Here is a 72,089-nt window from a genome sequence, read left to right as displayed (position 1 = left end):
ACCACCATCTTCTGCTTTTGACCAACATCCATGTCGACCCATCAGACTGTCCAATCCGACCCAGCCGAATTATCTGACTGCAACCATGCTTCACCCTGCATCGTGTCCGCCTCGCACAACTGTGCATTGCCTTGACGCCCTGTGTCTACATGATCCTGTCATGGCATGCTCCAGACTCCTCCGAGCCTTATACGCACGTCGCCAACCTCGCCACCTGCACCATAGATCCTCACGCTACCATCCATATACACAACCTGTGTACAAAGAAATAAAGCCCAAAAATCCACCACATGAGCCTTCCTGTATACACTTATCCGTGAAGATCAATAAAATAAACTCCCAACTCCACGTGTGTTCCTGTAGGCTGTAGGTCTATCTTTTCTCTTCTTCCGATGGATAGCACCAGTCTCCATTGCGTAGCTCTTTTCCAAACAAATCACATGTCGTTGCATCCTTCGGCTCAACAGTAACCACACCGTAGCACCGATCCGCTTCTGCCCCAGCCTTGCCTGCACACACCCGTGCCTGAGCCGCACCAGGCGTTTGCCTTGCACCCAAGCATCCGTGGCACCAGCACAGCCTGCTGCCTTGTACTCAGCCCGATCGGTCTCCATGCAATTGGCAGCCATCGCGCCATCCGCAACTCTCCAGCAGCACACCAGCCCGGCTGGGCCTTGCCACCCTCCTGGACCGCACCAGGCCACCACGCCGTGATCCAATCTCGATCCAACTCGCCGAGTCCTCTGGAACACGCCGCCGCCACTAGTTACCAAACCAAGTCGACCGATCCAATCGGCTCCGATACGCTGGCTCCACGTATGTTACGCCACCTCTGCAAACTGATCTTAATCTTTGCCTGCTTCCGATTGCTTCTGACACAAACAGAACTCCCGTCGTTCCATCGATCTTTCCCGGTCGCACTGCTCGACCACCGATCAATTCAACGAATTCTACTCCACCTCTCGATCAACAATCCACAACCTTTTCGTAACCTTGCTCATGATACCACTTGTTAGAATAAATCCGAGGCGCTCCGTCGATCTACCGAGGATCAAGCAATCACACGAGGCACGACACCGAGATTTGTTAACGAGGTTCACCGTCATGGCTACATCCCCGGGGCCTGACTACGGGCGCTCCTCCCCATGATATCGCTACAATACCGCACCCCTGCCGCCCTGGCGCCGGCACACACCGCCGGCTCCCCCCGCGTGCCCGTGCTATTATGTTGGCATAGGTTACATCGTGTGTCTTATATATGAAAGGCCTAGGATACAAGTGTCCTATTATGACACAACTCCTACCCTGTCTACACACAGTCCAAACCAAGTCCAACTGTAACCTACCTTGTACAATAATATTTGACACAATTCTAACACAAACCTATGCAGTGTGGCAAAGCTTTCTAAGTAGAATCTAGAATAAATCTTTCAGATTTTTTTGTCAAATATAAATATAGAAAATACGTATTGTTTGATTAAAAAATCATATTTTTAGTATTTATATCGGGCAAAAAATTCTAAAAGATTTATCCTAGATTCTAGTTAGAAAGCTTTAATTAGCACACTGCATAGGTTTGAACTTTAAGATATGTTCTATGTGGAAGAAATAAAAAAGAGAAAATTTTATATAAAAAGTTAGTTGTGTCGCACGAATCTTAAAGCGGTATTGGAAAGCTAGGATAGCAGAGTCTGGGTGCAAGTGTTCTAAAAATCCACGTCCCCACCGGGGGGGGGGGAGGGGGGGTGGCACCGAAGCAGATAAGCTCCTTAATCGGACGCGGGGCTTCCTCGCGATGTCACGGTAGCCAGAGCAATGGCTCGGCCAGCCACCCAAGAAATGCCCCCGAAAACACCAAAGCCGCCGCCACAGCGAACAGGAAGGACCCCAGATGATGCTCGTCGCCGGAGACTGGGGAGACGCGGCGGTCGGCTTCGGCGGCGGCGAACGGCGCCTGAAGGGTGCGGAGCATGTAGAGGGCTGAGGCGGACGCGGTGGAAAACGCGGGCGGTGAAAGGAGAGCACGGGGCCGTGTGCGGCGGTTGCGGCGGGGATGAGGAGGGCGCGACCGGGTCGGAGCAGAGGAGGGCCTGGAGATCCTTGAGAGAGGTCGAGTTGAAGGAGAGGCGAGGCGAGGCGGCGGTGAGCGCCGTGGAGGAGCAGGTTGACGCGGAGGTGGGGGAGGAGGAGCGCGTCTTCACACAGGGCAGAGCAGACGGATGGAGTAGCCGGGGATGGGGGTCTTATGGAATGGACAGCCGTGGGTTTTTTTTTCTTTTATGAGGGTAACCGTGGGCTTTTTCTTTAAAGCAAACGACTATGAGGTCTGAGCTAGCTGCTACCAAAATAACACCAACACTCTCAATGGACCATAGTTTCAAAAAAAAATCTCAATGGATCAAACACAAAAGTAGTGCTAAAAAAAAGACATGCAATATAATATTCCAAAAAAATTCTTTCACCATAAAAACATTTCAATTTTTAAAAATATTCTCAAAAATCTAAAAAACCTACTCAAAGTTATAAAAAATCATGTTTTACTGAACAACAAAAAAATTAATATCTCTACTATTAAAAGAGGATCGGACAACGTGATGGTTCGACCTCCCTTCACACGTACAATAGCCATCGACAAAAAATCTCTCAGCCTCGCGCAAGGGCCGCTATCCCACGTACATGAAAACTGATCCATTTTTTCCCACGGTCGATCCCACTCCCTTTTCTCCACGCGAGCCTTATCATGCACCCGCTCCTTGGCCACGATCCCCACGAGCCTCCAGCCTCGCATTCGACCCCCTCGATCAAGGGGCACTCTCCCTGCGTGACCTCGAGCAGCCGCCGACATCACCATCCCCGTGCGGCCGCGCCTCGCCAGGCCTTGGCTCTGCGCGCCGCCGTCACCACCACTCCCTCATCTCTCTCTCCCTCTCGATCCGATCGCTCCCTCAGTCGGACGCCGTTGCCTCTCTCTCGCCTCTCCCAATCTGATAGTGGTGATGGGAGGAGGAGCACCGAGGTGGCGGAAGGAGACGAGATCAAGAGGAGCGGAGCAAGTAGCAGTGTCAACAACACGCGGCAGCGGCCGATTTGGCGAGCGGAGTCAACGAGGGGTTGTTGGCGGCTGATTCGGCTGGGAGCAGAGCAGCCTGAGCCACGGCTGGCCTCTTCCTTGCTTTTTTCTCTTGGGTGTTCCCCTTATTCTCTGGGGTGGCAACGAGTTTGATGGGCAGAGGAATTCCCTATCTCTTGTGGACTAGTTGGTTCTTCGCTTAGGAATGAACAGAGGAATTGATTATCTTTGCAAGTCTACTGAATCTTCCACTCAAGGTATGTATGATTGATCTTTGTGCTTATGTCGATCGATGATGATACAGATTTTGGTGATATACTGTTTTTGTTATATGTACATAGGAGTGGTTATCAATCTATTGTTAGTTCTACAACCTATTACTTATATACCTTAAACCTGTCAGATTGGGTGGTCTCCGGTTGAATTTCAATGGTCCAAGGATTCTGTATTAGTACAAGATTTCAAAAAGAGAGGGCTCAGACATGGTCACAAGAATGAAGGTGGAGTGGAAAGAGGAGCGGACAGAAAGATGTCTCTCTCTCTCTCCCTCCATCACAAGTATGCCTCTATTATCTTTTTTTATCTAACCATGTCAGTATTTCCTTCTATCACTATTTCTGTCACAAGGCAAGTTTGTTTCCATGATGTAATGTTCACAAGGGGATGCCCATTCTATACCTGCACAATATTGTCTTCCATTTTATACCTGAATAAATATAGTCCGAGGTTACTTAATCTTATAATACAATTTCAGAATTTCCCTATATGTTTTTTTACAGGTTCAACACATGTTCTTATTGCTAAAGTAGCCCAACTTCATTGTACAGTGGACACCATTCTTTTAAATAATTGCTGTTGTGGTATTTGTGTGGCACTAATTAATCAACATATTAAGCATTGTGATCAACTATAATATATTGTATGATAGTAAAGCTGAAACTTAGAAACAAGTAGGAACTATCGATAGATACCGAGTCCCAATAAATACATTTTGAACCTACTATCTTTGGGAGAAAGATGTCAGCATCTAAAGGTGTGGCAAAAAAGTTTGATAGATAGTTCAAGAGTAAGGAACATAGGATGGGGACAAATTTTGTTCTCATGGTCCTGCTATATATTGTGTTAAGTTCTGATTCCAAGGTTTTTATGGGATTCAAAAATAAGGACCATCAGAACGTGAACTCTCTTCTTCATCTACTGAAATGTTCCTTGTAGGTTATCATGTGAAGAATGCCAAGAGAGGAGTTTGGCCATTTGGTACAGCTAGAAGTTAAAAAATGATCTTTGCTAAGTTTCCAAGATTGTTGTATGACCTTAATAATAATTACTGGTTAAAGATGATTTCTTTTAAGTTTTCAAGATTGATGTATGAGCTTAACAATTTAGAATAGTTTCAGCTTGTTACTAGGATTTAGCAGCACAAACAGATTTTTTACACGCCGTCTACAGGGAGTTCTCAATTTAAAATGGATGCAATTGTGTAGTACTCCCTCCGTTCCAAAATAGATGATTTAACTTTGTACTAACTTTAGTACAAATTTAATATAAAGTTGGGTCATCTATTTTGGAACGGAGGGAGTAGTCAAGAATATCGTCAAGGACTGTATATAGTTTAATAGGACATAATTAGTTATGTTTTTACTTGGATACGGTGGAGAGCAGGGCGGTTGGCGGGATGAAAAACATAGGGCGCCTTGGCGAAGGTGAGGTGGGCATCATTTGGTTATAAAGGGTGAAGAGTGAGGTGGGCTTCATCCGGTTTTAAAGGACATGGTTCCAGCTAGAAATGTCCCTCTAGAAAACTAAGCAGAAAGGGGAGGTTGTGACAAAAAAAAGAGAAGGGTGTGTCATGGGATGGGACTTTTGTTGGGCCTGAATGTTTGAGATAACATGGCGAATAGTCTGGAGAACCACATTTCTCCTCCACATGTGGTCTGGATTTGGGAGAGTCTGAACTGTATTTTGGGGAGCCTACTGGGCGCCCATTTGATGTTCGGACACACCCAGACATATCTTCCGCCTTGAAGACAACCTTAATCATTTGTTTGATTCATTTATATGTATGATAGCCCGTTGCAACGCACAGTCGTTCTACTGGTACTTTTTAATAGGGTGAAATGAAAATTAGGCGCTGAATAGGTCATCACAAACATTGTTAGGATACGTCCAAATTACAAAGTCCAAAAAGAAATACTCGGTGTAGCCATATTTCTAATGTTTGCAACAATTGGATTACAAAAGCATAAAAATTACGGAACAAAAATGCCCACAAAATTACACACATAAAAATAGTTTAAGAATATTTCAAGAAATATGTTCGTGCGTTTTTAAAAACACTTAAAAATCACCCAAAAAAGAACTACTAACTACAAAAAACATTTCAAAATGTAAAATAGAAATAGTTAATTTACATAAAAATATTTCATAAAGAAATGTGCCGATTTACATAATTTTTTATACTACTCTTCAAAAGGTTTTACATTTTAAATGAAAATATTAATTTTTAATAAAAACAAGGAAATTTTCACATTCAAAATTTATTTAAATTAGATATATAAAGTGGCAAAATGTACCCATGAAGCAAGTCCTGTCACATTTATCTCCTGATGCAACGCACGGACATTTGTACTAGTCTTTCTAATATACAATGCTATAAACTCCCGCTGCAACGCGCGAGATATCATCTAGTTTAAATAAATTACAACAAAATTAATTTGAAGAACAAAAAATCTACATGGAGTAGGGGACATATGCCCCCCCCCCCCACCCCCCTCTTGGCACACTTCACCAGGTTGTATGTATTCCGTAGCACGGGTGCTTTGCCGCACGACTGAGAAAGTGTGCACTCTCTGCATGTTTTGCATTGGTCTAGTGCTTGTGGACAAAAGTTGACTTCAAGTGTTTGGTGGTTTGATTCCTTGGTCCTGCGGGAAAGCACTCGTGGGCTGCAGCTATCAATAAAACTTCTTCTTTTTCGCGGCCGTGCGGCAAAGCGCTAAGACAAAACCTGTCCCTAACGGATATGGGGCCCGTGCATGTATGGGTATCCTTTCATTGCTTTGCTGTCCCAGGCGGCTCACCGGCCGCCCGCAATGGATGGGCGGAGGCGATGTTTCCCGTGTCCGTGCTCTAGTATCAACCTCACCTGCTCCCGTATCACACCAATAACAATCAAGGATTGTTAATTGTACTTATGCTAACTGCACGTTATTTTTTCAGAAATGTCTGTGGCTTATTGCCCAGGTTTGCTAGTAGAGTATATGTAAAGTAGAGATTGAATAGGCCTGGCACTTGCAGTGGGTCCTGTTCCCTTTAACTACGTGTGGAATTGTTCAGCTCACCAAACTACATCATCTAATCGGTTTTTTAGAAGAGTGGAAGATACCTATCGGGATTGGGAATATGACAAATTGACAACCTTAAAGGAGATCTCAGGCTTTGATATCACCACGAGTTCAGTAGGTGCAGTGAAGGAGCTACGTGGGCTGATCAATTTGAAGGTACTCCATGTGCAGTACAAGGAGAACGGTGCAGAATCTCAGGAGTACAAGAGACATGCAGAGGCGTTACTCTCCTCACTATGCAAACTTGGCAGCTACCAACTCCAGTCCGTTGGTATATCTGGTGGCAAGTCAACTCAATTCGAGTTATTAGATTCCTGGTCTCCTCTTCCATCTTGCCTCCAAAGATTTGAGATGAGCACCCCGTACTGTTTATCAAAACTGCCAAACTGGATTACTCCAGCACTCACTACTCTTGCATACTTTAGACATCAATTTAAGTGTAATAACAGAGGAGGTTCTTGGCATACTTGGAGAGCTGCCTGCATTACTTTCTCTGAAACTTTACACCGACACGGTCCATAAAGACAGGCTAGTTTTGCAAGGCACAGGATGCCGATGTTTGAAGGAGTTCCTTTATGAACCTTTTGGTGAAGGTGCAGGGACCCTTCTATTTGAGGAAGGGGCATTGCCAAAGCTCGAGAAGCTTGAGCTGTGGTTGTCTGTGTCAATGGCGAAGGCCTATGGGTCTACTTAGGTATTGAGCACCTCCCATATCCGAAAGATGTGCAAGTTACGTTTCAGAACCGGGATGCCACATCTTCTGAAGTTGAGGCTGCTGCAGCTGTCATAAGGAAGGAAGCAAATCTCCATACCAACCATCCCAGGTTAACTCCCTATGGAGTAATGAAAGAATGACAAGAGGTATTGCTACTTTTATTATTACTAAATGTAAATAGTTCATGATGTCTGCAATCAAGTTAATTGGTTTCCCCCCTTGAATATATGTGTATTTTCTCCATATATTCAAGAAGCTTCTTGAGGGCTGATACTCTTATCTTTTAGGGAAACTATTCAACTAAAAAATAGCTGCGGGTGGTTTGACTGGAATCGTGTCCTGAAGCTACTATTCTCGTTCCCTGAAGCTCAAATAAAAGTTGCTTTTGATTATGTTATTCATTTTTATTTTGTGTTGATGATATTCATTTTGCTTGGCGTGTGAACTTTGAATCAAACTCTTCCGATTTATTTACTGCAGTTAAGAATTAGTATTACATTAAGAAGATCTCCATCTGTGTGGAGCTTTGTCTTCATATACGCCAGTACTATTTGATTGTAACTTAAATATCCAGAGAAAAGTTGGTTCACTCGTGAGTAACTCACGGAATTAACTACCTCGTGATATGCAAACGATTCCGCCGATTCAACCAGCAGCCAGAGTTCTACATGCTGAAATTCAGTGATTGTTTCAGTTAGTTGCAAAATGGGAACTTATAATGTAAGCTACTCATGTTGAGTATTAACAGCTGTGATTTCGCAGAGCGCTCTTCACTTTATTATTCAGAATTTCATTATGAGATACAGCAATTCTGAACCCTACCATTGTTTATATACTAGGCCCGGTATACCAGCGTATTCGAGTATGGAAAACTCCAAACACCTGGGCTCTGTTTGATAGCAGAGTATCTAAGTATTTCGAGAACACTATAGCATTTTTAGAATGCCATAGTTTTATTTACTTTGAGTTTTTTAGTTATCGCAAAAACTTTACTAGTATTAATAGTATAGTAGATTTACATTGTCCCCTCAAAATAGTAGATTTAGAAAGACAGAGTATTTTCTCCGTTTAAGAAAAACCTGGACCTCTTCTCTTTTTTTAAACGGAGGGGACACATGTCGCTAGCCATTCGCAACAACTCAACTTGCCTCGCCTGATGTCAAAAAAAAAACTCAACTTGCCTCGCCTCGCCGCGCCGCCGCGCAAAACATCGCAAACCAGAACCTTTACGGTAGGGTCAACATATACAGTTTTTTTTCCGTTTTGCAAAATGACCGAAAGTGAAGAGGCGCTCCTACCGTACTGTTTCGATCACTATGTCGTTTCCCTGGTCTCCTTCATATATCCAGCTGACGAACAGTTAAGGTGATCGACGACCACCACGACGGCCGGCCGAACGACGCCAGCAAGCCACGGATGGTGCCGAGGCTCGCGTATGTTAAGCCTCTGTTCTCCCTTTCCTCTTCCCCTCCCTCTGTCCTCTCCATTTTAGGTTAGGGCTCCTTATCAAGGTTTGCTTCGGTGGACAAAATCGATGGTAGTCAGGACACATGTTAGGCATTGTTGTTCAGTAATGGTACATTGGTCAATTCGATCATCATATGTGGGGATTATATTGTTCGGCCCCAAAGAATTGGGTAAAAGGACTGAATTTAGAACACTTAAGACTGAAAGTATAATGCAAAATGGTGAATTTGCACAGTTTGTTTTAGCTACTTAACAATTTGTGTTAAATACCTAATTTAAGTGGTATGCTGTACACGTAGTTAGTGTTTCTTAACACTTGGATGCTATGCAGGCTTAAATGTTGGAAGAAGACATAATTATTTAACACTAAGAGGCTGAATTTTAGTGGTATGCAAAACATGTCCTCTGTTTTCGCTTATTTTTGTTAAAAACTGAATTTTAATGCAGTGTAGTACATGTAGCTAGTGATTCTTAACACTTACATGCAATGCTTTGGCTACTGTTTAAATGCAAAAGCACTTGTAAAAGCTAACCCTGCCGCCACCGGTACCATTTTTGTGCGCTTTTTGGCCCCGGAACCATTTTCAGATTAAGACCTAAGAGGGTGTTTGGTTACAGGGACTTATTGGTGTAGGACTTAAAAAATTCCCTTTAAGTCCCATCTAAACCATACAGGAGAGACTTATAGGGACATAAAGTAGGCATTTGGCACTTATGAAAAGAGTCTTATAGGGACTTAGAGCATTACTAGTAGAGCCCTCAAACCCTCAAACCCCTAAAAATAACCGCTTTTTTTACAGTTTTCGCCGAAAAAACGCCGTAGACTAGAACCTCTAAACCCTCAAACCTGTAAAAAAATTTAGAGGTCCAACCCTCAAACCACTTTGCAATCTGTAGAAGTAGGGGTTGAGGGGAAAATCGCCCCCCAACCCGTACTCCTCCTCCTCGCTTGCTCCTCGCTCGCGCGGGAGCCAACCGCCTCCTCCTCCCGGCCTCCTCCTCCCGCCGCCTCCCGCCGCCTCCTGCCGCGCCGGCCATGGAGGGCCCCGCCGCCCACCTCGCCCGCCCCGGCGCCCGCCCCCGCCCCCGCCCAACCGACCGTGGCCGACGTGGTGGCGGCGACCCACGTCGGGGCCAAGCGGCGGCGGGCGGGCCTCGCACCACCTCCTGCCGCCCCGACCACCGTCACCGCACCGGCGCCCGCCCTCGCCGCCTCCCCGCCGCCCGCCCCGGCCACCAAGAAGAGCCGGCTGAAGGCGGCCTCTCATGGGCCGCGAGGAGCGGCCTCCAAGGTTGCCGGCTCGTCCCCGGCCGTGACCAAGCCGCGGAAGAAGCCCGCGGCGGCCGCCGTCGCCGAACCTCCTCCCGCCGCGCACGAGGTGTTCGAGGAAATGGCAAACCCATCCTCGTTCATGGACCTCCTCCAAAATGCGGAGGTGGACCTCAGAGCTCCGCCTCTAGACCCCTTTAGGGTTGGTGACGACTTGGAGGAGAAGGAGGAAGATGAGGAGGATGTAGGGGATGACGAGGAGGAGGTGGCCGAGATAGGGGAGGAGGCATTCACCGCCGCTTCCCGCCCACACGCGCGGTCGACAAACTACACCAAGGCGGAAGATGTCCTCTTGGTTCGTGCTTGGGCAGCTGCGGGAATGGATGCAACCATCGGCACCGATCAAACCGGTAAACGGTATTGGCAAAGGATCGAGGACGTCTATTGTAAGATCAAGCCGAAGAATAGTGGGTTCATCCATCGCTCTTGCCAGTCGCTTCAAGGCCGGTGGGAGTTGATCAAGCCCGCTTGTTCTCGTTGGAGTGCGGCCATGGACCAAGTGATAGATGCACCACCTACTGGAACCGTGGAGAGTGACTATGTGAGTACATATTTCTTCACTATTTTGATTATGTGTGTGCACTATGCTATTGGTGGGTTCTTATGTGATTTATGTGTGGTTGATAGGAGACAATTGCCGGCATGAGGTACAAGGAGATGGCCGCTTCCAAGGGCAAGCCATTCCCATTTAAGCATGTTTGGTCAATTCTTCAAACCTTTGACAAGTGAAAGCTGAGGGATCAAGAGACCGCACCCAAGAAGTCGGCAATGCTAGGGATGGATGATAGTGAAGATGAGGAGGAGAGGAACTTGGGCAAGCCCGAGGGAACCAAGAAGGGCAAGCTAAGGGTGAATATGGAAGAAGAGGCGTCAAGCCTAAGGGAGAAGATGGACCACATGATGAAGGCAAGAGAGGAATTGACAACGAAGACATTGGAGAGAAGCTTCTTATCACCGAGAAGAAGAAAGAGGTCAAGCTTGCACAAGTTCAAGCAAAGCGTGAAGAAGCAAAGCGCAAGGCCGAGTTGGAGGAGAGGATGATCAAGATCAAAGAGGCAAAGGTATGGAAAGAACTCATGGTGGAAGAGAAAGAGCACATGATGATGTCCAAGAAGGACATGGATGAAGACCAATTGCAATGGTGGAAGGACTACAAGGAGGACATCATGGAGAGGAAGAGGATGTTCCGTGTTGCGTCCTCTACTTTTTGAGGTGACACTCCGATGATTAGTTGTGGTGATGGCGGTGTGTATGACTCCACCGGTGCCGATGGAGATGCTTGCTTGAGCCCGCTTGTGGTCTAGGAGATGGCGCCAGGGTGCAACTTTTTGGTGATGGTGCCGATGAGAGGAGGAAGATGATGATTTTGTGATGTAAACTATTAAACCATGCATCAATGATTGTCATTTGGTAGTTTGTTTGGAAGTTGATTGTGTTCTTGTTGTCATAAATTGTGAGATGTCAAATGATAGATTTAAAGGTTGGGGTCGAGGCAAAGACTAGAACCCTCAAATCCAATCCTTAAAGCAGTTTAAGGGTTGGGTTTGAGGGTTCTAGTATTTGCCCCTGTTTTTCAACCCTTAAAAGTGTCAAAAAGTGGCACTTCTCAACCATTAAAACTGCTTTAAGGATTTGAGGGTTCTACTAGTAATGCTCTTATAGTTGTAATATGGTCTTTTAGTTTATGTTAAGTCCCAGGAACCAAACAGATAGGGACTTTTTAGGGACTTAGGATTTATAAGTTGGGAGTAAAAAAAGTCCTACTCCCTCTGTTCGGAATTACTTGAGTTAATGGACTAATATCGCATTTCACTCCTATTGAGTTTTCTGGGCCGCCTGTTAACCCGTGTGGCTGTCATTTTTCCTTGCTTTTGATTATTTTTCCGTTCGCTTTGTATATGCTTACCCCTTCGCATTTCGCCATCGAATGTTCAAGCGGATACTTCGAGAAGATGGGAGAGATATTGGGGCGGCTCCATGGTGATTCCCATTCCAAGCCCTCCCTCCTGCCTTGCTTAAAGATTTGGATTCCTGCGGCCGGCTGGCTCGTAGCTGCTGTTCCAAGTGGTTGGTTCATGTTGTATTCCTCCCATCGATTTTCATGTCTGATTTGTACATCTAGGTGGATTGGATTTGTTGATTTTTTTAGCTCTTATCCTACAATCCTAGTTTATTCTTCATGTTTTTGCCTTGGTTTTTCTGCCCTCAAACTTGATTTTTTATAATATGATATTAGTGAAGTTCAGCGACGCAACCGATTATTTAGTTTTTCTTTCTTTTCTTTCCAGTGATGGTTTTGGCTTCCAGGGTTGATTGCATCTGTAGTTAGATGGTTAGTTTGATGTTTTGTGCCTTTCCTATATTTGATGAATGTTGGTCATGTAACCTGTTACTCATCTAATCTTCAGCGACAAAACTGATTAGTGATGTTTTTTTTGTCATGTAAGCGTTTAGGAAGTGGTCATCTAAGCTTCAGAGGACAATGTACCACATTCACAACTTTCCCATGTTAATCTCATCTAAGAATTTTGGGTATTTAAGCTTTTAGCAATTTGTAGTTTTTTTTTACGGGCAATAGCAGGAGCTCTGCTTTTTCATTTACAAGGTGTACAGACAAATGGTTACTGAACTTCAGAAAACTGGGCATGTCCCAGCGTCACCTAATGAAGGGATAAACTAACTAAAAGCCTCCTGAAACAATTTTACATCGTCTCCGGCCAGAGCAGCCACAATTTCCAGAGATTCTCTCTTTCCTTCGAAAGAAACACGCTAGCAAAGAGCTAAATCATACAAGACCGAAGCTATTCCTAGTGAAGAAAACGAACAATCACAATAGTCTCGGTGAGCTGGAACTTTCTTCGCCAAGTTTTGCTGGCCAAGGGCTTCGATGGTTCGGTGGTTCACCGCCTGATGCAATTTGTCACTGGTGGCCACACGGCGGTGGCTGTCAATGGCCAGACTAGTAATTTTTTTGCGAATGGTAGGGGTTTGAGACAAGGAAATCCGGTGTCTCCCTTGCTTTTTAATTTTGTGGCCGATGCTCTATCTCACATTCGCCTGTTAGCTCTCACCTCATTCCTATTGGCATTTCTCACCTACAATATGCGGATGACATCATCATTATGGTTGAACTTAATGAGAACTCCATTACGAATCTGAAATTTCTTCTTCTTTGCTTTGAAGCTCTGCCGGGTCTTAAAATTAACTTCTCTAAGAGCGAGATCATTGTGACTGGGGTACCTGACTCGGAAGCGCAGCGGGTGGCACCTATTGAATTACTCTCTTGGATCTTTTCCTCTCAAATATTTGGGCTTACCCATTTCCCCTCTTAAGCTTTTGGCCAAAGATTTTGCCCCGGCTGTGACTAAAGTTGGCAATAGAGTTTTGCCGTGGCGAGGACGTTATAACTCTCAGGCGGGCAAGGTTGCCCTTACCAACTCTTGCCTTTCCTCTCTCCCGATGTTTTTAATGGGCTTTTATCTTCTGTCCGAAGGGACTCACTCGGGCTTCGATAAGCACAGGGGTGCCTTTTACTGGAATTCTTCCAATAATAAACGCAAATATAGGATGGTTAAATGGGATCTCATTTGTAGACCTAAGAACATGGGGGGCCTTGGCATTATTAATACCAGAATCATGAATAAATGCCTTTTGTTAAAATGGTGGTGGAAGATTATGTACCTTGACGATCGCCTTGCTTGGCTTAACCTTCTCAAAGCTAAATACTTCCCCTCCTTGAGCCCTATGTTCGCATCCTCTTCTGGTGGTTCTCAATTTTGGCGTCAGCTTGTTAATATTAGACAGATTTTCCGGCCCCTTGTGAAATTCGTTGTTCGAGACGGTAAATCTACTCGTTTTTGGTTAGACTGGTGGGTTGGGGACACCCCGCTTGCGGTGGCCCATCCGACTCTGTTTTCGTTTTGTGCTGATCCCGAGATCTCTATCTTTGAGCTCTCGGCTCAGGGTTGGGTCTTGGATTTTCGGCGTTCTCTTTCCCCTGTGGAGTTGGAAGATTGGCAGCGCCTTACTGCCTGCTTCCCCTTGCTCTCGGAGGAAGAGGACTCCGTTGTTTGGCCCCATTCCTCTTCGGGGTGTTTTTCTGTTAAGTCAGCTTATTCTAAACTTAGCGCTGGCGGTCGCGCTGACAAGTTTAATTACATTTGGTCTACTCGCATTCCTCCTAAGATTAGAATCTTCCTTTGGCAAGCTCTTCGTCGTAAACTCCCAGCGGCTGATCAGATTAAGAAGAGGAACGGGCCGGGCTCTGACAGTTGCCAGCTGTGTGGTGCCCTGGAGAATACCGAACATATCTTTTTTCATTGCTCTTTGGCTAAATTCATTTGGAGTTGCATTAGACTTTGGCTTCGTGTTAATTGGAACCCCTCCTCATTTGAGGATCTACGACGTTGTATTAATTCTCTAGCAGGCCGGTCTAAGCGGGTTTTCATGGTGGGCTGGGCTGCGATTTGTTGGTCGTTATGGACTACTAGAAACAAGTTCACTATTGAATACATTTTCCCGGCTAACCCAGTGAGTTGCTTATTTAAAGCCAATGTCTTTTTGCAGCAGTGGAGATCATTGACTAAGGATGGGGACCTAGAGGCTTTCGACGATATGCTATCCAAAATGAAATCTACGGCTTCTTCTCTGTTGCGGCGCTCCAGGAGGACGGTTCCTTAGTGGTTTGGCTGTTCGTTGTGCTGGCATGCGCGCCATGATAGGCTGGATGCCTTGTACCCATACTTCTTAGCCGTATTCTGTTAAACTTATGTGGTGTCATGTGATGGTTGTGGCTCTGCCTGGTGGCTTTATCTATAAAGTCGGGCGCTCGCCTTTTATCTAAAAGAAAAAAGAAAACGAACAATCCTGAAGCGATAGAAAGAAAGATTGACAATGTATAGCGACAACCATCGGCACCAACTATCTCATGGCAACGCAAGGACTACGTGATAGGTTCTTCAAAAGCGACGCCTTCAGGAAGGAAACGACACGCAAGTGACGTCGTCGCCGAATCCAACACATGAAGGTTAGATCATAGGTTTTCACCCAAAAGATCAAGTCTGAGCAGACTCCGAGCAATGCCTTCAACAAGGTAACAACGTCAAAAATGCTGCCATTGCCAGATTTGACCAAAAAAAGGCCAACCTTGGGGTTTCACCCCGGAGCTCAAGACCGGGCACTTGAGATGTACCATCCAATTGAATTCATCCTACGATATCTCCTCCACTTGCCACGATCACAGTTGGAGCAATCGCGCACGAATAGCTGAACATGCCCACATGGACATGGAACTGTCCCGCTACAAGAGCTGCTCACCACAACACGGCGAAGTCATTGACGAGGGAAGAAGGTCACCGGCACCCATTGCGACCTTTTCTTCGGACTCCTATTCTTCCAATTCATTTTCTTGCGATCCTCCATTGGAACCCATATACAAAGACGTTAGAAAAAAAGAAAAATGAATAATTTTAGTTGAGTGAGATAGAAGCCAAAACAACAAGAGCGAAGCCAGGAAGAATTTACCATAACTGGGGCGGCAAGACACGGCAAGACTGGGGCGGTTGGGATGGGCATAATGGTAGACCCCACCCCACCCCCCCCTCCCCCCAAAAAAAATGTAGAAGGGCATAATGGTCATACGAAAGAATCATACCGTATAGACCGACGTCTGTATACGTCCACGGATGGGGGGAAAACGCCGCGCGTGTACGGGAAGAAAAGTCGCCTGCATGATCCGCCCAACTATCACGCATGTCGATCACGTCCATTTTCCACCTGGGGCGATCACCGCCGCCTGAACCCCATCCGCCGCCGCATCTGAATGGCGCGTCGGCGGCGGCTGACCGCGCTGTCGTCCCCCGCCGTGGATCCGGCCCGCGTCGACCTACGGCGGCGACGTCTACACCGCGGCCCTCGTCTTGCACGCCGCCGCCGTCTTGCATCTCACCCTCGGCCGTCCTTCGTCGCCACTGGCTAGAGCCCTACCTGAAGCCCCGTCGTCGTACTCCGGCGACGTCTACACCGTGGCCCAAGGTTTGCCATCTAATATCGTCATGTAAACCTAGCATGCTAGATGATAGAAGTGATGTGCTCTAGGGTTTAGGGTTCACGTTAACATGCCGTGGCAGCGCCGCCTCCCCGGACGACTGCATGTTGTAGATAGTGGGCTTAGTGTTGCACTTGGGCATCATCCACTATACAAACTTAACAGATGATGAATCATCAATGTTGTGTAATTTCGTGAGTTAGGTGCGCTGTCATGGACGAACAAACCGCATTCACGGAGGATGAGAATGCTACTAATAAGGCGACTCGGAATGATAATGATATTTTTAACGAAGATGATGACAGCAGCGACAATGATTCCGTCTCGTCATATGATATCTTGCCTTCGGAGGATTTTGATAAAAATGAACATGGCGCAAATAGTGAAAACGTAAGTGGCATATATTTTGATTTCATCTTTCAACCTGCAATGTATGGCGTGGCTAATTATTGTATACAAATTTGCAGGAAGATGTGGATGCTGACAATGTGCAAAATAGTTTACAAGAATCATTCGCAGATAACTTGAGCCAGGTTCGTTGATAGATGTTGTACATCGATGAATAGTATGAATTAAATGATAGTAATTGACATATATCTTTTCATATGAATTTTGTAGGAGGAGTCAGATGGTGTTAGCGGTGATCACGATGAGGGGGAGATCGACATTGAGGAGGCTCGAAGGCAGCAGCAGATGCTGGAGACACATTGGAAGGTGATGGCTATGACCTTTCGGTCGCAAGGGGATGCATACATATTCTACAACAATCACGCCAAAGAGAACGGGTTTAGCATCAGGAAACAGAAGGTGAAACGAGGTGCTTCAGGAATGATACGTTACCGGCGGTTTCTTTGCTCCGGGGCAGGGAGAAGACAGAGCAAGTTTATAACCATGGAGGGCCGCAAGCGCAGGCTTAGACCGGAGACTCGTTGCGACTGCGGTGCACATATGGTGGTGAAGCTGGATAGAGAACGTGGCGTTTGGTTCGTCGTGTCATTCGTGGATGATCACAACCACGCGATGGCTCGGCCTGATGAGGTTTGTTTTTTGTGGTCACGCAGGCGGATTGGAGAAGGCACGAGGGCAGAGATATTGGCGTTGGAAGCGGCCGGGATAAGAAAGTATATAATAATGGACAACTTCATCAGCAGATACGGTTCATACGATAAGTGCAGGCTAATTAGGAGGGACATTTACAATCTTTGTTGCAGAGAAAAGATGAAGCTCATTGCAAAAGGTGACGCTGAGACGGCAGTTGGCATTATGAGGAGCAGGAAGGAGAAGGACCCTGAGTTTTTTTGAGTATGTGCGTGACAAGGAAGGGCGACTGAAGAGTATGTTCTGGTGTGATGCACAGTCGCGGAGGGACTATCAGGACTACGGAGATGTGGTGGTGTATGATAGCACGTATAAGATGAACATGTATGGTATGCCGTTCGTCCCCTTTGTCTGAGTTAACAACCACCGTTGCACCACAGTATTTGGTTGTGCCATCATTGCTGATGAGATGGAAGGGACATACGTGTGGCTGCTGGAGACATTTATGAAGGCAAACTGTCACGTGAAGCCAAAGTCAATAATCACAGACGGTGACGTTGCAATGATCCGTGCTATTCGGACTGTTCTTTCAGATGTGTTCCATCGTCTTTGCTCCTGGCATATCGAGAAAAATATGCAGAAGCACCTGAATTACAAGTCACTGGATGAGTTCAGATCACTCCTATACTATGCCACCTCTCAAGCGAACTTTGAACAGAGATGGACCGCTTTCTATAATAAGTGGAAGACGGATAGAACTAATGTACAGGGAGAGGAGCCTTTGGGCAGCTTCATATCTTTCCGATGGTTTTTTTCTTGGTATGCGAAGTAACCAGAGGAGCAAAAGTCTTAACTCCTGCCTTCACCTTCACCTGGACTACGGTATGACAATAGTTGATTTGGTAGTGCATTATGAGAACTGTATAGTTCGCCTGCGTGAGAACGAGGCATACGATGACTGCGAGGCACATCAGAAAGAACCACCGTCGGTTACTGAATATAAGGCCCTTGAGGAGCATGCCGCAAAAGTATTCACACCTGCTAATTTCTACATACTGCAAAATGATTTGCAAAAGATGGCCCAGCTGGAGATATTTGAGACGCTCGTGCGAATTGATCGTCATACATTTATGGTGACATGGAAGGAAAACCACAAGTTCATGTACAATGTTGTTTATGAACCAGGTAACTCAGAACAAACTATAACATGCAGTTGTCTTAGGATGGTTCGGAAAAGGCTACCATGCAAACACATTCTTTTTGTTCTCCATCATCTGAGCATAACTGAAATATCAAAGTGTTGTGTCCTTCATCGGTTGTCAAAAAATGCGAGAGATGGGTTGCCTGTGCAGCAGAACAGTGATATGTTTGGATGGGGTTGGTCAGGGCCATTAGAGAGAGACCGGTATAGTCAAATAAGCATAAAAACCGCAGAGGCTGCTCATGTTGGCTGCAAATGATCCCTTTTTGTTTGACGAGTTGATGAAGTGTCTGGACAACATAATAACGCAGAAAAAGATACCAGAGGAGGAACTTATAGGAAGTAGAAGGTATGCTAAGCTTATGAAGGAGGCAAGTCAGGCGCAATAAGTTGAACCTGGTATTGGTGATCCTGAGAAAGTTTCGACGAAGGGTGCACCTAAGAAGGGGCGGTCAAAGGGGGGCCCCGACATTACGAAGAATGGTAGGCCAAAAAATTTTAGAGAGAAGAAAAGTGGTCATTTGTGTTGTCTGTGTAGTCTCCCAGGTCATAACAAGGCTACATGTAAATTGAACGGAAGTAAGATAGTACCTTCTAATTTTTGTTATGTTGCTACTTCGATTTCACTAACTATATTTTCTCACCCATGTTTTTATGTTTGTTCAGGAATTGGGCTTAGAGAAGAAGCTTGGTTTGTTGGAAGAATGGAAGTGGTCGCACGAGTCATCTATGAATAAATCTATGTTGTTTTTTATTCGTACGTGTGTCTCGGAAAATTTAATAAGTTATTTGTTCATATTTGATGAAAATACTTATGTGAACATATGTCATATGACACATCATATTTGTCAAATAAATTGCTATGTCTTTTGTACTGTTATGTGAAAGAGTTCACTGCGCATTTTGTTTGCTTAATGTTCATTACTGTACATGTGCACAACGCCGGCATTTTGTTTCCTTACTGTACATGTGCACAACGCCGGCATTTTGTTTTCTTACTGTACATATACATCCCCCGCCAGACCGGCGTTGTGAAAAAAATGCCCGACCAGCAGCTGCTGGATCGGAATTGGGATATTTTCCACCCAAATCAAGCCGACGAGGGCGACTCAGGAGGTCCATAGGGCCCAACAATGGCCCAACAACTGGGTCCAACAGGGCGGCGAGGTGAGGCAATAGTATTAGAGGAGTTCAACGTCTGTACGACGCCGGGGTATTTAAACCGGTCTTCGCCCCCGCCAGCTCCCGAGTTGGGACTAAAGAGTTGCGCCGGGCGCGTGACGCGACGGTGAGTGGGTCGGGTGAGGGGCCAGGCGGTGCCATCCATATTGGGCCAACCTGGGCCGGGCGGTGACGGTGGATAAATCCAGCGTCCTCAGCGTTGTGTCGGCCGCATGTAGCCGGCGATTCTTTAGTCCCACCACGCCAACGGAAGGGTGCACCGACCGGCTTAAATAGCCGCATCGGCGTATGCTCCCAAGCTCCTCTATTACCATTGCCTTGTCAGCCCCGTTGGTCCTCGCTTGTGGGCCTATTTGGGGTCCGAATCGACCGCCCGAGTCGTCTTTAGGGCTTGATTTGGTTGGTTGTATTGTCCCTGATGGGTCCAGAGCAAAGGTCAGGCCATTTTTTGACTCCAATTTTTTTCACCATAGAAGCGGGCGGTCGCCTCCGCCTCTAACATCAATCAGACGCCGGCGTCATCATCAGAAAAACAGGCAGCACATATATGTACTTGCAAAAATAAAATTATCATAGAATCATCACCTATAATGATGCAAATAATAGTGACATTGCAAAATCAATATTTTAGCTAGTAGCGACGACGGCACGTTTATTTAGTTGCCAAACTAGCGAAATCATCCCGCATTACAATAAAAAAGTCTAACAATCCAAAATGTTGCAAGTGCCGTCAACGGCACGTTTATTTAGTTGCGATAAAAAGAAAACTAATGTCGTCGTAGCGAAAACCCCATCAACAGACTCATTTCTTGTCCATGATCTTCAAAATCTTCTCTTTCACATCTTCTATTGTGTTACATTCTGAAAAAAGTATTTCAGCTAGAATGCGTCCCCTAGAAGCATTAACCTCATCTTGATCAAAGTCAAATATCCAATCATCTCCGTTCCAGTTTTGAATGCATTTGACCACAAAAAGACCACAAGCGACTCTGCAAGAAACCGCGAGTCAAGCTTTGTTCGATCAGGGAAGTGCATACAAATTCAACAATTGAACATTCCCGTCCTTTTGTAACGGCAAATTATACTTCCTTATTGGCCAGGAAGATACGTCAGGATGTTCCGTATGTATAAGGGAGTTCACATCCATCGTATCTTAAGCTATTTCCACCCTCTGAAATAAAAATGTGAAATACATATGAAGTACATATGTAATTACTACTGTATCTTGTTATATGTAATGTTGTAATCTTACCAGCTTAGTAATCTTTGCAAGAACTCTGTTGCTGCATTTACTGGTAGAATTTAAAACTGATAAGCAAGAATGCCAAATGGTATTGATGAAACTAGCGCGTGAATCAATAGGAGATGCGCAGAACATGCTACTATAGTACTTACTTTCGGGTGTCTAAATTGCAGCTTCTTTGGGAGTCCCAGAGCTTTTTTGGTGAATTTTTTCCAAACCCTGCCAGACAAAAGAAAACAATTACTTGATATATCAGGAAATGAACAAAGTTGCTGATATGGTGGATAGTGATTGATTTAACTTACTTCTCGAGCATTTGAGTCATGTCCTTATAGTCCTGGGGATCTTTTCGTCTTGAGTCTAAGACGGTTACTAGTCCCTGCTCAAGCTTAATCTCTAGGAGAATATAGTGGAAACTGCACACGCATGCATAACTCGTCAATTACATTACTATAACCTTGACTAATATATAAGGGAAACTGAATATGCACAATATAGTAACACTCACTTGAAGTTGTAAGGAAAGAGTATTATATCTTTGTTTTCATTTATTACCAACGATCGTAGCAAGTTGGCCTCGGTATCTGCGGCATGAAATTTAACCTGAGTTGCATCTATGATATTTGTGTTAATGAACCCAATATCACCGATTTGTCTTTTCTTCAATTCGACGATCTTCAATCTGCATAATATAGTGAGGATAATTATAAATACATGTAATGAAAGAGCTGAGCTATATAGAGCGACTTAATGACAGAAGTAGTACTACTTACAGACAGTAGCAGGTGACTGTTGCTTTATCGAGGGCCAATTGATTGAAAAACTGAAAGAACTCCTCAAATGGAACAGGCAACAGATCAATTTCAACGAGGTCATGCTCCTTTTTAACTCTCACATACAAAGTACTCCTCCCCCCAGACTCTCTGCAGATTTTCAAGTACCAATCATGCAATCTTCGCATCATCGTTGATAGAGATCTTTCATCTTTGACGAGAGGCTTCCCGTACTCGTATCTTTGTATCTGCACCTCCATGAAATCATAATGTACATCGTCGGGCAGGTAATCTCCAAGATTGCTATAATCGGGCACCATCCTCGAATCATTAGCGACGATATCGCTAGGCACCTTGAGCGGGGGGCACGATTGCTTCGCTTGTTCGCCGAGCTGGGCAATTTGTTTCCTAGCTCATCGTTCTTTCAGCCTTTGATCACTGACAGTACTTCCCGACCGCTCCGCTTCGGCAAATTCCTTTCCAATAATGCGCTCATAGTTTCCTTTCAGCGGAGACTTGGGTGGTTTTGTCAGGGCAGCCAGAGTGCGCTTCGCTTTCACCGGATCTACCTTCTCCTCCGGAGGTGGATGTTTCTTTGCTTTCACCCCTTCAAAGAAGTTCCTCACTTCTTCTCGCGCGATCTCGGCGTTCTCCTCCGGGGTCCTCTTGTATGGTAACTTCTCTGGAGTCTTCAGAGAAGGACCGAATCTGTATGTCCTCCCACCTCTGGCTGTACTGCTAGACGCCGGCAGAGCAGACGGAGCGGTTGTCTTCTTTACTTGCTTACGAGGCGGAGGAGAAGGACTACGACGCGCCGGAGCAGCCGGAGAGGCGGCAGGTCTCTTCCGCCCTTGCTGATGAGGCGGAGAAGGAGGAGGCTGGCTGCTCAGGCGTGCCGATGCAGGCGGAGAAGGAGGCGGAGTGCCGCCACGCGGCGGAGTGCCGCCACGCGCCGGAGAAGGAGCCGGCCGAGTGCCCTGATCGTCACTCGCCGGAGGAGGAGGCGGTGGAGGAGGCGGAGTGCCCTGACTCGCCGGAGGAGGAGGAGGCGGAGGCATCCAGTTCGGAAGGTTGATGAGCTCCTTCCACCATAGGCATGGAGTCTTCAGAGCAGAACCCAGCCAAGTCTCCCCTTCATCGGTAGGGTGGTCAAGCTGGAGGTCCTCAAATCCCTCCGTTATTTCATCCACCATCACCCTAGCATATCCTTCTGGAATCGGCCGGCAGTGAAAAGTTGCGCCGGGTTCAGTAGGAAAAACAGAGCCAACAGCCGCCTTGACCTTCATATTAATCCATTGCGTCATAGGTGGCAATTTTGAGACTCCGTGATAGCATCCATGGGATAGCTGGCAGGATCCGTCAAGACATGCTCCGGCTGAAGCAGCTCGGTGGAAGCCACGCTGCTTCTCCACTGAGATGGCGGGGTAGCTTCGGGGGAAGCTTCGGCAGTTCGTTTGCTGTGTTTTGCTTCTTGTTCCTCTATCGCTTGTACCCTAGCGTGCAGCGCCTGCAGTTGGGTCTGCTCCACTTTCTTCCTCCTCTCGTGGCATTTGTAACCGCCTGCGTCCGGAAACCCAGCCTTCCACGGAATGGAGCCTGGCGTGCCTCGTGTCCGTCCAGGGTGCTCAGGATTTCCGAGGGCCATTGTGAGCTCGTTGTTCTCTCTGTCTGGAAAGAACTTCCCTTGCTGCGCTGCTTCGATATACTTCTTAAGCCTCTTGACTGATATGTCCATTTGCTCGTTCGTCCAAATGCACTTCCCTGTTACAGGGTCCAAGGTTCCGCCAGCCCCGAAGAACCAAGTCCGGCAACGGTCTGGCCAGCTAATTGTCTCTGGTTCGATCCCTTTATCAACCAGATCATTCTCAGTCTTGGCCCACTTAGGCCGGGCTGCGAGGTAGCCACCTGACCCCGTGCGATGATGATGCTTCTTCTTCGCAGCATTTTGCTTGTTTGTCACCAACATCTTCTTACTCTTTTCCGATGTCTTGTGGGCCGCAAATGCGGGCCAGTGATCTCTGATCTTCTCATATCTGCCCTTGAATTCTGGTGTCTCTTTATTTTCGACAAACTTATTCAGCTCTTTCTTCCACCTCCTGAATAGTTCTGCCATCCTCTTCAGAGCAAAAGACTTGATTAATTTCTCTTTAACTGGGTTCTCTAGATTATCCTCAGGCGGTAGGGTGAAATTTGACTTTAGCTCAGTCCAAAGATCATTTTTCTGCATATCATTGACATAAGAGACCTCAGGGTCTTCTGTAGCCGGCTTAAACCATTGCTGGATGCTTATCGGGATCTTGTCCCTAACCAAAACCCCGCACTGAGCAACAAATGTGCTCTTTGTCCAGAGGGGTTCAATCGGTTGGCCATCGGGCGCGATTGCTATGATCTCAAACTTTTCATCCGAGCTCAACTTTCTCTTCGGGCCTCGTCTCTTTACCGAAGTTGTGCTCGATCCGGAGGGCTAGAAAAAAGAACAAAGACTTAATTAATATGTGTACATACCAAAACAATGAATGCATTAATTAGCTAGTCAGCAGAAGCTTAACTAATATATATACCTGGCCGGACTCGGTTCGGTCACCGGAGATGTCATCACGGTCTCCTTCTTGCACCGGCATTGTGTCACCGGAGCCGTCCTCACGGTATCCTTCTTGCACCGGCATTAGGTCACCGGAGCCATCATAATCATAGCCAGCTGCTTCCAGACCATCGGTGTCGTTGAGAAACAACGAGCAGACGGCATCACTTCCTCGTGCGATTATGTCCCCCAACAACTCTTCTTGTACTTTGTCTCGAGCGGTGTCCATAGTTTCTACAAATATTTACAACATGACAATTATTATTCAAACATGACAGATGGATATATTAGTGGCAAACGTAGAAATAATATTAATTAGTGGCCTCGACGCTGCTTGTCTAGGGTTTGGTGTGGCCTCGACGCTACTTCTCTAGGGTTTGGAGTGGCCCCGACAATGCTTCAAGGATAAAAAAGAAGAGGAAGAAGAAAAAAAGAGGAGAAGAAAGAATAGAGGAGTAAGAACTCCTCTATTCTTTCTTCTCTTTTTTTTTCTTCTTCTTCCTCTTTTTTTATCGAGAACGAGGGTCGTCGAGGGTCGCCGAGCGGTAGAGGAAACCCTAAATAGCAAGTATCGTGGTTGTGAGATACATGTGGCCGTCGGTGTCGGACACTACATCCACGTCCCACAAGTGACATGGGCGTCGAAGCCTGCATCACTTGTGGGACGTGGATGTAGTGTCCGACACCGACGGCCACATGTATCTCACACCCATGATACTTGCTCTTTCTTCTCCTCTCTTTTTTCTTCTTCTTCCTCTTTTTTTATCGGGGACGAGGGTCATCGAGGGTCAGGGTCGCCGAGCGGTAGAGGAAACCCTAAATAGCAAGTATCGTGGGTGTGAGATACATGTGGCTGTCGGCGTCGGACACTACATCCACGTCCCACAAGTGACGTCACTTGTGGGACGTGGATGTACTGTCCGACACCGACGGCCACATGTATCTCACACCGACGATACTTGCTATTTAGGGTATATCGACCCCCCCCTCGTGTTGAAGTTATCGGGAGGTGGTATATATATCGACCCCCCCTCGTGTTGAAGTTATCGGGTGGGGGTATATCGACCCCCCCTCGTGTTGAAGTTATCGGGAGGGGTATATCGACCCCCCCCCTCGTGTTGAAGTTATCGGGAGGGGTATATCGACGATGACAGACCCGATAAAACATAAGAATACGAAGAAGAAATAAAAAGAGGAGAATAAGAAAGGAATAGAGGAGAAGATTGAAGAAAAAAAGAAAAAAAAGAGGAGAAGAAGAAAGGAATAGAGGAGAAGAAGAAAAGTTAGAAAAATTCTAACTTTTCTTCTTCTCCTCTATTCCTTTCTTCTTCTCCTCTTCCTTTTCTTCCTCTCCTCTTCTTCTCCTCTTCCTTTTCTTCCTCTCCTCTTCTTCTCCTTTTTCCTCTTCTTATTTTCCTTTTTCCTCTCCTAAATATATAAAACTTTTCTAGAAATGAAACTAACCTAAAATGTACTAAATCAGAGAACATATATAGATAATCCTTTTCTAAATATTTAAACCTAACTTTTGCATATATGAACATATATACACAGAGAACATACAAACATATATACATTTTTATAAAAAAAAGCAAAATACAAAATACAAACATATAGAACTAAATAAAATAGGGGGCCGGGCCAACGAAGGGGCAGGGCGACGGCGACGGGCGGGGCGGGGCGACGGCGACGGGCGGGGCAGGGCGACGACTACGGGCAGGCCGGGGCGACTGCAGGGGCGGCGGGCGAGGGCACGGGCGACGGCGACGGCGCGGTCGGGGGCGACTGCAGGGGCGGCAGACGGCGTCGTGGCAGCCTGGCGGCGTCGATGAGCTCGGCGTCGTCGGGGGCAAATGGTCGATGAGAAACTGAAATTTTCACAAGCCCTGGTTATATACCAAGAGCATTGGTCCCGGTTCGTGGCACCAACCGGGACCAATGCCACCTTTAGTCCCGGTTGGTACCACCAACCGAGACCAAAGGCCTCTTTTCAGGAGCCCAAAGGGCGGGAAGCGGCCGCCTTTGGTCCGAGTTGGTGGCACCAACCGGGACTAAAGGGGGGCATTGGTCACGGTTTGTGCCACGAACCGTGACCAATGCCCCCTTTAGTCCCCGTTGGTGCCACCAACCGCGACCAAAGGCCTGCGCCTGCCAAAGCCGCTGTGCGGTGGGATGTTTAGTCCCACCTCGCTAGTTGAGGAGCGGCCGCACCTGTTTATAAGCGCTGCCCCGCCCTCTCCACCGAACTCCTCAGAACTGCAGGCCATTGGGCCTAATCTTATACCGCTATGCCTGTGGGCCTGCTGGGCCTTCTGCGGGCCTGAATCCTGGCCCATGGATGGCCCAGTAGGTGGCACTTTTTTACTATTTATTTTTTCATTTCTACTTAGAACTAAATACTTATAGTTTTTTAGTGATTTTTTTCCTTTTAGGTCACAAAAATTATAAACGTTCTGTTAGTGCCATTAGTTTTAAAATTTGAATAGTTTAAATTTGAATTTTTTAAAATTTGTGTGAATCACTAGTTTATGAATAACTTTACTATAAAAATTGATTTTTTGGGTCATTCTTTTTTCTGCTATTTAATATTACTGTGTTTTATCATTACACTCAATTTGGTAATTTTAGTTAGTCATAACAAATATTATAGGCATTTTTTTCTTTTTTTCTATTTATTTTTTCATTTCTACTTAGAACAAAATACTTATAGTTTTTTAGTGATTTCTTTTTTCTTTAAGGTCACAAAAATTATAAACTTTCCGTTAGTGCCATTAGTTTTCAAATTTGAAAACACTTTTTTTTTGCTTTTACTGCCTATTTTTTCCAGTTTTTTTGTTTTGTTTTCTGCATTATTTATTTTCTTTTGTTTTTTGCTTTATTTTTTAATTCTTTTTGCTTTTAGTTTAGAAAATTATACACTTTCTGTTAGTGCCATTAGTTTTTAAATTTGAAAACACTTTTTTAGTTTTTTAGTTTTTTTGTTGCTTTATTTATTTTATTTTGTTTCTACTTACAAGAAAATACTTATTGTTGCTATTTTTATTTTTTTCAGTTTTTTTGTTTTGTTTTCTGTATTATTTATTTTCTTTTGTTTTTTGATTTATTTTTTAATTCTTTTTGATTTTAGGTCAGCAAAATTAAAAACTTTCTGTTAGTGCCATTAGTTTTAGAAAAATTATAAACTTTCTGTTAGTGCCATTAGTTTTCAAATTTGAATAGTTAAAATTTGAATTCTTTGAAATTTGTGTGAATCACAAGTTTGTGATTAACTTAACTAAAAAAATGAACATAGATGCACCTATAGAGAAAATTCGACCTAAATTCATAGTTTTCAAATGAACTCTGAAAAAGTTGGTATAGCATACTGGTGTGTTACAAAGTTGGCATGGTATCATCATAATAGTTGCGGGAGAAAGTCTTCACTTTTTCTTCGCCTGTGTCATTTGCTTATTGCGCCGTAACCATGGATAATCTTCATCGTTTATCAGGATGCTTGGGTCAGCCTTGACATTGAAGGGAGGAATTTCATTAAACTTTTCATAATCTTCAGACATGTCTGTCTTGCCCTCCACTCCCAGGATATCCCTTTTTCCTGAAATAACTATGTGGCGCTTTGGCTCATCGTATGATGTATTCGCTTCCTTATCTTTTCTTTTTCTCGGTTTGGTAGACATGTCCTTCACATAGATAATCTGTGCCACATCATTGGCTAGGACGAACGGTTCGTCAGTGTACCCAAGATTTTTCAGATCCACTGTTGTCATTCCGTACTGTGGGTCTACTTGTACCCCGCAGCCTGACAGATTGACCCATTTGCACTTAAACAAAGGGACCTTAAAATCATGTCCGTAGTCAAGTTCCCATATGTCCACTATGTAACCATAATATGTGTCCTTTCCGCTCTCGGTTGCTGCATCAAAGCGGACACCGCTGTTTTGGTTGGTGCTCTTTTGATCTTGGGCGATCGTGTAAAATGTATTCCCATTTATCTCGTATCCTTTGTAAGTTAATACAGTCAAAGATGGTCCCCTGGACAACAAGTACAGCTCATCACAAACAATGTTGTCACCTCTGAGACATGTTTCCAACCAACTGCTGAAAGTCCTGATGTGTTCACATGTAATCCATTCGTCGTATTGCTCCGGGTGTTTGGAGCGCAGACTGTTCTTGTGTTCATCGACATACGGGGTCACCAAGGTAGAGTTCTGTAGAACTGTGTAGTGTGCTTGAGACCAAGAATATCCATCCCTGCATATTATTGAGTCACTTCCAAGAGTACCTTTTCCAGTCAGTCTCCCCTCATACCGCGATTTAGGGAGACCTATCTTCTTAAGGCCAGGAATGAAGTCAACACAAAACCCGATAACATCCTCTGTTTGATGGCCCATGGAGATGCTTCCTTCTGGCCTAGCGCAGTTACAGACATATTTCTTTAGGACTCCCATGAACCTCTCAAAGGGAAACATATTGTGTAGAAATACGGGCCCCAGGATGACAATCTCGTCGACTAGATGAACTAGGACGTGCGTCATGATATTGAAGAAGGATGGTGGGAACACCAACTCGAAACTGACAAGACATTGCGCCACATCACTCCTTAGCCTTGGTACGATTTCTGGATCGATCACCTTCTGAGAGATTGCATTGAGGAATGCACATAGCTTCACAGTGGCTAATCGGACGTTTTCCGGTAGAAGCCCCCTCAATGCAACCGGAAGCAGTTGCGTCATAATCACGTGGCAGTCATGAGACTTTAGGTTCTGAAACTTTTTCTCTGGCATATTTATTATTCCCTTTATATTCAACGAGAAGCCAGTCGTGACCTTCATACTGAGCAGGCATTCAAAGAAGATTTATTTCTCTTCTTTCGTAAGAGCGTAGCTGGCAGGACCTTTATACTGCTTCGGAGGCATGCTGTCTTTTTCGTGCAAACGTTGCAGGCCCTCCCGTGCCTCAGGTGTATCTTTTGTCTTCCCATACACGCCCAAGAAGCCTAGGAGGTTCACGCAAAGGTTCTTCGTCACGTGCATCACGTCGATTGAAGAGCGGACCTCTAGGTCTTTCCAGTAGGGTAGGTCCCAAAATATAGATTTCTTCTTCCACATGGGTGTGTGTCCCTCAGCGTCATTCGAAACAGCTAGTCCGCCGGGACCCTGTCCAAAGATTACGTGTAAATCATTGACCATAGCAAGTACGTGATCACCGGTACGCATGGCGGGCTTCTTCCGGTGATCTGCCTCGCCTTTGAAATGCTTGCCTTTCTTTCGACATTGATGGTTGGTCGGGAGAAATCGACGATGGCCCAGGTACACATTCTTCCTGCATTTGTCCAGGTATATACTTTCAGTGTCATCTAAACAGTGCGTGCATGCGTGGTATCCTTTGTTTGTCTGTCCTGAAAGGTTACTGAGAGCGGGCCAATCGTTGATGGTCACGAACAGCAACGCCTTTAGGTTAAATTCCTCCTGTCTGTGCTCATCCCACGTACGTACACCGTTTCCATTCCACAGCTGTAAAAATTCTTCAACTAATGGCCTTAATTAGGTACACATCAATGTCGTTGCCGGGTTGCTTAGGGCCTTGGATGAGAACTGGCATCATAATGAACTTCCGCTTCATGCACATCCAAGGAGGAAGGTTATACATACATAGAGTCACGGGCCAGGTACTGTGATTGCTGCTCTGCTCCCCGAAAGTATTAATGACATCCGCGCTTAAAGAAAACCATACAATTCTTGGGTCCTTTGCAAAATCATCCCAGTACTTTCTCTTGATTTTTCTCCACTGCGACCCGTCAGCGGGTGCTCTCAACTTCTCGTCTTTCTTCCGGTCCTCACTGTGCCATCTCATCAACTTGGCATGCTCTTCGTTTCTGAACAGACGTTTCAACCGTGGTATTATAGGAGCATACCACATCACCTTCGCAGGAACCCTCTTCCTGCGGGGGCTCGCCGTCAACATCACCAGGGGCATCTCGTCTGATCTTATACCGCAATGCACCGCATACTGGGCATGCGTTCAGATCCTTGTATGCACCGGGGTAGAAGATGCTGTCATTAGGGCATGCATGTATCTTCTCCACCTCCAATCCTAGAGGGCATACGACCTTCTTTGCTGTGTATGTACCGTCGGGCAATTCGTTATCCTTTGGAAGCTTCTTATTCAATATTTTCAGTAGCTTCTCAAATCCTTTGTCAGCCACAGCATTCTCTGCCTTCCACTGCAGCAATTCCAGTACGGTACCGAGCTTTGTATTGCCATCTTCGCAATTGGGGTACAACCCTTTTTTGTGATCCTCTAACATGCGATCGAACTTCAGCTTCTCCTTTTGACTTTCGCAATGCGTCCTTGCATCGACAATGACCCGGCGGAGATCATCATCATTGGGCACATCGTCTGGTTCCTCTTGATCTTCAGCAGCTTCACCCGTTGCAGCATCATTGGGCACATCGTCTGGTTCCTCTTGATCTTCACCAGCTCCCCCCGTTGCAGCATCATCGTATTCAGGGGGCACATAGTTGTCATCGTACTCTTCTTCTTCGTCGTCTTCCATCATAACCCATATTTCTCCGTACCTCGTCCAAACATTATAGTGTGGCATGAAACCCTTGTAAAGCAGGTGGGGGTGAAGGATTTTCCGGTTAGAGTAAGACCTCGTATTCCCACATTCAGTGCATGGACAACACATAAAACCATTCTGCTTGTTTGCCTCAGCCGCATCGAGAAACTCATGCATGCCCTTAATGTACTCGGAGGTGTGTCTGTCACCGTACATCCATTGCCGGTTCATTTGCGTGCATTATATATAATTAAGTGTCCAAATTAATAGAAGTTCATCATCACATTAAAACCAAAGTACATACATAGTTCTCATCTAACAACATATAGCTCTCCAGAGCATCTAATTAATTAAACCATACATTGAAACTATGTAAAACATTTCAATGCGAAAACAAATGCGATCATAAACGCAACCAAGGTAACAATTGATCCAACGGCATAATAATACCAAGCCTCGGTATGAATGACATATTTTTTAATCTTTCTAATCTTCAAGCGCATTGCATCCATCTTGATCTTGTGATCATCGACGACATCCACAACATGCAACTCCAATATCATCTTCTCCTCCTCAATTTTTTTTATTTTTTCCTTCAACAAATTGTTTTCTTCTTCAACTAAATTTAACCTCTCGACAATAGGGTCGGTTGAAATTTCCGATTCACATACATCCTACATAAATAAAATCTATGTCACGTTGGTCGGCATAATTTTCATAAACAATAAATGAACCAATAGTTATAAAGATAATATATATACCACATCCGAATCATAGACAGGACGAGGGCCGACGGGGGCGGATACCAAAACCATCGCACTATATAAAATGCAATAATAAAAGTAAGAAAATAATACAAGTATCTATGTAAACATACAAGTAAGAATATTTTTCCTTTCAGAAAGAAGATAAGAACAAGAGGCTCACCACGGTGGTGCCGGCGATGAGCTCGGCGCGGGTGATCGACGGCGGTGAAGACGGGGACGGGGCGTGACGGACCGCTAAACCTAGACAAATATTGAGGAAAATGGAGCTTGGAGGTCGAGCTTGGAGAGGATAAAGCTTAAGTAGTGTAGCTCGGGCATTCCATCAAACACCTTGTGTGCATAGGAGGTGAGCTAGAGCACCACCAAGCCCTCTCCTCCTCGGCCAGAAAAAAAACAGAGCAGTGTGCTCTGCTCTTACGCGAGGGGGTATATATAGGCACCTCATTGGTCCCGGTTGATGGCATGAACCAGGACTAAAGGGGAGCCTTTGGTCCCGGTTCAAGCCACCAACCGGGACCAATGGTGGTGGGCCAGGCGCGAGGCCCATTGGTCCCGGTTCGTCCCACCAACCGGGACCAAAAGGTCCAGATGAACCGGGACCAATGGCCAACGTGGCCCGGCCGGCCCCCTGGGCTCACGAACCGGGACTAATGGGCTGACCCGGCCTGGACCGTTGCCCCCTTTTCTACTAGTGTGAAAATAACATAATAGCAATAGGCCTATTAGAAAATTTATAAAAATGACATGGAAAACTTAATAAATTATTGCTAATACTTATAGCGCCATGCAACCACTTTTTCGAAATAATGGCTTCAAACATATCAGGTGTACATGTTTCCCCACCAATTCCTGTCATGTGCATGACAGTTTTCCTACAAAGCTTCTCCGAGGCTGCTAGTGTCTGGATATAAACCATCGCGGCCTCTATGTGTTCCGCATTAATGTAATCGGTACTAATCATAGCGGCTCTTATACCAAACAGATCTAAAATAGTAACAAACATTGAGTTAATAAAGTGCTCATGAAAGGACAGAAATAACTTACAAGAATAAATTACCTAGCACTTATTTTTCTTTGGACGTTTACGTCCACTATTCTGCTGGTAGGGTGAAAGACAGTATTTTGATTGTTTCCTCTTGTGTTTCCCATCATTCTCCTTAGTGCCACTTTCTTTAGCATTTTTAATATGAGTGTTCAGACTATCCATACTAATCTCCTCAGATTTATCGGTCGTAGACCCGTCTGACAATGTATTTATATTCTTTGGGGTAGCAGTAAGAGGTCGAAAGTCATTTGTGTCTACCGTTGCTACAGATGGGTTGGGTGAATTACCATTCTCCTCAATAATGAAGGGGTCGCCTTCATCTCCTGTACCTGGTGTGTTGTGATGCACACCTTTCTCACGCGCCGACTTCTTCCCGTTCCCCGTGGTGAAGGATGCTTCTATGTCTTCTTTTGCAGGAGTTGATTTTACATCTGGCCAATATTTTTATGGACGATACTTCCCCATCCAGTCTTCACTATGCTCCACAAACTCAACATCATCACGAAACCCCCTGTTTGGATTGAAGAGAAGACCTTCCTTCTCCAGCTTCTCCACTACTATCTGCAATAACACATCGAAAGCATTAACTGCATGCAAACATTATGAATAATCCCATGTAAATTGAAGTACACAACACTCGTTACCTCAGCACATTTTTCAGGAATATCTTTGATGCATTTCATCACTTGATCTAAGGTAGTATCCCTGCTTGACGAAGCCTCGTCTCTATTATCTTTCCTTTTTCGGGCACGACCTGTTCGATCTTTTGGCTCAAATTCTTCCTCTGAAATTTTCCCTTCACGAGCAATTAATGCCCGTCTGTACCTCTCATTTATTATGCCATCAACCTGAGACACAAAAAAATTAGTTCAAATTACTCAACATTTAAATAGTAACATAAGTGCATGCAGTACAAACTATAAATACTTACCCTCCCATTCCCGCGGCTGTACGATGTGTCATACGCGTCACGCTTAAGAGCCTCATCTTATATCTAGTTAAGCATCAACGGATATTCATGAGCCAGTGGATCGAATGTGTCTTCATTGAGTGGTTGCACTTTCTCCCAAAACAAGTACTGCATGAACATGACATATATTAGCAATGTTAATTTTGCAAACTATAGTTCGAAATTAAAATTATAACATACAATTTACCTGTATGAGGGCAAGGTTTCCCACTGGCCATGTAAATTTTGTAAGATCTGACACGGTCTTTTTGATGCCATCAATGCAAACACGTAAAGAAATTAAACGCGTTCCAGTTAAATGATTTGATGCTCTCTACATCCTCCACTAACTTGTAAAAAGCATTAGGAACTTCTATCATGGAGTGCGGTGCAAGAACCGTGCCAAGGAGAACCAACACAATTCGACGCAAGAAATCATCATCATAAGTGCCACTGGTAGTGATGTCCTGAATAAGCTGGTCTATCATTATTTCATTCGTACCGGAATCTATGAAACGACTCGGCACCTTCACCTTCGCCTTTAATCCTCCTTTACCTAAAGCTCTCATGGCATCTCTGCCCTTGTTCTCTAGACCAAAAATATCAAAGACATCTTCGGTGCGCAATGATATCGCACCGTTTTTTGATGGCATGATGAACCTATCTCTGTCCAACGCATATGATTTAATAATGAACTTAAGCAAACACTTGCGCATGCGCACACTAGGAATCATCAACATTGTTTCTAGTCGCTTTTTCTGCCTTGAGTTCAGTTTGCTGACCAAAAGACACCACTTCTCAACAGAATAGTAAATATCTCCATACTCCATCACTACGAATAGAAGCAAAAAAAAATATTAGCTTATTTACATGTCTAGATGATAAACATGATGAATGCATCGTTTGAAAAACAAAAAATTTACCGACGGCGTGCTGCGGAACCGCGGACGGCGATGTCAGAGAGTTCGGACGACGTGATGGGCCAGATGTGGACGGCGGACAGCGTGATGTCGATCGGCGGAAGGCGTGATGTCGATCGGTGGACGGCGGAAGGCGTGTTCTCGAACAGCGGACAGCGGACGGCGGCGCTCCGTCACGGAGGTAGATGGGTATGATAGATGACGGCGTGACGAGAGGGCAGGTGGCGGCGTGCGTTAAGGTTCGGGCGTCGTGTGTGTCGTGGGCATATGGCGACGTCGTGCGACATACGAGGTTCCAATCCCGATAGATTCTGTCGGGCCCGCGTCACCTCTCTCTCATCTGCCGTCCTCAATCATTGGGCCGGGCCTCAGACGACGCACGTGGATCAGTTCGGGCGGTCGGACGGCATAGTTTAGTCCCACCTCGACCGCGGAAGGACGCCCCGACCGGCTTAAATAGCCGCGTCGGTTAACCCATGCATGGTCATCTTTAATATTGTCATGTGACCTCACTCAACTGTTCGGGTCGTGCATTTTCCGGGTACTGCCCGCGTAGTTTGGTAAGGTCGTATCTCATTATTAAAAATGTTTTTTTTTTATTTTTTTGTACAATTTTATTATTTTTGAGTACTGTCAATTACTTTTTTTCGACTCCATCAAACGGCCCCAAACTTTTTCCACACCTTGGCATCACCATCCACAACACCCACACCAAATTTCATATTTTTCCCGACACTCGATGCATTTTCTAGAATTTTCCAGACCAAAATAGCCAAAAACACTGTCCGGACATGACGCAACGTTCGTTTTGTATCCATTTTCGTTCATTTCTTGCGTGGGGGCCTACGTTGACCGTGCACACATGTGTGCATACTTTGATGATGCGATCACGTAAATCCAATGCAACCAGCTCCGTTTCGGTGTGTCCGAGAGGGGTTCCTAACTACTTTTGGCCGTTATTTTGTACCAGTAGGATCATTGGTACGTGTCAGTTTGGTCATAGTTTGGTTTGGTACTTATCTGAGCTTGACATTAGAGGGGTCGAACACACAACCTCCCGTGGGTGAACCACATCGCTAGCCCACTGTAGTTACCGAGATTTGTTGTCTGAATACGCACCATGGTTTATACGAACAATAAGCACGAAAGATTGAAACCTTTTTTGCAATTATAAAAATATATATATATTTGACAAAAGTAAATATTTTTTAAAACATGAACATTTTCAAAATTTCTTATTTTTTAAAAAATTCAGAACATTTTGTGAAAACATGCACATTTTTTAGAAATCTCAAAATTAAAAATGCGAACATTTTTTGAAAAAATAAGGAACAAAATTGAAAATGTGAACTTTTTTTGAAACTACGAACAACATTTTGTACACGCAAACGTTTTAAAAAAAACAGTAACAAAATTGAAAACACGAACATTTTTCAAAATTATGAATATTTTTTTAAAACCCAAACATTTTAGGAAATTCCCAAACAATTTTTATTTTGTGATTAATTTTTGAAAACATGAACATATTTTGAATTTGTGAACAAATTTTATAAATGCGAATAGTTTTTTGAAATCCACGAATATTTTTTGAATCTGTGAACAAAATTTTAAAATGCAAACATATTTGGAATCTCTAACTCTTTTCCATTTTTTAACATTCTTTTAAAAGAAGCAAAACATTTTTAAAATTCTCAAATTGTTTAGAATTTATGAAGAAAATTTGAAAACAGGAACATTTTTTGGAAAAAAAGAACAAATATTAAAAAATACGAACATTTGAAAACTTCCCTCCATTTGTTGGAAAGGAAAATTTAACTTGTCAAATGAAAAAAAATGAAGAAAGAAGAAAATAAAAGAAGAAAAAAGAGGAAAAGATGAAACCGGGACAAAAGAAAAACGAAAAAAAAACAGAAACAAAAATAGGAAATAGAAAAGAAGAGTTCAGGAATTGTTGAAAGTTTCCAAAACCGGAAAAAACCGACTCCCAAAACCAGGAACGCTGAAACGCTTTACAGGCTGCCCACCCCAAGTGCTCGATTGATCTGCGACAATTTGCCGCAGCCAGCGGCAAATAGGGTTTCACGTCGCTGCTTCCACATCGAAGCAAGAGAGAAAGAGGAAAGATTCGTTGACTCTGTCCAAGCGTAGTTGAATCCCTTCGATCTGTGGCCGGTGTTCTTCTGCCGGAAATGGGGCCCCGAACTAGAGACCTTTTACAGTACATCAAGTTATTTTGGACCGTTTATTTTTTCAGTCCAACGTTCCAGATTAAGCGATACTACAGAAGAAATCTGGTAGTATTTAGATACATTAAAACTGAGCACATTCCCTGCCCTCCCAGACCATCAAGATTTCTGGCCGTCGGATGTTTGTTCCGGGTCGTTGCTGGCCGTCAGATGACTATCTAATCCCGTAATTAACCAATGGGCCGGGTGACCTAGGGAGGCTATTCCAGTGGAAAAATCGGTGGCCTCTGGTTGATTGGGCCAGGCAGCCCGTTTAGCGGTTGGTGAAAGAACAGCCCACCAATTAGATGGTGTGCGACGTCGCTTCAGTTCAGGTCAGGTCAAGGACATCGAAGGGGCGGCAATCCCTCCCTTCATTCTCCCTCGCGGCCGCCGACGAATCATCGCGCCTCCACGACGTTGACCAGCCACCGTCTGTCTTCCTTCTCCAGTTGCAGCAGAGAGGGGCTCAACTCTCAGACCAGTGAGGCGTGACACCATTGCCACATCCGACAGTGCCATGGCCCAGATCTCCACCGATGCGGAGGCGGCGCTTGGAGAGGCCATCGGGTTGGTGTTCGGGCGGTGGACAGCGCTGCAGGTGGCGGTGGGGCAGTAGCGACTCCCATGCCAACGCTGATCAATTCAGCGAATCAATCCTCTACTGGTTCTATCCCTCAAGGGTACGTACAGCTCCTTCAGCAATCAGCATCCTCAGATAAATAAAATAATATGTTCCTTCTTGTCTCCTTGAGGCGGGATCCTGTAGTAAAGTTGATATTGTTTACTTTAGCATCTGAATTCTCCTAGATCTAGCGGCATGATCGTCAACTACTTGGCTTTCAGACCGGTGCAGCAAGAATGGTCTCCACTTTGTGGCTGCATGGGGCTCGAGCCTTAACGAATGATCATTGGCAGCGACCTAGGTTTGCCTCTACAAGAACAATTTGACAAGGGAAATGGGGGTACATGTCAACATTCGATGGAGTCCGCTGGTACAGATCATTCCCTTCCCTTTATCTTGCATATAATCAGTGTTCTCTGCTGGTTTGGATTTGTCCTTTCCGAGTGCATAGGATTAGCATTCCACAACAATCAGGATGTCACCCAGTTGATTGGAATTTTGAGCACAAAATCACAGACGTGTGTTCTTTATAGGAAAATTATTACGTCCAACTACTACAGTGGATCTATCAATATATAATGAGTAATGAAGATGGATCTTTTTTATTGAAGAGATTATAATATATAAGAGGATATTATGTTCAAAAAAAGAGAGTATATGTTTTTGGTATTCTTCTCGGTCATTATAGAATTGCACTATTACTATCAATAGGTCAACTGGTTCAGCTTTTCCTATAAATTGAACAAAATAAGGTCAAGGCTTTGAATTTACTTATCTACTTTTCGTGTTATCAAAAATAAAAGATAGTTCTCTACTTTTCGTCAACTGATTTCCTTTATCTCTATGTTAGAACCTCACTTTCTTCATGCTAACTTATCATCGACTTGCTCCTCCGCACAAGATTCTGAATGACCCACTCTTGTGCAGGTCCTGACATTCAGGTTATTTTTTCTACTTATCATCTGATCATCATGATATGGCACACGTTGCACATCATGAATTAGTTACAAAGAGAAGATACCTTTATTTTTTTTCCGACTGCCTCTTGAATGTTTCTAATATTGCTTGTAGAAAATTGTAAAATTTGTATACATGTCACTAACTCATCTCATTTGTCGGTTTATTCAAGGACATCCAGAACAGATGTGTTACCTTTTCATTTCTGCAACAGTAATTTGCAAAAAAAAATATCTTGGCAGGTCACGTCTCCCATTTGTTCTCTTTAGCTTTTAAGCATAGCAGTTTAGATATTTTAATATTGTAAACAGGAATGGGCATGATGATTTAAATTTCATTATAAATCCATATCTTCTTCGAATGCGTTAGTATATATAATGGCCACAATGGCACGTTCAATTTCCACTTATTCAAACGATCTAGCTTTCAATACAAGAAGAGACTTACTTACTCCCTTGTTTGTTGAGATGCTCAGAAACCACACTGAGAGGACTATTATCATATCTATGTTCAAACATGGAGTCACTAGAGGTAATAGTTTTGGTTTTCAAATATACCTACAACATACATATGTTGCCAGAAGTATATCTACGCACATGTATCTTGTGTTTACTCAACGCTCACCATAACTGTTGAACTGCAATTCTTTGCCCAAGTAGCTAATGTCTCCACCATTAACATATGGAAATATATCATTACAGACACATATACATGCATGCATATACATACAGTCTCAACACAGTGAATTCCCACTAATAAATCTGCTTCCCTGCCCTGCGTATCATGTAGTTGTGGAAAATATGCTCATGTGTGACATAAAGCTACCAATGTATGATATAGGGCATGAGAAATTTCTGTTTGAGTTAGGCATTTGATTTCTAACCTATTGCAAATTGTATCACAAGTAATGCCATCAAGTTTGTTATCGGAGTAAATAATCATATTGATAATTGATTTTCTTTCCTGATTTCATTGGTCTATTCTATCTTCAATTCAAGGGGAAGTTCTCTATAAATAGCATTACGATTTTGAAATTTGGCATCGTAAGGCTACGGCATGGAAGTAGCCCTGTTAACTTAATTCAACATGATAAGTATTTGTTTATGGCTCCATATAATTACATCAACCCCTAACATTAAAGTGTAAAAATGGATGGGCGCGGCAACGCGCGCCATCAATGATCTAGTATTCATGATTTAGGGGCACTTTGGGTAGTTCACTTTTATAAATCTTACAACCGTTCTTCTAAAAGCAAGCTCCCGAGTAGATTCCAATGACAGGATCGATCCAACCCAATCATTCCTTGAAATCTTGAATCACTTCCATACCTGTTGGGCGCTGCCCACTGCCACAAATTCTCAACGGGAGCTTCAGGTCAGCTGTTAGGCAGCAGATCGATCTCGTCAAGACCTCGACCAAGCCCAAGGCCGATTCAAATCCCAAAGCAATCAAAAGATCAAGCTAGCCAAAACGAGGCAGATCACAAGTATACTTATAAATCAATTAGCGCATGAATCAAGACCGGAGTACTTCTCACGTTAGCAATCAATCAAAACGTTTGTCAAAAGGGCACGGGTGTGCGGCTGGCGGAGGGGAGCCGTCAGCGGAGGAAAGCGGGCTGCATCAAGATGGTGGGGCAGGTGCTCCAGTCAGAGCACGACGGAGGACCTGTGGCGTCTGGTGGCTATCCGCACACAGCATGGAGGATGGTGTAGGAGACTCAAGGGCGCGATGGAGGACTTGGTGGCGGCCGACGGCTAGCCGCACATGACATGGAGGATGCTGGCAGCGACCGACGTCTAACCGCAGAGACATGGAGAATGGTGGCGGCGACCGACGTCTAGCTGCACACGCCATGGTGGACGGAGGCCTACCCGTGCCAGCATTATTTGATTCACGTGAAAGGATAAATCTAAGCACACGCCTAATAGAAAATTACCAAGTTATCCTTTGAGTCGAATCATATTAACCATCAGATCGACTTAATACTACCGATTAAATTAGGTAGTATGATGCACCGTAAAAACTCTCCCGAACTAGCCCTTCCTCGCCGGGTCCTTCGCCGTCACCGGCGCCCTCATCACCAAGTCCACCGCCGGCTGGCTTGACCGAGGACGACCTCAAGAGCTCCAGGTCCGTCCACCCAGGTGACGCCCGTTGTTTTGTCTTCGATCAGTTGATGTTTTCTGCTCTAGGCCGGCATGCAATGTTTTAATTTGGAGCTAATATTCCATTAACTACGGGGAACATCAGTTGCAATATTATATTAGGATGAGATTTTGGCATTGTGCCATTGTTGGTACTAATCATGGTAAGAACAATTCTAATCAAATGTACAAGTGGGCAAGTGGCTGAGAGCCTCGGTTGCAAACTTGCAATATTGTATTAGGATGCGATGAGCGTATTCGCGTAAGAACAAATGAACAACTCTAATTAAGTGTACAAGTGGGCATGATTTAGGGTTATTATTTTACTTTGATTTTCTTGTCCTGTGTCTGTGATCTTAATTCAATAGCGCAGTTTCCGGGTTGCTTCCTGGAGATGCTAGCTACTGGTAAATTAAGATTGTTGAGCCATCGTTAGGTGAGTGAAAAAGCAGCTTGCATCTAGTACAGACTCGAGCTTACCATCCCCTTTGTTCATGCAGTTCTCTGAGTTCTCCTCACTCCAAGCTATACACAAACAGAAACCCAAACGAGAGATAGAGTGAAGAGACAAGAAATAGCTAGAGGAATCGATGGCACCTATGGTGATCGCTGCACAAGAGCACTGATTTCACAACAGTAATTCTACCCACACGGAGCTCGCGGACTACATCGGGTGTGAGTGCTGTGCTGCTCATGTTTTGCTTCATTCCTTCTACTCATGTCTTTTGCTCGAACCGGTTCTGCCGATGTTTGCTTCGTTCAATCTGCTCATGTTATGCTACATCCGTGCTGCAGCTGTTGGATTAGTGACGGCCCAAGCTTCTGCAAAGGGAGGGGACCGATGGCACCTGTAGTGACCGCTGCACTAGGAGCGTTGGGTCCCCTGCTGGCAAAGCTGGCAGATCTGCTTGCCAAAGAGTGTGGCCGGCTGAAAGGTGTGCGGCGCGAGATACGCTCCCTCCGGTCTGAGTTCTTTACCATGCATGGTGCGCTTAAAAGCTATGCCAAGCTAGAGGATCCTGATGATCAGGTGAAGGAATGGATGTCGCTCGTGAGGGAGCTGGCCTATGATACTGAGGATTTCTTCGACAAGTTCATCCGCAAGCTCGGCGATGGTGGGGTTCATGACGCCGGCTTCAAGGATTTCTTTCGCAAGACGGCTCGCCGTTTGAAAACGCTTGGAGCTCGGCATGGAATTGCCAACCAAATCAATGACCTTAAGCTTCGTATCAAGGAGGTGAAAGAGCTCAAGACTAGCTACAAGCTCGATGATGTTGCTGGTAGGACCTCTGGCAATTCAGCCGTGGATCCCCGGCTGGCTGCTCTTTTTGCCGAGGAGGCACACCTTGTGGGTGTTGATGGTCCAAGAGATGATCTTGCCAAGTGGGTTATGGAAGATGAAAACAAGCATGGTCGCAAGGTGTTATCTATTGTTGGGTTTGGTGGATTAGGAAAGACAACGCTGGCAAATGAGATCTGTCGCAAGATTCAAGGGCATTTTGATTGTCATGCTTTTGTGTTGGTCTCCCAAAAGCCAGATACAATAAAAATTATCAAGGATATGATCTCCCAAGTGTCCTACAGCGATGAATTCAAGAAAGATATGGAGATTTGGGACGAAAAGAAATCCATTTCAAAGCTAAGAGAACTTCTACAAGAAAAAATGTAATTTCTCTGATTTTTGTTTCCATAAACATTGTGAAGATTGCTCGAAGCGTCTTACCTCGTTAGAGGCGACGGGTGCGTGTTTATATAGCAGGGGCCAACCCTGGATATGCATACATCGGTTGAGTACAACTTGGAGAACAAGAGAGGAGGAGATAAGGCGCAGGTAGTTGTGCTACGGGATTACAACAAGTTAAACCGTACAACTATCCTAACAGACTAGCTAACCTCCTAGAGATATAACCAAGTTATGCGTATGGAAAATATCCGGTGTTTAACATCCTCCCTTAATCACAACTTTGTCAAGTTGAGATTACGTTTAAACTCTTCAAAACTCTTTGTAGGCAATGCCTTGGTGAACCCGTCTGCAACTTGATCTCAAGAATGCACAAACCGAATCTCCAATTTTCTGCTTGCAACTCTCTCTCTGACAAAATGAAAGTCTATCTCAATATGCTTTGTTCTAGCATGAAAAACAAGATTTGCAGACAAGTATGTTGCACCAAGGTTGTCACACCATAAGCATGGAGTTTGAGTGCTTCTGACACCAAGTTCTCTCATCGGTGATTGAACCCAAATAATCTCTGCTGTTGCATTTGCCAACGCCTTGTATTCTGCCTCTGTGCTTGATCTAGAGACTGTAGCCTGTTTCATTGCACACCATGATATTAAGTTAGGTCCAAAAAATATAGCAAACCCACCAGTGGAACGTCTGTCATCAACACATCCGGCCCAATCAGAATCAGAAAATGCACTGACTAGTGTGGATGATGACTTGGTGAAGTTCAGACCAACATTCATGGTATTTTTCACATATCTCACTATGCGCTTTGCAGCAGTTCAATGAACTGTAGTAGGTGCATGAAGAAACTGGCATACCTTGTTAACATCAAAAGATAAATCAAGTCTAGTGAGAGTTAAGTACTGAAGAGCACCTACTAGACTTCTGTATTTTGTGCCATCCTCTTGACTCAAGAGTTCTCCTTCTGTGAGGGATAATTTTTCTGTGCTGGAGAGAGGAGTTAGTGACGGTTTGCATCCTTGCAATCCAACTCTTCTTACCAGATCAGTTGCATACTTTTCCTGTGAAAGATGAAGCCCATCCTTATGTTTCTTTACTTCAATTCCTAGGAAAAAGTGCAAGTCTCCTAAATCCTTGAGAGCAAACTCTGAATTTAAATCCTTCAGCAATGCTGTTATGGTCTCATTGGATGAGCTAGTAACAATTATATCATCAACATAAATAAGCACAAATATAGATGTATTTGACTTATTGTAAATGAACAATGAGGTGTCATATTTTGAAGGAACGAAACCAAGAGCCTGCAATTTCTGACTGAGACGGGAATACCATGCTCTGGGAGCTTGCTTCAAACCATACAAAGCTTTGTCAAGTCTGCATACATGGAAGGGTGCATTCTTGTCCTCAAAACCAGGAGGTTGTTTCATGTAAACTTCTTCCAGAACGCCATGAAGGAACGCATTCTGTACATCCAGCTGACGAAGGCTCCATCCCCTGGAAACAACAATTGACAAGACAAGGCGAATCGTTGCAGCTTTTACAACCGGACTGAAGGTGTCCTCATAATCTATGCCATAACGTTGTTTAAAGCCTTTCGCAACAAGTCTAGCTTTGTACCTATCTATAGTTCCATCAGATTTTCTTTTGATTCTGAATACCCATTTGCACTCAATCAAGTTTTTACCTTGCTGTGGGGGAACGAGGTGCCACGTCTTATTTCTCTGAAGTGCCATGTACTCTTCATCCATGGCCTTTTTCCACCTTGCATCACCAAGAGCTTCCTCAAGCGTATGCGGTTCTCCTGTAGAACATGCTAGTCCAAACTTGAGTACATGCTTATAATTGACAGGTTTAATTACACCTTTTTTAAGACGTGTACATGGTGGTGAAGCAGCAGCAGAATCAGTTTTCGCAAAGGATCGCGCCTGCTTAGGAGCTGCGCCAGCGGGCGATCCCAAGGGAGATTCTCTGGCTGATGTGTCAGCCGGATCCTCTGCGGTCGTGTGCTGAGTTGATGGCGAGGCAGATGGCGCAGAAGATCCCGACGGCCCATCATGCACCAATGATGACGCGGGGCCATACAGATCTGCCCCGGAGTCCGCGCATGGGCCATGCAGGGCCGCACCGGAGTCCGCGCCCGTCTGACGCAGGCGGCGCGTGTAGACGCGCACAGCATCCGGGAACCGCACACGCTCGGGCCCCGTAGCAGGCTGCCGCGTGTCACCCGCAGATTGGTGCGGGCCGGACTCCTTCGACCGGCGGGGCGACATGCGACGCGTGACGGGCGATGAGTGGAGACCGCCTATGGAGGAATCTGCTGGCGCGTTTGTCCATGCGGGTCCCGCACCTGTCTGCTGCGGAACGGATCCCGCGGCGGATTCTCTCGGCTGTTGTGCTGCAGATCCCGAGGGAGATTTGCCCCCTGGTTGGAGACACATGAATTGTTGCCCTGTTAAGCGAATTTCTTCAGCATTTTCCATCAAATTTTCTTTGCTGCGCGCAGCTGCATCATCACAAAACTCAGGAGCAATGTTATGAGGGTTAAGCAACAGTTGATCATCCAAGTTATTTCCCCCTTGATCAAAACCGGTTAGATTAGAAGGCAAAAGCAGAATCTCTTTTCGAAGAAGAGCACCGGCATTAGGATGTAAAGCAGTGAATGGAAATTTTGTTTCATCAAAGACTACATCGCGGGATATATAGACACGTCCGGTAGACACGTCAAGGCACTTCACGCCCTTATGCTGGGCACTATAACCAAGGAAAACACATCTTACGTTTGTTATAGGGCCTTAGGTTGGGCCAACATGCGCAGCCAAACACACGGAGAGATGTATAATCTGGTTTAGTGTGAAGGAGGCGTTCCATGGAGTTTCGTTGTTGATGACATGACTTGGTAGCATATTAATGATGTGAACAGCAGCAAGAAAGGCCTCATTCCAAAACTTGAGAGGCATGGAGGCACCGGCTAGAAGGGCCAGGCCGACCTCAACAATGTGTCTATGTTTTCTTTCGGCCGACCCGTTTTGTTGGTGGGCGCGAGGACAGGACACATGGTGAGAGATGCCAAGTGTTTGGAAAAACGAATTTAATTTTTCGTATTCCCCTCCCCAATCGGATTGGAGAGCAATGATTTTGGTGTCAAATTTTCGTTCAACGAGTGCTTGAAAATTTTGGAAGACTTGGAACACATCGGATCTTTTCTTAAGAAGATAGATCCAGGAGTATTTACTGAAGTCATCTATGAAACTTACGTAGTATGTATGTCTACCAACAGAACTGGGGGCAGGACCCCAAACATCGGAAAAAAATGAGTTGCAATGGCTTGGTAGAAATACTTGTAGAAATAGGATAAGGTAATTGATGACTCTTAGCACGCTGACATGAATCACAAATGGTTTCAACATGACGCTCATCCACATATGGGAGCTTATTTTTCCTAAGCACTCGTTCAACTAAAGAAAAATATGCATGCCCTAGTCGATCGTGCCACCGAGTTGAAGTAAGCTTGGCGACACCATATGCTTGCTTATTGAATCTTCTAAACTTGGGAATCAACGGGTAAATCCCTCGAACGCATCTACCTCGGTACAGAACCCTCTTCGTTGCCTGATCCTTAATTAAAAAGAAGAAAGGGTGAAACTCAAGGAATACATGATTGTCAAGGGCAATACGATGAACGGAAAGAAGATTAATGGAGGCACTAGGGACATGCAAGATTCTTCGGAGATGAATGTTTTTGTGTGGGGTTTTAATAACTGAATGACCAATGTGTTTAATCCTCATACCTGACCCGTTGGCGGTGTGAATTTGATCTTGGCCGCGGTACTTCTCTCTCACGGTGACCTTTTCGAGTTCACCCATGATGTGATTGGTTGCGCCGCTGTCGACATACAAGTTGGTGTCGACACCGTAGGATCCTTCAGCTGCCCCTGCTACCTTCTCGTCCTGAGAGGAGTCGCCTTCATCCTTGTCGAACCTGTACCAGCAATCTTTAGCAGAGTGACCTGGTTTACCACAGATTTGGCATCGGATGGCATCTGGACGGGAGGTTTTGGAGGAGTTGCGGCGGCCCCTGTTGTTGGTGTAGGAGGGCCGACCGCCGCCGCTGGAGCGCTGAGTGTTGGTGTTGCTGCTGTTGTCGCCGGGCTTGCCCTTGTTCCTCTGCGGGCCGCGGTAGCGAGACCCACCACGGCCACCACGGGAGGCGACGTTGGCGGACGACTTGAACCCAATGGCGTTGTGGAATAGCGCCGCCCTCTGATCAAAGTTGATCATCTGAGCGAACAGATCTTCGAGGGTGACCGGCTCGGTGCGGGCATCAAGGGCCGACACCAACGGCTGATACTCCATGTCCAGCCCGCCGGTGATGTAGGAGACCACCTCATCCTCGTCCAGCGGCTTGCCAGCAGCAGCTAGTTCGTCGGCGAGGGAGCGCATGTAGGCGAAGTAGGTACCCACAGATTGGGTCCCCTTCTGTGCGTTGGAGAGGGCGATGCGGATGTTGTTCACACGCGACCTGGACTGCGATGAGAACATGTTCCCAAGGGCAGTCCAGAGCTCGTGCGCCTTGCGGATGGAGGTGACCTGGACAAGAACTTCTCGAGATAAGTTAATCAGGAGATGCCCAAGTACCTGTTGATCCTCCCTGACCCAAGAATGATGTAGAGGGTTCGGGACAGATTCATCTTTTCCTTCCTTGTTCTTGGTGATGATGGTCTTCTCTGGCTCCGGGGTGGTTCCATCGGCATAGCCGAAGAGACCGGCACCGATGAGTTGTGGCGTGATCTGTGCACGCCAGAGGACATAGTTCGTCCTCGTGAGCTTCTCCGTGACCTGCCCGTTTATGCTGGACATGGGTGCGGCGGAGGAGGATGACATGGTGGAGCGGTTGGTGGTGATGATATTGTGAAGCTAGATGTAATGGAAGAAGGAGGCTCTGATACCATGTGAAGATTGCTCAAAGCGTCTTACCTCGTTAGAGGCGACGGGTGCGTGTTTATATAGCAGGGGCCAACCCTGGATATGCATACATCGGTTGAGTACAACTTGAAGAACAAGAGAGGAGGAGATAAGGCGCATGTAGTTGTGCTACGGGATTACAACAAGTTAAACCGTACAACTATCCTAACAGACTAGCTAACCTCCTAGAGATATAACCAAGTTATGCGTACGCAAAATATCCGGTGTTTAACAAACATGTCTCGTTGTAAGCAGTCATTATTTTAACCTCTTATTTCTGCATCTATTTCTATTTTTTTCAAGAACTAAAATACTATGTAGTTATGAAATATAATGGTACAATTTTGATTCCAGAACTTCGCGAAAATGCTTGGCAGAAGAAAATAACTAAAATCGTTGCTCAAGTTTGAAAAAACAATTCAGTTACAATTTAGAGGCACACACATAAGAATATGTGCCTGCGCTTAGAGTTAACAGAGGCATGAGATCAATGCTATCTCCACACATTGAAGCTCCCACTGGGGCGCTCTTGTGTGTAAGTAAATCCCTGGTGGTTGAAGTCTGCTTGAGCAGTAAGAGTTTGCAACATTAGTTTGCTTGTCTGCACTAATAATCTATCGACACGAACATTCAAGAAAATATTGATGTAAAGGATTATGATTTCATTGAAATACCCGTACTTTACTATAGTTTGAGTACCTGAAGAATATGTAATATATCATTATTGATTGATGCTATTTGTTGACATCTATCAGGTATCTTGTTATCATTGATGATATATGGTCTATAGTGGCATGGAATGCTATCAATTGTGCATTTCCAGAGAACAGCTGTTCTAGCAGAATTGTAGCTACTACACGCATAATGGAAGTAGCTAGCTCTTGTTGTCCAGGTCCTGATGACCAGATCTATGAAATGAAACCTCTAAGTGACCCTCACTCTGAAAGACTATTTTTTAGAAGAATCTTTGGATCAGAGAATTGCTGCCCTCACATGTTTATTGAAGTTTCGAAAGCTATCTTGAAAAAGTGTGGAGGCCTACCATTGGCAATTATCAGTATATCTGGTCTACTAGCTAACAGACCACGTGTCAAAGAAGAGTGGGAGAAGGTGAAAAGATCAATTGGTTCTGACTTGAACAGAAACCAGAGTCTAGAGGGAATGAAAAACATACTGTCCTTGAGCTATAATGATCTTCCACCACACCTCAAGACTGTCTTGTTGCACTTAAGTAATTTCCCTGAGGATTATGTGATTGACAGAGAAAGGTTGGTGAGGCAATTGATTGCGGAAGGCTTTATTTCTGAAGAGCGTGGGAGGAGCTGTCAAGAGGTTGCAGAAAGTTATTTTTACGAGCTTATCAATAAAAACCTGGTCCAACCAGTGGGCATTGGTTATGATGGGATGGTTCGTGCCTGTCGAGTTCATGACATGATGCTTGAACTTATCATTTCAAAATCCATTGAAGAAAATTTCATCACTGTGGTCAATGGCAGCCAAACTATTTGGGAAAATTCTCAGTGTTTTATTCGACGATTATCGATCCAGGACATTATTGAGCAGGAGCTTGCATCTGTATTGGCAAAGAAAGATCTAAGCCATGTCCGATCTCTTATAATACCATCATCAGGTTGCATCAAGCACTTGCCCAGTCTTACTAAGTTTGAAACTTTACGTGTACTAGATTTTCAAGGTTGCCAGGGCCTGATAGAGTATGATATGGATGGTATGAAAAACCTGTTCTAGCTAAAGTACCTAAGCTTTAACCGCACAGGCATATCGGAGCTACCATGTGGAATTGTGATGCTACATGATCTAAAGACGCTTGATTTTAGGAATACAATAGTCAAATAATTGCCTTCTAGAATTGTTCAGCTAACTAAACTACAACATCTACTCAGTGGCTCAAATCAGTGGAAGCTACCAATCGGGATTGGGAATATGAAAAACTTAAGGGAGATCACAGGCTTTGACATTACCATGAGTTCAGTAGGTGCAATGAAGGAGCTAGGGAGCCTGATCAATTTGAAGGTACTCCGTGTACTGTTCATCGTGAAAGATGAAGAATCTCAAGAGTACAAGAGTCATGCAGAGATATTTCATTCCTCACTATGCAAGCTTGGCAGCTACAAACTCCAGTCTATGCGGATAAGTGCTGATAGTCCATCTCTTTTTGGGTTATTAGATTCCTGGTCTCCCCTTCCAACTCACCTCCAAAGATTTGGGATGGGCACCCATTACTGTTTATCAAAACTGCCAGAGTGGATTACTCCAGCACTCACAAGTCTTGCATACCTGAACATTAAGTTAAGTGTAATAACAGAGGAGGTTCTTGGCATACTTGGAGACCTGTCTTCATTACTTTATCTGAGACTTTATACTACCAACACGGTCCATAAAGACATGCTTGTTTTACAAGGCAGAGGATTCCGATGTTTGAAGAATTTCCTTTATAAACCTTTTGGTGTAGGTGCAGGGATCCTTTTGTTTGAGGAAGGGGCACTGCCAAAGCTCGAGGAGCTTAAGCTGTGGTTCTCTGTATCAATGGCAAAGGCCTATGGGTTCTACTTAGGTATTGAGCACCTCCCATATCTGAAAGATGTGCGAGTTGGTCTTCAGAGCTGGGATGCCACATCTTCTGAAGTTGAGGCTGCAAAAGTTGCCATAAGGAATGAAGCAAGTCTCCATCCCAACCATCCCAGATTGACTCTCGAATGAAGAAATGAATAATGACAGGATGTATGGCTACTTTTACTATTACGAAATTCAAATAGTTCATGCTGTCTGCAATCTAGTTAGTTGGTTTTTCCCCTTGAATATATGTGTACTTTCTCCACATATTCAAGAAGCTTCTTGACGGGCTGATACTCTTATCTTTTAGGAAAATTGTTCAACTAAAAAACAACTGCGGGTGTTTTAACTGGAATCGTGTCCTGAAGCTACTATTCTCGTTGCCTGAAACTCAAATAAAAGTGGCCTACGTACAGATGCTATTTGATCTATGATATTCATTTTTATTTTGGGGGGATGATATTCATTTTTTCTTGGCGTGTGAACTTGGAATCAGACTGTTTCAATTTATTTACTGCATCTGTGTGGAGCTTTGTCTTCATGTACACCAGTACTACTTGATTGTAACTTAAATATTCAGACAAAAACTGGTTCAGTCAAGAGTCACTCGCTTCCGTTCTGTCTATTCAACTGGCAGCCACAGTTACATCCTGAAATTCATTCATTGTTTCAGTTAGTTGCAAATATTCACAGCTGAGGTTTCGCTGAGCGCTCTTAACTTTATTATTCAGAATTTCATTATGAGATACAGCAATTCTGAACCCTGTCATTGTTTATATAGTAGGCCCAGTATACCGGCTCGGTTTGATAGCAGAATATTTTCTAAGTATTTCGAGAATACCATAGTTTTCTTAGAATGCCATAGTATTATTTACTTTGAGGTTTTAATTATCCAAAAACATTACTAGTATTAATAGTAGAGTAGATTTACAAAGACAGAGTATTTTCTCTGTTTAAGAAAAACCTGGACCTGTTTTTTTAAATGGAGCGGCCGCAGGGCGCTAGCGATTCACAACAGCTCAACTCGCCTTGTCTCGCTCCCACGCCGCCGTGGACGATGCACTGTGGTCTTCAGAGATGCTCCGTCCAGCGCAGCTCCACCGCGGATGGTCATGTAACCTGTTACTCTACATCTGATTAAGTTTTTTTTTTTGTTCATCTAAGCTTCAGAGGACATGTAGCACATTCACAACGTTCCCATGTTAGTCGCATCTAAGAATTTTGGGCATTTAAGCTTTTAGCAATTGGTAGGGTTTTTTTTTTTGGACAGGCAATAGCAGGAGCTCTGCTTTTTCATTTAGTAAGGAGAGGGAAAAACAAGGTGTACAGACAAATGGGAACTGAACTTCAGAAAACTGGATATTCTCTCTTTCCTTTGAAGGTCCTGCGGTTGTGCTCTTTTCACAAATTCCACGCCACATAGGCTGCAGTGGTAAACTTAAGGCTTGGTCAGGGGGATTTTGAGCAGAGTAATATTCTTCTCCACCACTCCTTGATAGAGGTAGCCTGGGAGCTAATCTGAGCCGTATCGCCGTCCGAGTCCTTGAATTGGTGCCAGACTTATTTGATGCACAGATTTGAGCATGAGACCGTCAGGTGCACGGCCGATTCAAGAACTTGATCACGACAGGAGCAATGAGCAGCATGTGTCCATCCTCTGGCAAGCAGACAGTCTGGCGTCCAGTTCCGGTTTTGTAACAGCAGCCACGTGTAGGATCTGATTTTGGGATGCGCCATATGCCGTTGAGGTCCGGCCTCGCAGGCCAAGTCGAGAACTGGAAACCATAGTCGGAGGCAGCAGAATAGCGCCCGTCGGCTATGTCGTCAGGTTCAATGGTTAGTTGGGTGTTCTGAATCTTGCACCATACACAGAGAAACTGATCTAAGGCATCCAGCGACCTCCCTCGCAAGCATCACGAACAGAGAGGGTTCTTTGGTGTGGCCAGTTTGTACAGATTGGGAACAAGGAATTGTGGGACGTCACGTCACCAGCCAGCCAACTGGTTTTTTTCTTTGTGAGTATTACTTCCTCCGTCCCAAAATAGATGACTCAACTTTGTACTAACTTTACTAAACTTAGTACAAAGTTTTTTTTTAAAAAAGAGGATGATCCCCGGCCTCTGCATCTGGGAGATGCATGCGGCCACTTTATTGATTATTCTCGGGGACCTTACAAAATATTACAACAATATGCCCGAATCCACCATCTTGGCTACATATGCCACTACTCCTATCCATATGATGAAGGGATGCTAGCTGGGCCAAATACCCAGACCACTCACCTAAGCCTATCATCAAAAGCCAGAAGCCGCCAGAAGCCCCAGCCGAGCCACGTACCGGGTCTGGGGCATAAACTGGTCTGACGCACTCACAAGTGTTGCCGCCATCATCCTCCACAGGCCCGTCTTCAGAGCAGATATTGAGGCTTCTACCTCGTCAGGCCACTCTGTCATCGACGCCACCATGACGCCAGACAACTACCTCCTCCCGCGCGAGTCCATCACCGTGCATCGGACGCCGAGTCTCCACTGCGCCACGCCGCCGAGATCCATCGTCATCAATGTGTAGGATGAAGCACCGCTCCACCAAAAAAGCCGCCCACTGGTCCTTCGATCCCGTGTACGCCTCCAAGAATGACGCCCCCAAGGAGGAAACGACACCAACGTGCCGCCGTCATCCGATCTACTAATCTAGGGTTTCCCCCGGAGGTAGTAAATAGAGGTCTGGAGCTTCTCCGCGGCGATGCCTTCAAGAAGGTAATGACACAAAAGAGTGCCGCCAACGCCGGTCTTGGCATCAAGCCGAGAACAAGGTTTTCACCTGGATCCGCTCGAAGAACCTCCATCAAGCATCGTGTGCACGGGTCGCCGCCGATCTGAGCCGCCGCACATCGAGCAAGCCGCACCGGGTAGATCAGATCTGTCCGGAGGGCAAACCACGCATGGCGCCGACCCAACCACCAGGCCCTCCATGCCGCCACCACCGATCCGAGGTCAGATGGTCCGTCGCTGCAGACCCGGCCGCCGCCGCCGAACGCAGCCAAGGGAGTAGTTAGTTAGTACAAAATTGAGTCATCTATTTTGGAACGGAGGGAGTAGTTGTTACTGCTGCCTTACTTCTCCATCTGCTATTTTTCCGCAGATTCATACTGTGGCGTGCTCCACTTGGGTGTATTCTGCGTATGCTTATAAAAAGATCTAAATTTCAGGTACAGGATCTCATTACTGTCTGTAGTTCAGGAATATGAAAGCAGAAATGGTTTCTTCATTTCAGGAAAATGGAGTCAACCATTAGCTGCACATGAAGGAATGCACATCTTCATCTTGCAGTAACAGATAACTACACAAGGAAATATAGATAGCGCGTCGGAAAATGCAAGAAGCCACATTCTCTCAAACATGGGAGTGCATCAGCGCCACACTCTTGTGCTGCTTCGTCTTCTTCCGATTCGTCCTCTGTTTCCTTCTAGGAAACATAATGTCAAGCCATCTTATTCTTTTGATTGGGAAACTGTAAAAAGGCTCTCATAGAGACCTTTTCTTCCGATTCCTATTCTTCCAATTCATTTTCTTCCGATCCTTCATTGAAACCCATATGCAAAACATGTGAGAAAGAAAGAAAAATGAATAATGTTTTTTTTTGTCGGTAAAAGATAGTAAAAAATGAATAATGTTGGTTGTGTGAGACGGAAGCCAAAAGAGCTTACCATAACAACATATAGCAAGGCTGGGACGGTTGGGATGGGCTCTCACTGCAAACCTTAGTGCAGCCTTGGCTTCCTCCAACTTTAGAGGGTTGCCATCCTCATTCCAGAGGACAACATCGACTCGCTTGAGGGAAGATAGGTGTGCCATGTTCACGTCCAACTTACCACTCCCAATGTCGGACGCCCGGGCATAAAACTTGAGGAGTTCAAGCCTTGGCATCGCTCCTCCTGGAAACATAGATGGTGTTGTCGTGAAATACTCGAATCTACACTCCCTTGCACATGGGAATTCATAAGTGTCGGTGTTGAAGATGTATTGAGTCTGAACTTCAGTAGACTCTAGTCTCAGATGACAAAGAGCCGGCAAGGTCCCAAGTATTTTAATGTCCTTCCCTCGCACCACATCCACGGAGATATGCAGGTAGGATAGGAGGGAAAGCGAAGAAGAATGAATCCAGCCAGGCAACATGGAGGTGCATCCGCGGAACACAAGGGCACGGAGGTACGGAGGGGGCATCCAGCAGTCCCAGCTGATATCAAACCTTGTGACTCCATAACTATCAACCGTTAGACGTTGCAATTTTTGCAGATTGGCAAGGGACAACACCAAACAGTCACATATGCTCTCATTTCGTCCCTGCCACCGAAGGTTGAGCACCCTCAGCTCTTTCAGCTGCCCTATCTCCTTCTCAATTTCATTAGAACCGTCCACATACAGTCCACTCAACTCTTCTATGGACGCCAAGTTTCCAATTCCAACCGGCATTTTCATACGCACATCAATGTATAGGCACATCAAACATCCTAGCCGAGTAATAGTTGATGGCACCACGGATCGTGTTGCTCTTATATCCAGTGTTCCTCTTAAGTCTAGTGTCTGCAGAAACTGTAACTTTCCTATCTCAGTAGGGAGCTCCCCAGCATGTGTATCTCTTAACCCTAAGTACCTCAGGTGTACTAACTTCATGACATACCCAAGATCAACCTCATGTGTACTTGCCCAACGATTTGAGCTGCTTAAATCTAATACACGTAGAACTCGAAAGCATGAAACAGACTGGATTTGGTCATCAATCACACTATAGAAAGTAACAGACCTCACTTGTGCCATGAGTATGGTAGAGACCTGAGGGCCGGTGAGCTGTGACATGCTATTCTGAAATGATAACCTGCGAACCTTTCGGTGTGGATTATGTGTTCTTCGATCTGTACCATTCAATATTGTAACAAAGTTTTCTTCACTTGACATTGAGCATATTACATCAAGAACCATATCATGCACACGACAAGCATCTGCTTTGCCTTCATCATTAATGTATAATGGCTGCATCATGTTTCTATTTATAAGATCATTGAAGTAGGTCTCTCCAATATCATATAGTGATCCTGTTTCTTGTGTTCCACGATGGACAAAGCCTTCAGCTATCCACATCCATATAACCTGATCTCTCCAGACCACTATATCTTCTGGAAACATACTCATATATAATAAACAAGTCTTCAAATGCGAAGGTAGATCATAATAGCTAAACAATAGTATCCTTTGCATCTCCTCCATGTTAGCATCTTTTGTGAGTCCATGGCCAATAGAATGGAGAAAATCATACCATTGGTCCTTTGTTTTTACATGGTGGTCACTAGCCAAAATACTTGCTATAGTAATGATGGCTAGTGGTACTCCGCCACATTTCTTCAAGATATCGTTAGATACTTGTTCCAATTCATGAGGACACCCACTCTCTTGTGTAAATATTCTTTTATAGAACAGTCTCTGGGAGTCATCATTAGAAAGAGGTTTCATGTTGTAAATCATATCATCAATAGATAGGCAACATGCTTTAGAGACACTGACTATGCGTGATGTTGTTATTACTCGACTGCAGAGATTGCTGCAAGATAGAGCACACTTAATTATCCCCCATGCTGTGGTACTCCATATGTCATCAATTACGATGAGATACCTGAGTGATTTTCGAAAGTGTTAGTCTACGAATCGGTTGAAATACATGTAGGTCTCTATTAATATTTGCAACAAGGTTGTACTTGACTAGTAAACACGAGGTGTTTTGGCAAAGATTTGTGTGTGTGTGTGTGTGGGGGGGGGGGGGGGGGGGGGGTGGGGGGGGATTTCTTTGAAAAATGAAAATTCAAATGGGTGGAAAAGTAGTTTCAATTGGAAAATTCATATATAATACTCCCTCTGATCCAAAAAAAGTGTGTGGTTTTAATTCAAATTTGAACTAAAGCCACAACACTTTTTGGGTTGGAGGGAGTACAAAAGCAAGGCAATATATAGCAAGGAGATATATACCCAAAAGAAAATGACACTTTGTTGTTGATTGGCATTATGTTTGCATGGCTAAGCAAAAAAATGAACTTCTATTGCTATGAACATACCTCTTTTCATGAAGGAACATTTTTATTTCATCGATGAGTTGCCCTTCATCCCTAATAGCTTCATTGATGGTTGCGAACTTGGTCTTGTCAAGTTCATATAACAGCTTCTTGAAAATCTTCTTCATGTCAGGATTTTGAGACACCGAAACAAAAGCTCCGCAATCAAATTGCCCTTTGATCTTGTCATACACTGCTCTGGCAAGAGTTGTCTTGCCCAGCCCACCAAAACCAACAATAGATATTATCTTTAAATGTTGCTTTGTACTCTTGTCACCCTCTGTCAACATATCGATCAGTTCGTCTCGTGTATCTACAATGCCAACAAGCTCCGTGACATCTTTGTACACAGCCTTGAGGCGAGGATCAATGGTATCACCTCTATTGTTGGTGTGTAGATCAAGCATGTACCTTTGACGTAGCTCACCCAGCTCCTTGGCGAGGTCTTGTGCTTCTTGGATGGCGTTGGAGATCTGATGGAGTGCCTTGCCCTTTCTGAACAATTTGGTGGTCTTCCTCAGGAACTTCTTTATTTTGTTCTTGATATTGTTCGGGCCAAGCTCATGGCTGTCCTCCTTTGCCCACACCATAAAGGTGTCGACCGCATCGTCCATATCATATGAGAGGTCTCTGACCTTGCCTGCCCAGACCCGAACCTGCTCCTCTAGTTTCTCTTCGTGCATCTCACCCACTTTTCGGAGAACGACGTGCATCATCTCCATCTCCGTGAGTAGAGATTTGACGCCTTTCCTGACACGCTTCTCTAGGTTGTACTCATCGGAGAGCAGCTCCCCGAGCTTGCGCAGGAGGGGGATCATTGCCCCAGTTACCAGATCCATGGACTTGATTGCTTTTGTGAATCGGAAACAATTTTGGTACTCGAGGTTGTGGTAGTGTTTTGGGGTAGAAATTGCACAAGGTGAGAGTGGTAGGCACCACACATACATATATTAGTTTGCGTGTGTGGGTGTGCGTGGAACATGTGAAGGATACAAGATCTCATTGTTCAATGGTTCCCTTGAACTAATCGATCGTTGGCGAATGGGACAAACAGACGTAGAATTAATGGGGTGTGAGGATATATTAATTTAATGAAAACAAAATAGAAAGATTAACTAACAGCTAGGAGTGGTCAGCTAAGTATGGAGGGCTAATTAACATCATCCATTACACCCTGTATTGAATCAATACAAAAAGGCTACAATCTACTAGTACTTGTATCTCTTTTTTAAAATAAAAAACTGAAAAGTGCATAGGTTTAAATTTTTTTCCAAATCATTGCCATTTCTTTATGTGGAGATACACTACTTACGAATATGCTCACCTTCATTTGCGGGCTTGACATAAAACACAAACGGAGTGAAGTGTGACACAGAATGGTGTTGCCAATGGATCCGGCTTGCCTGCTCCCTTCCCGTGCTCCCATCCGTGCTCCCACCTCATCCAACGGCTGTCTTTTTTTCTTTTTTCTTTCTAATCTAATCATCTCCCCCCTGATTTTAAGAGGGTGGGGCCGGGCCTTATTTTGTTCCAATCAAATCAAGCCACGTATGCGGGAGCACGGATGGGCACACGGGAGGGGAGTAGGCAAGTCTTGTCCGTTGCCAATGTTTGCTAGGGAGTACTCATCTGTATCAAAATATAAGACATTTTTCGGCACTATAAAAACATCTTATATTTTGAAATGGAGAAGTATTTTATATCGTCATTGTTGTCCATAAAATCAGAATTTTTATGGGGAAGTAACTTAGCGTTGTGCTTGAGTACACTCAATAATATTTTTTTGTGAATTTTGATTCACCCTATTCCTAGCAATCAAGAGATTGACTATTTTAATACTATTTTGGGGTGCAAGCGTAGTGGTGTTTGTGACAACTAGAAAAACCGAATGCTTCCCGCTTTAGTATTTTTTTTCGAAAAGGGGAACTCTCCGGCCTCTGCATCAGAGCGATGCATACGGCCACAATTATAAATAAATAAAATAGTTCAACAAGGTCTTGCAATCTGCTGCAAAAAAGTAGGCTGGCTCACAAAGAGCTAGAAAAACAAAAAAGGCCCAAAAGGCACAACCGGCTGGCATAAGATAGATAGATAGGTAAACTAATCGCCTATCCTATTACATAACCGTCATCCAAACCGGCTGAAGATATCCCGCGCTACCATCTCCCACCGGACATATCCAGTAACCAAACGCTCTCTGGCCTCAGTCGGAGTGAGTAAGGACCATATACGGATTAGCGCAGTAGCCCGGAATAAAACCTGCAAAAAAGAATAGTTGTTCTGTTAAAAGCCAAATTATTTCTGCAGTTCCAAATTGCCCATAACAACGCACATGCTCCTACTCGAATTTGTCTAGATGTTTCGGCCTCTATACCAACAAGCCACATTCCAAATAACGACCTAGCCGAATCCGGAGGAGTAATGTTAAAGGCAATTTGCACCGAGCGCCACAACACTCTCGCCAACGGGCAATCAAAGAAAAGATGCTGGATAGTTTCATCCCGATCACAGAAACTATACCTAGTAGAACCTCTTCAGTTGCGCTTAATCAAATTATTTTTTGTTAGAACGACTTGTTTATGTACAAACCACATAAACACTTTGATTTTCAGAGGAACCTTAACTTTCCAAACATGTTTTGAACTAGGAATAACACTAGAGTTGATGACATCAATGTACATCGACTTGACTGTGAATTCCCCAGATCTAGTAAGCTTCCAACACAACTGATCGGGCTGATGAGTAAGCTGAACCTCCATCAGTCTACTCACCAGATGAATCCAAGCCTCCCACCGGTCCCCAGCAAGCACCCTCCTAAAGTGAATATTAAGGGGAGCGGATTTCAAACTCGTTGCAACCAGAGCATCACGTCGCTGCACAATACGATATAGCGACGGATACTGAAGAGCCAGCGGCGTATCACCAAGCCAAGTATCCTCCCAGAATCGAGTGTTATTGCCATCACCGACAATAAACTTTGTTCTATTAAAGAAAGTAGCTTTGACCCTCATTAGCCCCTTCTAGAAAGGCGAATCAGTTGGTCTAACTATCACCCGCGACAAGGTCTTAAGAGTACAGATACTTGTTACGAAGAATCTGCGCCCAAGTTGCCTCAGTCTCGGCAGATAACTTATATAGCCACTTACTGAGAAGGCATCTGTTCTTGACTTCAAGGTTCTCAACCCCAAGACCCCCTTGATCTTTTGGTCGGCAGATGACATCCCATTTGGCTAAACGGTACTTTCTCTTAAGTTCATCACTCTGCCAGAAGAAACGTGACCGATAGAAGTCCAGCCTTTTCCTAACTCCAACTGGTACTTCAAAAAAGGATAAAAGAAACATAGGCATACTCGTGAGCACCGAATTAATGAGAATAAATTGGCCTCCATATGACATGAGTTTGCCCTTCCAGCAGCTCAGTTTCTTCTCAAACCGATCCTCGATACACTTCCATTCGTTGTTAGTCAACTTACGATGGTGAATGGGGATACCTAGATAAGTGAACGGTAGAGCCCCCAATTCGCAACCAAACAGTTGCTTGTATGCATCTTGTTCCTCTTTGGCTCTACCAAAACAGAACAACTCGCTTTTATGGAAGTTAATCTTCAGACCGGTCAATTGCTCGAAAAGGCACAGTACCAGCTTCATATTTCTCGCCTTAGCCAAGTCGTGCTCCATAAAGATGATTGTATCATCGGCGTACTGTAGGATGGATACACCACCATCAACTAGATGAGGCACCAAGCCACCTACTTGTCCGGCCTCCTTTGCCCGACCTATCAAGATTGCCAACATATCAACGACAACGTTGAACAGAATAGGAGACATTGGATCACCTTGTTTGAGGCCCTTGTGTGTATGGAAATAATGACCTATATCGTCATTCACTTTAATTCTAACACTCCCTTTTTGCGTGAAGGATTCTACTTGGTGACTTTATCGTACGCTTTCTCGAAATCCACCTTAAAAACCACTCCATCCAGTTTTTCATGTGAATCTCATGGAGCGTTTCATGCAGTACCACCACCCCTTCAAGAATGTTCATGTCCGGCATGAAAGCAGTTTGAGTAGGCTGCACCACAGTATGCGCAATCTGTGTGAGCCTATTCGTCCCGACCTTGGTAAAATTTTTGAAACTAACATTAAGAAGACAGATTGGCCAGAATTGCTCAATCCGCACTGCCTCTGTCTTCTTGGGAAGAAGTGTTATCGTTCCAAAATTCAGTTGAAAAAGGTGAAGCTGGCCAGAGAATAGATCATTGAACAAAGGCAATAGATCTCCTTTAATAATGTGCCAACACTTCTTGTAGAACTCTGCCGGGAAACCATCCGGGCCAGGAGCCTTATTATTCTTCATTTGGGAAATGGCGTCATACACCTCTTTCTTAGAAAAAGGAGCAACTAAAATATCATTCTCAACAGTCGTCAGTTGAGGCACATCCTCAATCCTGGACTCATCCAGCGACGCACAGTTATCCTCTAGAGGCCCAAACAGCTGCTTGTAATACTCAGTAATATAAAGCTTTAAGTTTTCCTGACCAAGAATCGTTCCCTCATCTTGTTCAAGCTGAAAGATCCTCTTCTTTCTATACTTACCGTTGGCGATCATGTGAAAAAATTGTGTGTTCGCGTCCCCCTGGACGACCCTTCGGACCTTAGCCCGAAGCGCCCACTTTAATTCTTCCTCATGAAGGAGCTCTTTCAGCCTCATTTCCGCGTCGATCTTGGCATAAAGCTCCGAGGCTGGCAGGATCATGGTCTCGGCTTTTACATCAAGGGACTGAATAAGCGTAAGGAGCTGTTCCTTCTCAATCTTATAGACCCCACTAAGATGCTTAGCCCACCCACGTAGGAAACTTCTCAAGTGCCTAATTTTATTCTGCCAGCGCTCAAGTGCAGTTCTACCTCCTGCATCCTTAGCCCATTCTCTGGCTACGAGATCTAAGAAACCTTCTCTCTCAAACCATGCAAGCTCGAAAGAGAAAACATTCTTATTTCCCACATGGGTGGCCTCCCCAGAGTCAAGGAATAACGGCGTGTGATCAGAAATACCACGAGAAAGTGCCTGGACTGTTACACATGGGAGTTTCTGTTCCTATTCGACGCTAGCCAGAACCCGATCCAGCTTTTCGAACGTCGGATTTGGCAAGGCGTTAGCCCAGGTAAACTTCCTACCCGAAAGCTCTATCTCACGCAGATCCAGACTTTCAATGATTGTGTTAAACATGAACAACCATCTGCCGTCAAAATTATCATTATTCTTCTCATCACGCCTTCTGATGATATTAAAATCACCCCCACCAGGATAGGAAGTTGTTCAGAACCGCAAATCCTAACCAGATTAGCCAAAAAATCTGGTTTAAGCTCGGGCTGTGCGGCTCCATATACCGCCACCAAAGCCCAGTTAAACCCATCGGTCTTCGACCTCACCCTAAACTTAACAGCGAAATCCCCCATGACCATGCTTCGGACTTCTAACGAATCACATCTAACTCCGAGTAAAATCCCACCCGATCTTCCTCGCGGTGGTAGACAATGCCAATCAAAATCAATACCTCCCGAAAGCGTATTGAGAAATTGAGGCGAAAAGTCGGCTCTACCAGTTTCCGATAAAGCGATAAAGTCCAACCTATGCTCAATAGAAGCCTCAGCAAGAAACCTTCTTTTAGCCAAGTCTTTCAGACCTCTGCTATTCCAAAAGATTACTTTCATATCTCGTCATGGAATTTTTTAGCCGTTCTTATCCACGCGCTCCTACGCACCGCGGAGTCTGGGTAGATCTTCCGCTTCCATTTGCGTTTAGGAATATTGAAACTCTTCAGCTGGTCCTCACAACCAGTCTCAGAGGCGCGCACCTCTACAAAGTCCACTCGCTCATCCTCCTCCTCAGGTTCAGGAGATGGATGAGCAAGATCCGCACAAAAGTTATCGAACACCCTGACCCCCAAAGCATCAATCTCGGAGTTATTCATTGGTTTAACTGCAGCTAAGTTACGAATCATCTCAAGCTCCCGTTCGGCCTCTAAATCCAACATATCATTAACCGAGTTTGAAATTTCACTATCATTACTACCTAGTGAAATTCCTATCTTATTTGCATTGTTTATAATCTCATCATTTGAAAAATGCAAAATAGAATTAGAGGTACGACATACCAGTAGTGACCTCCACGTCACGAAGCTTGGCCGCCCTCATAGCGCACCGCTGCTGAATGTCGTCCACTTCCGGATGGTCCTGGAGACGGCTACTCAACCGTCGCCCCTCAGAGATCGGATCCGGAATACCACCAAAAGCAATCACCTCCTCCCGAGAAGCTCTACTGGAGTGCCCCAAGCCGGGGGAAGGTGGAGCCAGGGCCTCCTGCCCGAGCTCCCCATCCACCCCGGCCCAAGGGCCAACTGGCGGCACCGGCGGCATCGGCAAGCAAGCCCCTCTGGGCTCCACAAGAGAAGAGGACCCTGAGGCCACCTGCCCCGAGTCCTCTCCGAGAAGCGACTCCGGCGCCAGCGTCGCCAGCCCGGTAAAAGGGGAGGAAGGTGCCGGATCTAGCAGCCTTGGCCTCCCTCCCAAAGAATCAATCTGCACCATCGGTAGCTCACCCACCGCAGGCCCTGATGAGGGCACCGAGGCCACCTGCCCCACGCCCCCATCAGCAGCCGGCACCATCGGCTGCACCTGCGAAATCGCGACCGGAGGGGAGGAATCCGAAGTCACTAGCTTCAGACCCTCTCCTGCAAGAACAACCTCCTCCACCTCAGCCCTGACCGAGATCGACGACTCCCCAATAAGAGGAATCACTGGCTCCTCAAGCTCCAGAACCGGAAGCGAGTGCTCGAACACCTCATCAGACTCCACCCGATCACTCCACAGTCTTGGGGGTGCAGATGCCGGCTCGAAATAACCGAATCTGAGAGTAGTCGTAGGCACCGTAGAAGGAGGAGCCGTCCCATCCGCAGACGTGTGAGAGTCAGCACCCTGCGGAGTGGACAACTCACGTCCACTGTCAGCTGCTGGTGCCTCCTTAAGTGCCGAGCTATCATCATCCTCGTGCATATCAGTATCAGACCCGTTGGCCGCCTCGGCAAACAGACTCTCATCCTCGAACTCAATGACATGGTTATATATGTGGCCTCGATATGCCCACTTAACCACCTTAGGGACGTACTCGATGTTTAGCACACTGACCAGTAAACGAGCAATCCCGTGGGCTCTGGTAAAGTCCATATCCACGCGCTCTGATCTGCCCACCATGTTACCCAAACTGGCCACTACCCGTGCATCCAGCATCGGCTTGGATGGAGCCCCAAAGAATCACAGCCAAACCTGAGTCAGAGGCTTGCCCGTAGGCTCAATCCTCTTCCACTCATGAAACTCAAGCACGCCATCAGTACCTGGCACATTGCACATCTCGAAACTCAGTAGTCTCTGAAGGTCCTCAACTGACGGGAACTCAACCCAAAATAGTTTGTCCTCGACACTAGCAAGCTCCCACCTGAAATCTCCAGGGGCTAACTCCTTGAGCCTCTGAATAATCTGTGCCTCCGAGACCTCTCCTCTAGCAATCTTAACTAACCCAGTCGTCAAACTCAAAGTCTCGTCAGGAACCTCCATCTCCGTTGGAGATTCAAAGAACGTAAGTTCAGCACAGTACACTCCATACATCATGAGTGATGGTGCCTGATCTCTCAGAAACGGACAGTCCCCCGAATCGTGTGCTGGTTTGCCACAAGTGCCACAGAGCTCAGCCACACACTCAGCAATAAAATGTCCCTTACCACCACATCGATAACAGAGCATTTTCTCTTTCTTGCGCGCATATTTGGATGTTCTTTCAGACTCAGCCCTAGAAGAATCCTCCACTGACACAGTCAACCCGGATTCATTCCCGGGAATCTCATCATTGGCAAGCGCCGAGACCACCTCCAACGCTTGGCCAATCAAAACCTGCTGCTCAACAGCCCCATCAACCACCATCGGATCAATCACAGACATAGTATGCGGTCGTGGGCGGTACCGGCCACCTCGACCCCCACGCCCACCACGATGACCGCGGAAACCACCCCGCGGCCAGAGACCAGGGCCAGACGCCCCCTCAACAAAACCTCCTGGGGGCCCCATGAACGGGCGCTCCACCGAGCCATCGCTCTGCCAAGCATAGCCTCGACCGCCGCCAGTCGACGAGGATCCACGGTGCTTACCAGCTCCATACGCATTGACCCCATCATCACCCCACTGACCCTGAGGCGCAACTGTGGCTTGAATCATTGGAATTGCCTGTTGCTGCACCGTCCCGGCTCTGATTTGCGGAGACATGGCGACGAGGTGAGGAGGCGGTGCTGCCTCGGCTGGCCGGTCTGCAACCCCGGAGCAGGGGGCCGCGGCGCAGCGCCTCCCCGGCCCGCATTGCTGGTTCCTGAAGCACCCGGCACCGGAGGCCGCTGACCTACCGGAGCTGGCACCGTCGGTCTAGGACCGGGCAACACGCCGCCCCGGCCCACAACAGTCCCGACCGGAGCCGAGCCCCTACCGGCGGGCTGAGCGATGTTGGGGAACGTAGTAATTTCAAAAATTTCCTACGCACACGCAAGATCATGGTGATGCAAAGCAACGAGAGGGGAGAGTGTTGTCTACGTACCCTCGTAGACCGACAGCGGAAGCGTTATGACAACGCGGTTGACGTAGTCATACGTCTTCACGGCCCGACCGATCAAGCACCGAAACTACGGCACCTCCGAGTTCTAGCACACGTTCAGCTCGATGACGATCCCCGGACTCCGATCCAGCAAAGTGTCGGGGAAGAGTTCCGTCAGCACGACAGCGTGGTGACGATCTTGATGTACTACTGTCGCAGGGCTTCGCCTAAGCACCGCTACAATATTATCGAGGACTATGGTGGAAGGGGGCACCGCACACGGCTAAGAATATGATCACGTGGATCAACTTGTGTGTCTATGGGGTGCCCTCTGCCCCCGTATATAAAGGAGTGGAGGAGGGGAGGGCCGGCCCTCTCTATGGCGCGCCCTAGGGGAGTCCAACTCCCACCGGGAGTAGGATTCCCCCTTTCCTAGTCCAACTAGGAGTCCTTCCATGTAGTAGGAGTAGGAGACAAGGAAGGGGCGCAGCCCCTCCCCCTAGTCCAATTCGGACTAGGCCTTGGGGGGGCGCGCAGCCTGCCCTAGGCAGCCCCTCTCTCTTTCCCGTATGGCCCAATAAGGCCCAATACTTCTCCCGGCGAATTCCCGTAACTCTCCGGTACTCCGAAAAATACCCGAATCACTCGGAACCTTTCCGATGTCCGAATATAGTCGTCCAATGTATCGATCTTTACGTCTCGACCATTTCGAGACTGCTCGTCACGTCCCCGATCTCATCCGGGACTCCAAACTCCTTCGGTACATCAAAACTCATAAACTCATAATATAACTGTCATCGAAACCTTAAGCGTGCGGACCCTACGGGTTCGAGAACAATGTAGACATGACCGAAACACATCTCCGATCAATAACCAATAGCGGAACCTGGATGCTCATATTGGCTCCTACATATTCTACGAAGATCTTTATCGGTCAGACCGCATAACAACATACGTTGTTCCCTTTGTCATCGGTATGTTACTTGCCCGAGATTCGATCGTCGGTATCTCAATACCTAGTTCAATCTCGTTACCGGCAAGTCTCTTTACTCGTTCCATAATACATCATCTCACAACTAACTCATTAGTTGTAATGCTTGCAAGGCTTAAGTGATGTGCATTACCGAGAGGGCCCAGAGATACCTCTTCGACAATCGGAGTGACAAATCCTAATCTCGAAATACGCCAACCCAACATGTACCTTTGGAGACACCTGTAGAGCTCCTTTATAATCACCCAGTTACGTTGTGACGTTTGGTAGCACACAAAGTGTTCCTCCGGCAAACGGGAGTTGCATAATCTCATAGTCATAGGAACATGTATAAGTCATGAAGAAAGCAATAGCAACATACTAAACGATCGGGTGCTAAGCTAATGGAATGGGTCATGTCAATCAGATCATTCACCTAATGATGTGGTCCCGTTAATCAAATAACAACTCTTTGTCCATGGTTAGGAAACATAACCATCTTTGATTAACGAGCTAGTCAAGTAGAGGCATACTAGTGACACTCTGTTTGTCTATGTATTCACACATGTATTATGTTTCTGGTTAATACAATTCTAGCATGAATAATAAACATTTATCATGAAATAAGGAAATAAATAATAACTTTATTATTGCCTCTAGGGCATATTTCCTTCAGTCTCCCACTTGCACTAGAGTCAATAATCTAGATCACATCACCATGTGATTAACATCGATAGTTCACATCATCATGTGATTAACACCCATAGTTCACATCGCCATGTGACCAACACCCAAAGGGTTTACTAGATTCGGTAATCTAGTTCACATCGCTTATGTGATTAACACCCAAAGAGTACTAAGGTGTGATCATGTTTTGCTTGTGAGATAAATTTAGTCAACGGGTTTGCCACATTCAGATCCGTATGTATTTTGCAAATTTTTATGTCAACAATGCTCTGCACGGAGCTACTCTAGCTAATTGCTCCCACTTTCAATATGTATCCAGATTGAGACTTAGAGTCATCTGGATCAGTGTCAAAATTTGCATCGGCGTAACCCTTTACGACGAACCCTTTTTGTCACGTCCATAATTGAGAAACATATCCTTATTCCACTAAGGATAATTTTGACCGCTGTCCAGTGATCAACTCCTAGATCACTATTGTAAAATCAGTGTAGGGTATACAATAGATCTGGTACACAGCATGGCATACTTTATAGAACCTATAGCCAAGGCATAGGGAATGACTTTCATTCTCTTTCTATCTTCTGTCGTGGTCGTGTTTTGAGTCTTACTCAATTTCACACCTTGTAACACAGGCAAGAACTCTTTCTTTGACTATTCCATTTTGAACTATTTCAAAATCTTGTCAAGGTATGTACTCATTGAAAAAACTTATCAAGCGTTTTGATCTATCTCTATAGATCTTGATGCTCAATATGTAAGTAGCTTCACCGAGGTCTTTCTTTGAAAAACTCCTTTCAAATACTCCTTTATGCTTTGCAGAATAATTCTACATTATTTCCGATCAACAATATGTCATTCACATATACTTATCAGAAATGCTGTAGTGCTCCCACTCACTTTCTTGTAAATACAGGCTTCACCGTAAGTCTGTATAGAACTATATGCTTTGATCAACTTATCAAAGCGTGTATTCCAACTCCGAGATGCTTGCACCAGTCCATAGATGAATCGCTGGAGCTTGCATATTTTGTTAGCACCTTTAGGATTGACAAAACCTTCTGGTTGCATCATATACAACTCTTCTTTAATAAATCCATTAAGGAATGCAGTTTTGTTTATCCATTTGCCAGATTTCATAAAATGCGGCAATTGCTAACATGATTCGGACAGACTTAAGCATCGCTACGAGTGAGAAAATCTCATCGTAGTCAACACCTTGAACTTGTCGAAAACCTTTTTGCGACAATTCTAGCTTTGTAGATAGTAACACTACTATCAGCGTCTGTCTTCCTCTTGAAGATCCATTTATTTTCTATGGCTTGCCGATCATCGGGCAAGTCAATCAAAGTCTACACTTTGTTCTCATACATGGATCCCATCTCAGATTTCATGGCCTCAAGCCATTTTGCGGAATCTGGGCTCATCATCGCTTCCTCATAGTCCGCAAGTTCGTCATGGTCTAGTAACATGACTTTCAGAACAGGATTTACCTACGAGATTCGGTAGTATCTTGTTCTAAAGTTTCATGATCATTATCATTAGCTTCCTCACTAATTGGTGTAGGTGTCGCAGAAACATTTTTCTGTGATGTACTACTTTTGAATAAGGGAGCAGGTACAGTTACCTCGTCAAGTTCTACTTTCCTCCCACTCACTTCTTTCGAGAGAAACTCCTTCTCTAGAAAGGATCCATTCTTAGCAACGAATGTCTTGCCTTCGGATCTGTGATAGAAGGTGTACCCAATAGTCTCCTTTGGGTATCCTATGAAGACACATTTCTCCGATTTGGGTTCGAGCTTATCATGTTGAAGCTTTTTCACATAAGCATCGCAGCCCCAGACTTTAAGAAACGACAACTTTGGTTTCTTGCCAAACCATAATTCAGATTGTGTCGTCTCAACGGACTTAGATGGTGCCCCTTTTTAATGTGAATGCAGCTATCTCTAATGCATGATCCCAAAATGATATTGGTAAATCGGTAAGAAACATCATAGATTTGCACTATATCTAATAAACTACTGCTATGACATTCGGACACACCATTATGCTGTGGTGTTCCAGGTGGCACGAATTTGTGAAACTATTCCACATTGTTTTAATTGAAGACCAAACTCGTAACTCAAATATTTGTCTCCGCGATCAGATCGTAGAAACCTTATTTTCTTGTCACGATGATTTTCCACTTCACTCTGAAATTCTTTAAACTTTTCAAATGTTTCAGACTTATGTTTCATCAAGTAGATATACTCATATCTGCTCAAATCATCTGTGAAGGTCAGAAAATAATGATACCCGCTGCAAGCCTTGATATTCATCGGACCACATACATCAGTATGTATGATTTCCAACAAATCTGTTGCTTGCTCCATTGTTCCGGAGAACGGAGTCTTAGTCATCTTGCCCATGAGGTATGGTTCGCAAGTACCAAGTTATTCATAATCAAGTGGTTCCAAAAGTCCATCAGTATGGAGTTTCTTCATGCGCTTTACACCGATATGACCTAAACGGCAGTGCCACAAATAAGTTGCACTATCATTATTAACTTTGCATCTTTTGGTTTCAATATTATGAATATGTGTATCACTACGATCGAGATCCAATGAACCATTTTCATTGGGTGTGTAACCATATAAGGTTTTATTCATGTAAACAGAACAACAATTATTCTCTAACTTAAATGAATAACCATATTGCAATAAACATGATCAAATCATATTCATGCTCAACGCAAACACCAAATAACACTTATTTAGGTTCAACACTAATCCAAAATTATAGGGAGTGTGCGATGATGATCATATCAATCTTGGAACCACTTCCAACACACATCGTCACTTCACCCTTAACTAGTCTCTGTTTATTCTGCAACTCCCGTTTCGAGCTACTAATCTTAGCAACTGAACTAGTATCAAATACTGAGGGGTTGCTATAAACACTAGTAAAGTACACATCAATAACATGTATATCAAATATACTTATGTTCACTTTGACATCCTTCTTATCCGCCAATAACTTGGGGTAGTTCCGCTTCCAGTGACCAGTCCCTTTGCAGTAGAAGCACTTAGTCTCAGGCTTAGGACCAGACTTGGGCTTCTTCACTTGAGCAGCAACTTGCTTGCTGTTCTTCTTGAAGTTCCCCTTCTTCCCTCTGCCCTTTTCTTGAAACTAGTGGTCTTGTCTACCATCAACACTTGATGTTTTTCTCGATTTCTACCTTCGTCAATTTCAGCATTACGAAGAGCTTGGGAATCGTTTCCGTTATCCCTTGCATATCATAGTTCATCACGAAGTTCTACTAACTTGGTGATGGTGACTATAGAATTCTGTTAATCACTATTTTATCTGGAAGATTAACTCCCACTTGATTCAAGCAATTGTAGTACCCAGACAATCTGAGCACATGCTCACTAGTTGAGCGATTCTCCTCCATCTTTTAGCTATAGAACTTGTTGGAGACTTCATATCTCTCAACTCGGGTATTTGCTTGAAACATTAACTTCAACTCCTGGAACATCTCATATGGTCCATGACGTTCAAAATGTCTTTGAAGTCCCGATTCTAAGCCGTTAAGCATGGTGCACTAAACTATCAAGTAGTCATCATATTGAGCTAGCCAAACGTTCATAACGTCTGTATCTGCTCCTGCAATAGGTCTGTCACCTGGCGGTGCATCAAGGACATAATTCTTCTGTGCAGCAATGAGGATAAACCTCAGATCACGGATCCAATCCGCATCATAGCTACTAACATCTTTCAACACAATTTTCTCTAGGAACATATCAAAATAAACACAGGAAAGCAACAACGCGAGCTATTGATCTACAACATGATTTGCAAAATACTACCAGGACTAAGTTCATGATAAATTTAAGTTCAATTAATCATATTACTTAAGAACTCCCACTTAGATAGACATCCCTCTAATCCTCTAAGTGACCACGTGATCCAAATCAACTAAACCATGTCCGATCATCACGTGAGATGGAGTAGTTTCATTGGTGAACATCACTATGTTGATCATATCTACTATATGATTCACGCTCGACCTTTCGGTCTCCAGTGTTCCGAGGCCATATCTCCATATGCTAGGCTCGTCAAGTTTAACCTGAGTATTCCGCGTGTGCAAAACTGTCTTGCACCCGTTGTAGATGGACGTAGAGCTTATCACACCCGATCATCATGTGGTGTCTGGGCACGACGAACTTTGGCAACGGCGCATACTAGGGAGAACACTTTTATCTTGAAATTTAGTGAGAGATCATCTTATAAAGCTACCGTCGAAAAAAGCAAAATAAGATGTATACAAGATAAACATCACATGCAATCAAAATATGTGACATGATATGGCCATGATCATCTTGTGCCTTTGATCTCCATCTCCAAAGTACCGTCATGATCTCTATTGTCACCGGCATGACACCATGATCTCCATCATCTTGGTCTATATCAATGTGTCGTCACGTGGACGTCTCGCCAACTATTGCTCTTGCAACTATTGCTATCGCATAACGATAAAGTAAAGCAATTGTTTGGCGCTTGCATCTTATGCAATAGAGAGACGACCATAAGGCGTTTGCCAGTTGCCGATAACTTCCACAAAACATGATCATCTCATACAATAACTTATATCTCATCACGTCTTGACCATATCACATCACAACATGCCCTGCAAAAACAAGTTAGACGTCCTCTACTTTGTTTGTTGCAAGTTTTACGTGGCTGCTACGGGCTTAAGCAAGAACCAATCTTACCTACGCATCAAAACCACAATGATAGTTTGTCAAGTTGGTGCTGTTTTAACCTTCGCAAGGACCGGGCGTAGCCACACTCGGTTCAACTAAAGTTGGAGAAACTGACACCCGCCAGCCACCTGTGTGCAAAGCACGGCGGTAGAACCAGTCTCGCGTAAGCGTACGCGTAATGTCGGTCCGGGCCGCTTCATCCAACAATACTGCCGAACCAAAGTATGACATGCTGGTAAGCAGTATGACTTATATCGCCCACAACTCACTTGTGTTCTACTCGTGCATATAACATCAACACATAAAACCTAGGCTTGGATGCCACTGTTGGGGAACGTAGTACTTTCAAAATTTTCCTACGCACATGCAAGATCATGGTGATGCATAGCAACGAGAGGGGAGAGTGTTGTCTACGTACCCTCATAGACCGACAGCGGAAGCGTTATGACAACGCGGTTGACGTAGTCGTACATCTTCACGGCCCGACCGATCAAGCACCGAAACTACGGCACCTCCGAGTTCTAGCACACGTTCAGGTTGATGACGATCCTCGGACTCCGATCCAGCAAAGTGTCGGGGAAGAGTTCCGTCAGCACGACGGCGTGGTGACAATCTTGATGTACTACTGTCGCAGGGCTTCGCCTAAGCACCTCTACAATATTATCAAGGACTATGGTGGAAGGGGGCACCGCACACGGCTAAGAATATGATCACGTGGATCAACTTGTGTGTCTATGGGGTGCCCCCTGCCCCCGTATATAAAGGAGTGGAGGAGGGGAGGGCCGGCCCTCTCTATGGCGCGCCCTAGGGGAGTCCTACTCCCACCGGGAGTAGGATTCCCCCTTTCCTAGTCCAACTAGGAGTCCTTCCATGTAGTAGGAGTAGGAGACAAGGAAGGGGCGCAGCCCCTCCCCCTAGTCCAATTCGGACTAGGCCATGGGGGGGCGCGCGGCCTGCCCTAGGCAGCCCCTCTCTCTTTCCCGTATGGCCTAATAAGGCCCAATACTTCTCCCGGCGAATTCCCGTAACTCTCCGGTACTCCAAAAAAATACCCGAATCACTCGGAACCTTTCCGATGTCCGAATATAGTCGTCCAATATATCGATCTTTACGTCTCGACCATTTCGAGACTCCTCGTCATGTCCCCAATCTCATCCGGGACTCCGAACTCCTTCGTTACATCAAAAATCATAAACTCATAATATAACTGTCATCGAAACCTTAAGCGTGCGGACCCTACGGGTTCGAGAACAATGTAGACATGACCGAGACACGTCTCCAGTCAATAACCAATAGCGGAACATGGATGCTCATATTGGCTCCTACATATTCTACAAAGATCTTTATCGGTCAGACCGCATAACAACATACGTTGTTCCCTTTGTCATCGGTATGTTACTTGCCCGAGATTCGATCATTGGTATCTCAATACCTAGTTCAATCTCGTTACCGGCAAGTCTCTTTACTCGTTCCATAATACATCATCTCGCAACTAACTCATTAGTTGTAATGCTTGCAAGGCTTAAGTGATGTGCATTACCGAGAGGGCCCAGA

General features: G+C 45.1%; 3 protein-coding genes and 2 pseudogenes across 3 annotated transcripts; 2 read left to right on the top strand and 3 right to left on the bottom strand.

Annotated features, from left to right (window-relative positions):
* Nucleotides 1-7,269, top strand: part of LOC125528041 (disease resistance protein RGA5-like) — a 19,856-nt pseudogene extending 12,587 nt beyond the window's left edge.
* A 33,756-nt stretch (nt 7,270-41,025) lies between these two features.
* Nucleotides 41,026-41,853, top strand: LOC125532605 (disease resistance protein PIK6-NP). The gene has a single exon (XM_048696607.2). The coding sequence runs from the start codon at nt 41,026-41,028 to the stop codon at nt 41,851-41,853; it is 828 nt and encodes a 275-aa protein (XP_048552564.2).
* A 374-nt stretch (nt 41,854-42,227) lies between these two features.
* LOC147988701 (uncharacterized) lies at nt 42,228-46,728 on the bottom strand. The gene is made up of 3 exons (XM_087535598.1): nt 45,660-46,728; nt 42,912-44,374; nt 42,228-42,494 (listed from the first exon to the last, which is right to left on the bottom strand). The coding sequence occupies exons 1-3, from the start codon at nt 46,726-46,728 to the stop codon at nt 42,228-42,230; spliced, it is 2,799 nt and encodes a 932-aa protein (XP_087391724.1).
* On the bottom strand, nt 46,134-46,272 carry LOC125533310 (small nucleolar RNA Z247; annotated as a pseudogene).
* A 5,959-nt stretch (nt 46,729-52,687) lies between the features above and the next one.
* LOC125532604 (disease resistance protein RGA5-like) lies at nt 52,688-56,343 on the bottom strand. Its single transcript, XM_087535594.1, has 3 exons — nt 55,508-56,343; nt 53,111-55,071; nt 52,688-52,698 (listed from the first exon to the last, which is right to left on the bottom strand). Exons 1-3 carry the CDS (start codon nt 56,341-56,343, stop codon nt 52,688-52,690), a joined length of 2,808 nt encoding a protein of 935 aa, XP_087391720.1.
* Nucleotides 56,344-72,089: the final 15,746 nt, after the last annotated feature.

This window comes from Triticum urartu, chromosome 1A (genome assembly GCF_056163025.1).
Source record: "Triticum urartu cultivar PI428250 chromosome 1A, HENAU_Tu73, whole genome shotgun sequence".
In the NCBI taxonomy this organism is placed as follows: Eukaryota; Viridiplantae; Streptophyta; class Magnoliopsida; order Poales; family Poaceae; genus Triticum; species Triticum urartu.
The sequence above is the reverse complement of the archived record's forward strand: the minus strand, read 5'-3'. Positions and strand labels throughout refer to the sequence as shown.

Excerpts from the sequence above, each read along its gene's own strand:
- LOC147988701 (XM_087535598.1), bottom strand. The coding sequence starts at position 46,728 with ATGTCCAGCATAAACGGGCAGGTCACGGAGAAGCTCACGAGGACGAAC. Across the intron at positions 44,375-45,659 it reads TCACACCGCCAACGGGTCAG|CTGCGCGCAGCAAAGAAAAT; the intron begins GTATGAGGATTA and ends GTGATGATGCAG. Across the intron at positions 42,495-42,911 it reads AAAAGTATGCAACTGATCTG|GCTACAGTCTCTAGATCAAG; the intron begins GTAAGAAGAGTT and ends GCAATGAAACAG.
- LOC125532605 (XM_048696607.2), top strand. The coding sequence starts at position 41,026 with ATGGCACCTGTAGTGACCGCTGCACTAGGAGCGTTGGGTCCCCTGCTG.
- LOC125532604 (XM_087535594.1), bottom strand. The coding sequence starts at position 56,343 with ATGGATCTGGTAACTGGGGCAATGATCCCCCTCCTGCGCAAGCTCGGG. Across the intron at positions 55,072-55,507 it reads ATGTTCCTTCATGAAAAGAG|GTATCTCATCGTAATTGATG; the intron begins GTATGTTCATAG and ends AAAATCACTCAG.